The sequence below is a fragment of the Pipistrellus hanaki genome (assembly GCF_964339955.1).
Source record: "Pipistrellus hanaki genome assembly, chromosome: 12".
Classification (NCBI taxonomy): Eukaryota; Metazoa; Chordata; class Mammalia; order Chiroptera; family Vespertilionidae; genus Pipistrellus; species Pipistrellus hanaki.
Genome location: NC_140514.1, coordinates 34,381,941 through 34,454,029, shown reverse-complemented (window position 1 = coordinate 34,454,029; position 72,089 = coordinate 34,381,941).

Sequence of the window (72,089 nt, the reverse complement as noted above, 5' to 3'; positions counted from 1 at the left end):
GTACCAGAAACAAGGAACAGCAAAAGAACAGTCATTATTTGCATTTGGCAAGAAAAGCAGCAGTAAAAGCTGAAAGGCAATGGGCATGGAAATGTCAAAGTGAGGCTCTGAATGAGATAGGGACAGCAAACACGGAGAAGCAGTTTCAGTGGAGAGGAGCTCCCATTATAGATGGACAGATACGCTATCTGTGATGGAGAAGGAAAGAAAGCGAGAGGAAGAGGCAGGGAGACAGACAGGAGAAGTCTATCATTCCTAAAAGCAAACATACTCAGGTTCAAATGCTGCTTTCACCTCCTGAGGACCATCCAGAGACCCTGGAGCTGAATGTCCACAGTTCAAATCCTGGCTCAGCCAATTATATGATTTGTATAGCTAAATTTCTTCACCTCTTTGTGCCTCGGATTCTTCATCTGTGAAATAGTGATGATGATTATGATGATAATAATTACCTAAAAGAACTGTCATGAGGCCCAAATGAGCTAATGTTTAGAATGTTCACTGTTAGAACAGCGTCTCACACGTAGTACATGTGACTTGCTATTATGATGATGATCTGGTAAAAGTTATTGCAACACTGATGACTTCCTTTTCTTATTTAGAAAAAGAGAAGAACCTAAACCAAAATATTCTATCATTCTACCATTATATATGTACTAGAGGCCCGGTGCACGAAATTCGTGCATGGGGATGTGTGTCCCTCAGCCCAACCTGCATCCTTTCCAATCTGGGACCCCTCTGGGCCTAAACAGGCAGTCAGATATTCCTCTCACAATCCTGGACTGCTGCCTCCCAACTGCTCGCCTACCTGCCTGATTGCCCCTAACCACTTCGGCCTGCCAGCATGATCACCCCCTAACCATTTCCCTGCTAGCCTGATTGACACCTAACTGCTCTCCTGCCAGCTTGATTGTCCCCAACTGCCCTCTCTGACAGCTGGTCATGCCCAAATGTCCTCCCCTGAATATTCCCTATTTATTAGATAGGGTTTTTTCTTTAACATATTGGACAGCCCTAACTGGTTTGATTCAGTGAATGGAGCAATGGCCTACAGACTCAAGGGTCCCAGATTCGATTCCAGTCAAGGCCATGTACCTTGGCTGAGGGCACATACCCAGTGGGGACTGTGCAGAAGGCAGCTGATCTATATTTCTCTTTCATAGATGTTTCTAACTCTCTATCCTTTTCCCTTCCTCTCTTTAAAACATCAATAATATATATATATAAAGAAACATTAAAGATTCCTCCATATCTGCCTGGCTAGTTTGACTCAGTGGCTGAGAACCCAGGCTGGGCCAAGAGGGGATCGCCACATGGGTCTGTGCATGTCTGCCAGCCTGAGACCCCAAACTGGGGGCATGGGCCTAAACCATGGCTTGGTGCTGGAGCATTCACAAGGAGCTGCAGGTGAGGCCGGAATGTCCCCGCATAGCTATGGTGATGTGGGGATGTTCCTGCCCTGTCCCCAGCTGCTTGGTGCCTGCACTCATAGGCTCTGAGTAGCCAGGAGTATGTTCCTGGGACCCAGGCTGCTCAGCGCCTGTGTATGCAAATTAACCACAATCTTTGTTGGGTTAATCTGCATACTCGCTGATTGACTGTGGATGTAGTGACGGTATGGTCAATTAGCATTTTTCTCTTTTATTAGTGTAGATTATTTACCACGTGCCTTGGGAAAACAACTGCCTAATTCTGCAGATATAGGTAACCCTGTGGGTGAATGTCCTGTAAATCAGAATTCCTGGTGATATTTAATACAAAATAAGCCTCCTTCTATAGCCAACACTGTCCTGCCAGCCTGATTGTCCCCAACAATCTGGTCCAGTGGAGGTCCCCCAGGCAGTGCCCGGGGTACCTCCACTGGACCAGATTCTTGCCTACAGGCTGACCTCCAGGCTCTGAATAAGGTTCTAAAAGGAGGTATCACTCACAAAATAGCATTCGCTTTTAATAAGTGAAAATATTGTATTACTTTCAACAATAAAGATAATTTTTTTTAAATACTAAGTGAAAATGCTACTGCACAGAACTGTAACCCAAAATAAAATGAGTAGTGAGTGCTTTACTTTCTCCTTCAAATTTGGCTTCAAGATGGGTCTTTAGCCAAATCAGGCAAAATGTGTCTTTGATGAACCTTCTTTCGTACTCTATCCTGAGCCTGTTCCAGGCTGAGCTGGACTAAACAGCAGGATGGGTGGGTGGGAAGTTCTGTAGGGGCCAATATTTAAGGAGTATGAAAACATCACTAGGACACAAAATATTTCTAAAAATGTCATGAAATGGTGAAAGATGTGCTAGTCAAAACTCTTCAAGGGAGGGCACTGTAGTAGGAAGTAACTCAATGGATCTTACCTGGGATTGTTCTCCAGGAATACATAGAAATGGGTAGAGAGGGAGATTTGTGCCCTAGGGCAAAGGGGTCTAAGAACAGAGAGTGGAATACTGGCCTTGGACTCCTAAGGAGACTGAGGAACCCAATTCCTCAGTATAAAAGAGGCTCCAATACCAGGCAGCAGAAAGAAAGGCAAACATGAGAACATAGAACTGAGACAAGAAAATTCATCTTTAGGGACTTGTCTGCAATCCTCCCTCAAACTAAGGTGACCACATGTCCTGTTTGCCTGGGGCCAGCTCACTTAACACCTATTATCCTAGCTTCATTATTTTCACTCAAAAATATTGCAGTGTGGACAATGAAGTACATTGTTACTCTCCCTGAGACTCAGGTTTTGCACAGAGCCTCCAACAAAGTGGCATGGGCTTGCAGACATGCACGTGTGTGGGTGTGTGTGTACTTGTGTCCCCAGACTCCTGGGAATCATAGTCAGAGACCAGGCACTGATGAAATGGACGCCACTTCCAGGAACTGCTCAGCACAGGTTGAGACTCCAATTTAAGAATGATTCACAGGAACCACTTCCCTAATAGCAGAATGGCCTTGACTTGGTGCATGATTTGTAGCTTTGCAGTTGGAAAACCGGGAAGTGATAATTCTTGGAAAAGATTCTTTCCACTGTGTCTGTTCTGTTAAGTGCATTTCTCAGACTCCGTTATTTTATCTTGCTTCCCTCAGGATTCTGCCCTCAACTGCCTTCCAAGTAGCAATAAAATTCACCTTTTGCTTTAACTTTAAAATGCCAGCCTTTTGGAGATCAGTGGTTAGGGGAGGAAGAAGAAAATGAAAAAAAAAAAAAAAAAAGAAATCCAAAAGGTAAGGTTGAAGAACAGAAAAGGGATGGGGATTAGAGGGGAGAGAGGGAAAATTAGAAGAGAAAGGAAGAAGAAAATTAAATGTGAGGAAAAGGAGAAGAAAGCAAAGAGAATCATCTTACACTATATATTACTGACGTGTTTATTTCTCTTGGACTAAAACATGTGTTGGTAAAAGCTAGCAATTCATCAAGCATGGTGGTCTCAGCCTGATTCCAAAGGCTTTCTCCAGCTCAACTTGCTCCCAGTGTCTGAGCCAGAAAGCGTTTCTGCCACAGGACCCAGGACAGGACCGCAGAGTCCCGAGGATGAGCAAGAATCCACCCAGCAATCTGCTGTCTAGTAGGAGGGATGCGTGTCTGGGTTTATCCAAGCTGATGTTCACAATGGACCCCGAACACAGTCCTTTGTGATGTTAATCCTAACAGCAAACATGCTCAAATATTATCCCACTGTGATTTTCAGTCCTAGCAAAGCAAAATTGAGAAATCAAGCGACATATTACCTTTACTTGGGAATATTAGCTTCTTGAGAAAATCCTTCCTCATCTTGAAAAATCCTTAAGTCAGTTCCCTGCAATGTTTTAAAATTAATAGAGGGGAAATTGCACTCCCCAATTTAAGACAAACGCCACTTCTGGGAGGGGTGGTTGGGGGCTGGGTGAAAAAGGTGAAGGGATTAAGCAAACACACACACACACACACACACACACACACACACACTCAGACACAGACAACAGTATGGTGATTACAAAAGGCAAAAGGTGGGAGGAGGAGGTAGAAGAGGGTAAAGGAGGAATAAATGGTGATGGAAAAAGGTTTGACTTTGGGTGGTGAACACACAAAATATACAGAGGATGTATTATAGAACTGTATATTTGAAACCTATATAATTTTATTAACCAATATCACTCCAATAAATTCAAAGAAATTAAAAGAAAAAAAAAGACAATGCCACTTCTCAAAATAAAACACACCCTATAACCTTGCTATGTTAATGGGTGGCAGCACCAGCATTTTCTTTCCCTGTTTACAGGTAATTTAGACCCTGCAGCATGTTATGAGCACTAAATATTGAAAGATTTTTCAAGCTTTTGTTTTAACCCACAACCTCATTTTGATTTGTACATGTCTACAAGGATAGATATGGGTAAAATATCACTTCTTCTGAATGATCCAACCTCACAATTAATAATTGAGAATCTCTTTTTCTCTTTCTCCCTTGCCTTTTTTCTCTCCGAACTAGAGTGCACTCTTCAGCTTGTTAAGCTCAGCTCACTCCCACTGATAATTCACTAGAGATCATAATTTATGGACAATTGAAGCTGCAGAAACATCTCTTAGAAGGAATAGAGCAGATCCATAGCAACAATTCTTCAGGGGAATATTAATCCCCAGCTTTATGTAGTGCTAAGTGTACAATAGTAATCAGAACTTGAGTAGAAGCTGCTAATCATTGAGGGAAAAGGCTGTATAAAGAATTCATAATGGAATTAGCCTGCGGCAAACAAAGAAAGACAAAATTAAATCAGCCATCAAATTGCACCAAGGAATTTTAATTTACAGGTTAATGTAGGATTATGTAACTAATCACAGCTAACATTTTCAATGAACAACCAATAAAATTCTGCTCTTTTTTTCCTCTCTAATCTTGCTAATGGTATTCCAATAACATGCTTTTATTGCCCGATAATATGTTAGAAATGATTCTCAGAAATTCTACGTCTTTCCAATTGTCAGAATTCATGTAAAATAGATTTGAAACAGTCAGTCAAAAGTGTAGATCTAGGAAGATCCACTCCTCAGTTCAGTCCAGACCCATAATATCTGGGTGAGTTTACATAAAGTAGATTTACATAATCATATAGATCTAAAGTATATGCATGTTTTTCATGCAGTGCAGGGAGCTAAAATGGGACAAAAGAGACTAAATTAAATATGTGAAACTAATTTGGAGCACAAAGTATATCAGCTAATTCTAAATAAAACCACCGCCATAGATTTATATGTCAATATTGCAGACATATCCAATGACATAAACACCAAGGACCACTCTAACGGAGTTTTCATGGTTTATAAATGTGAACATCATAAAAAGAAATAAGGTTTCTAGGCTAAAAAGTTGATTAGCATTCCTCACGGGAGGGGGTGGACTCTGGTGTCCTCCCCAGTTATAGTTTTATATCAACCAATGCATGACAAAGACAGGAAAAAAAAATCTCTACACAATTTGAAAAATTATATGAAACCCTCTGCTTCATAAATATAAATATATATATATAAAAAAAGACAGCATAACTCTTTGCACATTGGCAGGGAGAAACTCCAAAATTATACTGTATGCTTAAAAAGACATCAGTTTAATCAAAAAGATCTTTTTCCAACATATGGCAGAAGGAAAATTATTACAAATGGAGTAAAAAGTATGTTCATAAGCTTTACTTCACGAGGGAAGAATGCTGGGAAGAAAGGCAACGGCATTCTTCTTGCATATGTTTTTCTTGTCGAGAACAATGTGGGAAAGTCTCATTTTCCTTTAATCTAAATGTTCGTTTTATGGAAGCAGCAACACTCGGCCCAGTTATTAGCAAAGGAGTTTTGTTGCTTTATAAAGTCTAATTTTAAGATGCTCACTTCCAAAAAAACATTATGGTGTCAATTGCACTACCCTTCAGCAATCCTGTAATAACTTTATTCAACCATTTCTAATTATAATTATATTTTCAATTCCTTTTAGCTATAGAAACTCTTTATCAATCAGAGCACAAGACAGAAAATTACTTTATTACAGCTACAGCTCGTTAGGCTGAGTGCTCTTAATGAAGCAGCCTCATAATCAGATGAAAATCATGCTGGAGAAAACTTGCATCATTAGTCTGGGCCTTAATTACCAAGAAATATAGTCACTAACAATGATATTCCATTTCATGATATGGTGCATGCACCTTCTACACTGGTTGCAATTAATAATTCCACCGACTGCTACAGAATCTTTTCTATTTATTCATAACAATGGAGGGAGGGGGGCGATTCTAAATTTAATTGAGCGCTTCGGATTGCACTCTCTTTCTCCCTCTCTCGCGCGTTCAGATTAAAATGTCACAAGGCTAATATTCTATCTTACAATAATTCATCACTTTAATTACATATTTTATGTATGTGAAATGTCTTTTTCAGCTTTATAGTTGAGGTTGACATTTTTGGGGGACGCATCTAGGAAAAATGTGTGGCTTCTTAGGAAGGTGGTCCCTACCACCCAGGACCACAACATAAAAATCTGAGAGAGAGAGAAGAAAAATAATCACGGCCATCAGTCCAACTCCATCCATGTCGGGGAAAAGCTGCCACAAGAACAGGGACATTCATTTAAATTAATGCCGAGTCTTCTGATAGGCTTTGGATGGCAGAATGGCGAGGAACAGGGCCCTGTGTCATGGGTCTCTTTGTTAGGCATGATTGATCACAGACAGAATCAGCAACTTTCCTTTGTGAAAGCCTCCTTTCTTCTGCCTCATTTCCTTTGGCCCTTTCTTTGCCTCCCTCTCTCACCAAGATCCTTGCTTTTGACCTCCTGAGAAATACCTTCAGCAAGGAAGGAGACCTGGTCCCTTGCCCTCCCACTGGGTTCTGCACACTACCAGGGCCCACCAGAGACCCGCCTATTTCTCCAGCTTCTCTCCAGGCTGGATTAACACTGGAATTCAAGGTGCTGTTGCAACTGCTGCTCTTTTTCAAACGCAAATTAGGTTACTGAGTGAGGGCAAAGAGCACTTGGGGGAGGGCAGAGGGCAAGGGGGTTGGCATAGATAAATGAGATCCCCATTGACCTCAAACCCACGTGTGCCTAGAGCTGAACTTCCTGCCTGACATCGTCTTTCAGAGAAATCATTGCCAAACAGTTTATTTGATTAATCTGGGCTGCACTTTCCCCAATCATCTGCTTTATAAGCACCAAGCAGTTTGATAAATGAAATGGATAAAAGAAGAGAATGACTTGGAAAAACCCACAAGCCACAAGATAAAGAGTTAGCTATGGCATAAGAAATGTTAATTTTTTTTTTAAGAACTAAGCATCCAATCTCTATAACATGAACATAAAGCTCCCCAACTTAAAGATCATTGGCTTCATACTAATTAGTGTTCAGCAAAGCAATGTAGTTCAGATCCTAAAAAGGCAGAAATTATCTCCACCCAATTTCAGACCCCAAATAAGCAAATGACTGAATAAATTAATAATAATGAAAAACTTGCCACAACAAAAACACCAGATGACAATTAGCTTGAAGATGGTAAAGAACTGACTGTGTTATTTGTGAGTCTTTGTTCCTTCTGGCATTTTAAGGTTGGAGGGAAGTAGAGACATGTAGTATCAGATTTTACATAGACTTTACAGGGAAAGGGGTCAGGGGAGAAATTTGGGAGATGAGAGCCAGTAGAACCAGAGAGTCATGAGGCAGAGCAGGGGGTTGTGAGCTGCTTGGAGAAGAATACTAGGTGGGCAAGAGGAAGTGGACCTGGACCAAGGGGGGGCGGGGAGGACACAGGAAGCAGCAGAAATATGAAAGCTGTTCGGGAAGATAGCAAAAGAAGATGGGACACTATCAGAACCACACAGAGCATATTCCCATTTTTAAAAGTGCTTGGCATTTTGGACAGCCCAATGCCTAGCAAAACAGCTTGAGAAGTCTAGGGATCTCCAAAGACAACTGGTTTGCAAGGCCCAGCCTGACACCCTTAGAAGCAGCCCACAGGAGAGCCAAGTAAGAGTTAAAGGGAACTGGCTGAGTGCTCACATTCTCCTATTAATGCAATGTCAGGAAAAGCCCTCAGCATTACTGCCCTCATTTGCAATCCCTCTTTAATGTTTCCTCCTAACAGCATTTCATTTAAGTACAGAAGTCACTGCAGGTATTCCCATCTGGCAGAGGCTACCCCACATGGGCACAAGAGAGGCCCCCAGGATGCTCGAGACGTTTGTCAGGGGCTGCCTCCTACCTTCTGATGTTGCCACTCTCTCTGCCTGGCAATGTCCTTACCCAGTCCCACAGTGAGACAACAGCTCAAATAGCCGAATCTGAAGAGACTGAGGTCTCCTCCACCCTGGAGGGTCTTCAGAGGGAAGCACCCAGCCTACCAGCCCAATCACCCTTTATCAGTACAGAGGCTACAGCGTGACATCTTCCTGGGTGATCTCAGGAGGGTGACTAAACTCCTCTGTCTCAGCTTCCATATCCCCACATAAGGACCATAGTAGCATCTGCCTCATAGGGTTGCTGCAAAGGTAATCTGAGATGAGGCATGTAAAAGTGCTCAAACAGGATCTGGCACATAGGAAGTTTCAGTAAATGTTAGCTCTAATCAATATCATCATTGTCATCATTAAAACCATGACCACAGACATGAGGCAGGCATGGCATACTCTGAAATAGGTTCAAGGATTTCAAACAGTGGTTTTCAAACCTGGCTATACATAGAAAAATCGCCTTCTCACCTGAGTTCTCTTACTCCAGACCAATTAAATCAGAATCTTCCCGTGGGTCGTTTTTAAAGTTTTTCGCATGATTCCAGTGCGCAACCAGGACTGAAATCCACTGATACTGAGTCTCAATGCCTGTGCATGATATTTAAAACATGATGTTGCCTAGCTAGAAGGCCTGTCTTGGCAAGTGGCAAAGCCCTTGTCTGGGTCTCCCAGAGAGCAATGGGAATGTTATAGCTGCACTTTAAGACGTGAGGGTTTAGAGCACATGTGTCAAACACAAGGCCCACGGGCCAAATCCAGCCCGCCAGGCCTTGCAATGTGGCCCGCACCGTGCTGTCATCACTGCACTCCGCTGTCAGTTTATGACATTGTCAGTTTATGACTGTTCAGTAAACCATTCGGCCCGCGATTTAGGCTGGATTTTAGATTCTGGCCCCTTCTCTGATTGAGTTCGACACCCCTAGTTTAGAGCATTTATGGCCCATGAAGGAGCAACCACAGCCTTGGCTGAAGGAATGTACCTGTTGTCTTTCCCAGCTGGCAACATGGTCCATTTCCACTACACAGAGCACAATGCATGTAGCCAAATGTTACCACAGGATGGCCACCTGTGACTTGAAAACTCTTCTATCTGGACCCAGGACATGCATGGGCCACAAAAGATTGCCTGAGAACACCAGAGAAAAAGCTGTCTTCCCCTGTGGTTTCGTAAGGGCAGCCCATGCAAAACCTGCCCAGGAAGATCAAATTAAGTCCACAGGTGGAGGAAATGACTACCATTCAGGTCTCTGAGAATCAAGATTAACCTGTCAGAATGGACAAAGTTAGATTCGGCTAACCCTGAATGAATTCGACAAATCTAACTACTTAAATCCTTAGCTATCTTGATGACTATGGCAGCTGTTTGACACTTGCATTTACAGGATCTAGAAAAACTGAAAATTTCAACCACTCAGACTCCTCAAACCTACATAAATCTGTCAGGCGCTCAAAAGACAATCCTCTATTTATTTATTTGCTTTTAATATTTAAGACACTTCCGCCACAGAAAGATCTCTAAGACCATGTATGAAATAACAGAGAAACCACATTTAAAAAAAAAATAAAATAAGAACACTGAGCAGCGTCTAAACTCATCATTCATTTCAACTCATATTTTTCTTCCGGCAGGAAGAGGTTTACTTAAGACTGTGGTGGTTACTGGAAACCCTAGGGATCAGTTCATGCCCAGTAGTACAGGTTAGCACAGCCCTACTCTCAGTCAGAGACATCCTAACTCCTCTTCTGGCTGCTTCTTCACCCCACAAAAGGATCATGGGAGAGAGATAAACTAGGAGGAAAAAATAATCAACAGTGGTTAGGAAATACCAGCCGACTCATTTACAACCATAGAGTTTAGAATGGAAACTTAAAATAGACTAGCACACCAAAGAACTTAAATTCAAACACACAAAAAAAGAACAAATATTGTATGACTTCACTGATATGTGATACTTAGAATAGCCAAAATCATGGAGACAGAAAGTAGAACAGTAGGAACTGGGGAGGAGGTGGGAGTATAACTGGGAGTTGTTTAATGGGTATGGCGTTTCAGTTTGGGATGATGAAAATATTCTAAAGCTGGATGGTGGTAATGGCTGCAAAAGTAATACAATGTACTTTTTATACATGAAAAAATTGTTAAAATAGCAAGTACTATATTATCCATATTTACCACAATAAAAGGATCAAACACATTTATCTTGAGGTCCTAAGGAACTTATTTAACGTTGTACATATTTTTGTTTCAGCGATTAAAAGAAAAAAAAGCAAAACAAACCAAAAAATTAAAGAACCTAAGTTCTCCTTTGAAGTGCTGGAAGCAGACCCGAAAAGGAAGATTTGAGGTGTGAGAGCGAAACTGACGAGGTCAGGTGCCCTGGATGGAAGATGTCTCTCTGACCTAATGGGCTGGGTGACCTTGGGCAAGTTACCACTCTAAGCCTTGATTTCCTCATCATTAAAACCACAGAGTTAGCTGAAACCGGTTTGGCTCAATGGATAGAGCGTCGGCCTGAGGACTGAAAGGTCCCAGGTTCAATTCCGGTCAAGAGCCTGTACCTTGGTTGCGGGCACATCCCCAGTGAGGGGTGTGCAAGAGGCAGCTGATCAATGCTTCTCTCTCATCGATGTTTCTAACTCTCTATCCCTCTCTCTTCCTCTCTGTAAAAAATCAATATATTATAAATAAATAAATAAATAAAACCAGAGAGTTAAAGATAATCACCAAGTCAATGCCAACTTGAAAGTCCACAATTCTACACTCTCTTTCCTTTGCCTCATTTTTCTGTTCCACCATAGCAGTCATGGAAATGTTGTTCTAGGAAAAACACAGCAGCCATTATAGGCAAATGTCAATATTCTTGCTAGTGGCTAAAGAAAAGAGGAAAGAGCTTGGGACAATTACTAGTAGATAAAAGCAACTTCATTGTCAAACCTGTAGGTAAATAATATGCAACCCCCAAGACTGAATATTACTTTTTAATGTTTCACTCCTTTATCAGAAGTGGGGGCGGGGGGGGAGGGGGGGGGCTGTTTTCCCTCATGACTGTAGATTATCTAGTTAGAAGCTGTTGGGTCTATGCCTGTCCTTGAGTGAGTGGCTGAGCCTGCCCTTTAAAAATCAAGAGACCAGTGGGGTCCAGAGTTCATGAATAGCCAGGTCATCACCTCAACAAAACTTGAAGAGTCTCTGCCATCATTGGGCTATTTCTCAACTCTCACTGATCCCACTACCCAGCAGTTTGGCAATCAATGCCGTGTTTCCAAGGGGCCGATATCCCAATCATAATTTGCATCAGTAACTTTTCACCTGACTTTGTCCCTTCTTCACCCTTTGACACTAAAATGTCTTAGCAAGCAGGAACATCTCCTTGCTAACCGCCATGGCATCTAAGGGAAGGTAGGAGTTGTGTCAACCAGCCTTTAGGTGCTACAAACCATGCAAATCTGCATTCTATTCTTTAGGCCAAGGATTCTCAACAAGAAACCATTTGACCCCTTTCCCACTCCAGGGACATCTGGCAATCTGTGGAGCTGCTGGCATCTACTGGTTAGAGGACAGGGATGCTGCTACAATGCCCCGCTACAAAGAATTATTCCATCTAAAATATCAATAGGGCTGAGAAACCCTGCTATTTACAATTCAAAATTTCACTGTAATTGTGAAATAGGTTTTCTCTTCCTTATTTTACAGATAAAGCTCAATGAAGTTAAATAACTTCTCCAAAGTCACCTAGCAAGGAAGTAGACAGGCCAGGAATAGAAATCAAGTCTGTGGGTCCAAAGAGCCATTGTCTCACCTCGAATGAATGAATGAATGAATGAATGAGCAGATAATGACTAAAGTCAGCCTGCTGCTCTGTGCTAGGGAGCCCGAAGAAGGGCAGATGGCACTAGAAACAGATGCAGGCTGACCTCAATCTAATGCTGGATATCACTATTTATGTCCCAGGACAGATGTTCAGGCAAGACCTGCTCATGGCCTCTCCATCACTGCTTATTGGAGCTGCCAACCCCAAAGGAGCAGAGACAGAGAGGTTGACTGAACGTCCTCATGTCTCCATGACACTGCCCAGCTCCAGGGGGCTTTGGGGAGGGCATGGCTATGCTGAGAATTGAGGCCGCAGAACTGCATCACAGAAACTACAGGCCAGGACTGGCCTGCCGGGGAGGTGGCCCCTATCTGTTGACTTGCCCTCCTAGGTCCTTTCTTTCAGGAAATGGAGATGAATGGGAGAACAGTGGTTGGAAGTGGTCCCTGAGTTTCCCTTGTGGGAAAGCCACCTCTCTAGATCCTAATTGCTTTCAGATCCTTTGAAAAGTAAGCCATTCACTAAGCAGAACCACACGAGAGATGGTAGTGGTTTTAAAAGATAACAACCCCCCACCTTAACCCACCCCTAAAAAAGCCTGCTTCACACTATAAGGTTTCCAAAGACTGAGGCCAAGAGCCAGACTTCATGGTAAAGTGGACTGGGAAGGTTTGTTTCCAAAACCTGGTCACTGGGGCCCCAGCTTGGGAGACCCCTCTCCTCCCAGTGCCTCCTGCCCCCTCACATCTCCACCAGGCCCCTCGGAAACAAGAGCCCACTGTCTGAAGCGCTGCAGACTAGTGAGCTGAATGGAGTAATTAAGAGCTGTGCCTGTCAAGCATTTGTGTTCAAAAGTCTTAAGTTATATTTAACTCCCACAGGCCCCATGCATTAATTAAATCACTTTTACCTGCTGCCTCAAATTTTTCTGGAAGCAGAAAACTTTGGAGAGAAAAAAAAAAAAGAACATTCTATGATATTTCACACTATGGACATCAAAACCCATCCCTAGGGGTTTGGAAGTGTGCCCACCATAAGGGCCACTTTCCTGGGGCACAGACCCTAGTGACAGAGATGGATATAAGCCTTCCGCAGCCTCTCAAGGTCACTGTGGTTCTAGAGTCATCGCCAAAGCACTCATGGCTGGTGCAGCTTTTTCCCCCACTACTGAGCAGAACAAACATTTGTTAAATAATACATGAACTATTTGTCATTGTTTTTTTTTATTAGTAATTATACTTCTGGCTTGATTTAGATATCACTAGTTTTTTCACTCATGCTCTTTTTCTGTTCCAGGATCTAAGGCAGGCTAACTCGCTGCATTAGTTGACTTGGTCTCCTCTCATATGTCACTTCTCAGTCTTCCCAGGCTTTTCATGACCTTGACACTTTGCAGGGGTCCTCAAACTTTTTAAAGTGGGGGCCAGATCACAGTCCCTCAGAGAGCTGGAGGGCCGGACTATATGAACTACTAATTCCTACTGTAACACCTCGGCTGTGCTCACTGCCCAAAAAACCTGGCGGGCCGGATCAGACTCCTCTGCGGGCCGCATGTGGCCCGCGGGCCGTAGTTTGAAGACCCCTGCTAGGGTATTGGCCTAGTATTCTACAGAGTACCCCTCAATTTAAGTATGTCTAATGCTTTCGTCATGGTTAGACAGAGGTTATAGGTTTGGGGGAAGAATATCACACAGGTGAACAATTGTTTTCATTACATTATATCAAGAGAGAGAGAGGAGAAAGAGAGAGAGAGAGAGAGAGAGAGAGAGAGAGAGAGAGAGAGAGAGAGAGATGCAACATCACTGGAGATGTTCGTGTTCACCTTGATGGCTTGATCAAGGTGGTGTTTACCAGTTCCTCTATCACAAACTTACTATAGTCCCTTGCTATATCCTCTATTCCTTTAAAGCACATGTGTCAAACACAAGGCCCGCGGGCCAAATCCAGCCCGCCAGGCCTTGCAATGTGGCCCGCACCGCGCTGTCATCACTGCACTCCGCTGTCAGTTTATGACATTGTCAGTTTATGACTGTTCAGTAAACCATTCGGCCCGCGATTTAGGCTGGATTTTAGATTTTGGCCCCTTCTCTGATTGAGTTCGACACCCCTACTTTAAAGCAAGACACTGAGTCCAGCCCCCATTCAAGGCGAGTGGAGTATTTTCATCATTTCATCTCATTCTGCCTTAAGACAGACTCCTCACAAAGAAACAGAAATCCATTGTTTAAAAAAAAAAAAAAGCACAACCTGGAAGTCAGAATCTTGGGCTCTAGTCTCAGTTCTATGACCCAGGATGCATCCGTTTGTGGTACTCTTCCTTCTGCTTGATAGGCAGGGTGGCCCTGCCCTCCCTGGGAGGGTGCTGAGGGATCAAAGAGGCAAGACATAGGAAAGAACTTTCCACTGCCCTATTCCACCCCACAGCCCTAAAAGTTCAGTTCCTGCCACCTTCCTTACTTTTCCCCTCAGCAACTGCCCACTCTGTCCTGATATTCCCACACATACTCAGCACTTGCCCACTTCCTGCCTCTGCTCCCTTTACCGGAAATGGGCTTCCCTTAGTATCAGAAAAATTTTCTCCTTCACCTCACCTCCCTCTCCGCTCAAACATCACCACCCCAGGAAAATCGTCCTGGACCCTGCTACTTAAAATAACATTCCTTTTGCCCTGCCTGGTGTTTCTGTGGCTGCCAGCACTACCTGCCCTGCAGTCTGTACTTTTGTTTCTATTGTTTGTCTTTGCTCCTTGAAGAGCAAGGCTTGGAATGTTTTATGCCCCCACTGAATCCCCATGGCTAGAACACAGTCCATAGTAGGCTGAGCCTAAGATACATTTATTGAGAAAAAAAATGGTGGGGGGAGGGAGAGACATGTGTAATATTGTCAGTAATAAAGATGTTTTTTAAAAGGAAAAGAAAAAAGACATGGGAAGCTTTTTGGGGGGGAGGGGCTGTCTTTACAGGGCCTAATATCCTGGTAGGTTCATAAGCCCTTGCAATACCTCTACATCACACAACCTCCCTCCGGACTTAGGAATGACTACAATTATAACTTTGGATGGAGATATCTTGGAAAGGAGAAAAACCATAATAGATGGATGAAAAAAAAAAATGGTTTTATCTGCCATGACACCTGTGGTCCATTGGCAATGCTGCCAGAAAACTGTTTAGAGAGAATCTGAGACCAGATCTGGGAGGAGAATGTGCCATGACTGATCTGTAATTTTGGAATGTGTGCCATGAATAAAAGAATGGGAGCATGTATCTTTGCACATCATGTGTGACTATACGTTATTCCTGATTCTAAAATCATTCCACTGTGAGTGGGTATGGTTTTCTAAGAGATACAAAATGACTGCCACTTAGCCAAACTCCTGTAAGGACATTACCTCTATCAAGGGTTGGCAAATTGTATATGTAAAAGGTCAGATAGTAAATATTTTAGGTGTCATGGACCAAACAGCAGTCTCTGTGGAAACTACTCAATCCTGCCAGGGTAGCACAAAAGGAACCATAGATAATACATAAACAGTGAGAATAGCTGTGTTCCAATAAAACTTTATTTTTAAAAAAAAAACAGGCTCCAGCTACATTTGGTGGGCCACAGTTTGCCAACTCCGACCTCCATGAATTTCTCTTCAAAGAGCATCTTTCACCTCTCTAGTCTCCCCGCCCCCCCCCCAAAAGCAATAAGATCTTTAGAAAAACCAAAATTATTACTCAGCCCTTGCTAAATCTTCTGACTCTTTGCTCTAAAGACCACAGAGAGTATTTACATATCAACATCTTCTGGCAGCTTAAGAGTTATCAAAAATGTCACCAGTACCAAATGTTTCATTAATTATTGCAAACATCTTTAGGAAAAAAAATGCCACAGTAGGTTTCTTTCACCAAGTGATTTATTTCAGATATAATTTCAGTTTAATTAATAGGGGGTTTCATTGTGACCTGGAGGGTGTGAAAACCAGCAGCGAGTCTGTGGTTTGGTTAGGAGAAAACTAGAAACCTGTCCATGCCTGTAGAAGCAAAATTTTACAGATAAAGAGGGGGGGGGGGGGAGCAGGGATTTTTCGCAGCTGTGAACACCCAGCTGATACCCTCATTAAAGACAGCAGTGCAGCATCTTGGAAAAACAAATTAAAAGGAGGTGGAGGAGCTAAGAGTTAAAATTTGGGCGGGGGGGGGGGGGGGGGGGGGGGGGGAGAAGAGACTATTGGAATAGGATTTGGCTTATTCCCTGAAAATAATTCTCTTTCTAAACCGTATTGTAATCCGAACTGTGCCATATGTCCTTACAAAATCCTAAACCAGCAAATCAACAGTGAGATTTATTAGGTCCTGCCTGGCATCGTATAGCCCAAGTCAAGAGACACAGTCCCCGCACTTGAGGAGCCAAGTCTTCCTTCAAATGGCTTCATTTGAACTTTCTGGCATTCTGAAAACGTATAATCACTTATCTAAGCAATAAAGTGTTGTTGTTTCTTGTAGAAGTGCATTTGGAGGGGAGATTTTTTTTTTTCAATTACCAATAAGCAAAATGCCTCGTCCACATATTCCCAAGCACCAGGTTACATTAGTTTCAGTTTTAATATCCTGCCAATGAGAAGAAAAAGTCCCCAAATATGAAACAAATACAGCTGACTAATATTGCTGTTCAAATGCCACTGCATTAAATAAAAATTCCATGCTGTAAAATTTTGCAAGGTGCTAAAACAAAAATGATATAATAAATATAAAACATCTGCATTTTTTAATAAGACATTTGGAAACCAATTTCATTTATATTTAAACTTGTTTTGAAGTGTTCTTAGTTTTGAAAAACATCCTAGTTACAGTATATTAGATTTCCCCGCCCCCCCCCCCAGGCGAAAGATTGAAGTGCTGGGATGCCCAAGTAAGGGACCACTAGCGGAGGGGCGGAGAAACCACCATTGTGTGTTTCCAGAACAAACCTTGCATTTGAATCTTCAGCTGACTTTCAGACATAAAAGGGAGTGAGGGTGGGGTGAGTGCCCTCCATCAGCAACGCTGGGGAATGTATTCTCACACATGCACAAAAAAATGCGTTAAGACAACATGAAGTTTCTGGCATTTGCTCAGGCACACACACCCCCTACCCACCCCCCCACCCTACCCCCACCCCCCTGTAAGTGGAGACTTTAACGGCATCTCTGCCTCTTTCCATGTGCCTAGGTGGGGTAGTTCCTACAATACTGGGAGAACAGTAGTGAACCTTTGACTCATATGGGCTCTGGTATGGAGGAGAAGGTCTCAACTATGAGGAGCTCTGCCTCCATCTCCATCTGGGAAACCCAGATCTGGGCACTGGACATGCAACAGTTCAAAAAGGTCTCATGTTTCCTTTGGGAAACCAAAGGGAATAAGGACTTTTGGGAGAGAGGAAGAGGGGACAAAACATTTGCATCTATTTGCCAGGGAGAGGAACCCATGGATACCTGAACTCTAGATGGGAGTGTTATGCCCAGATTTCAAGATCCCCAAGGACCACCAGGGAGCCAAGTCCAATGCAAAAGCAAAAGAGCCTTTATTCAAACTCGAGCCTGGTCTCCCTGCCTCTACCGATGCAGAAGCAGGATGCAGAGAGCCCCAAGCTCTGAGAGTGTAGTCCTTTTATAGGGTTTAGGGTTGGGTGGTGGGGTGATGCTCGGACCACTGAGTTGGCTGGTTCTGATTGGTGGGGTGAGGGCCAGGGTCCGGTTACACTGGGTTACTTCCCTCTGTATTTCTATTGGCTGATTTAAGGGTGGGTTGGGTAATTGATACATTTTATACAAGATGGAAGACACAGTACAAAATGGAGTCAGTCCTGCTCTGCCGTTGAAAGAAGGCCTATATGTTGGGAAGGGGCCATGAGACCGTATCTCAAGGCCTGGCCTGGTGTCAGCACTGATAACTCTATCTGGGGCACAGTCCACAGCCTCTCTGGAAGCATGCGCCAACATTCCCACTCTCTAACAGGAGCTCCACTACCAATTACCTACCCAAACACCATTTTATCTACAACATCCACCTTGTGACCCAACACCAGCCATACAGCTGCAAAATTAGGAGAAAGTTCTTTATGTCAAGGCTCATAGCAGAACGGATAGATTGTGCTTGAAACAAAGAGAATCTGGCCTGAGGACTGTTTGTGAGTGAATGTGCAATAGTAATGTTAGCAGCTTTCCTTGAGCATCTTTTGTGTCAGGCATTTTACAAACACTGCCACATTTCATCCTTATGACTACTGCTACTGTAGGCAATCATGATTGTCACCTTCCGAACGAGGAAGATGAGCTTCAGCAGGACCAAATAAATTCCCGGGTCACACATCTAGGCAGTGGCAGAGCAAGAAACTGAACTAAGTCTGGATGACAGCAAAATCACCACAGACACCGCTCAGGATCTGATAAATGGGGAGTGGGGGTAGTCCAAGTTTTACATAGGAAGTTTACTCATTTCAGCCACTAAGCATATGTTCAAAGGTCCTACCACCTTTGAATGGAACAAAATTAACTGAACAGAGTATTGAAGAGAAATGAAGTTAACATTTTTGGGTTAAGACTGCATTTAGAACTAGGTTAATTGCATGTCAAGTACAACTAGAAGACCACGCCTTGATGCACAGCTGATGTAGTTTTCATACAATACATGTCACCATATGCATAAAAGCATTGTTTGGGCCATTTGCAAAAATGTGCTCTTATAGAGAACCTTTTCTACAATCTGGCCTATTAATCTATTTGGAAAACAATTTTTTTTCTTAACTAGTTTAAAAGCTATCCTCATCTCATCCTCTACTCAATCCACATGAGAATGCTGCAGATCATGTTCCTTCACCACCATTCCACATACAAAACTGGGAATCAAACCATGACCTCCTGGTTCATATGTATCAAAATCTTAATTTCCCCTTCTCCCATACCTGGGCCAAGATATTGTCCCCAATTACCTAAATTAATCAGGGTTTTGGTTTTTTGTTTTTATGTGGATTTGTTATATGACTGATGGACCCTGTAATTATCTCCTTAACATCAATTCTCTGCTCCCAGTAAAGTGTGAGTGGAGTGCCCAGACCCCGATCTCCAGGAATCTGTTACAACCTGTCACAGTAATCTTATTGCTCTTGACAGTGTCAGTCCAGGACTGAACCAATATCCCAAGACTCAGGAATGAACCAATCATGTTGAAGTTCAGGATTCTTTTTTGACAGTCCTGGGAAGAGACCTACCCTCTTCCCAAATGGGAATTAGGAAGCAGGTAGTTTGCCTGGCCAGCGTGGCTCAGTGGTTGAGCATGGACCTATGAACCAGGAGGTCATGGTTTGATTCCCAACCAGGACTCATGCAGGGGTTATGGGCTCAATCCCGTGTGGGGTGTGGGCAGCTGAACAATGATTATCTCTCGTCACTGATGTTTCTATCTTTCTTTCCTTCTCACTTCCTCTCTGAAATCAATTAAAAAAATATTTAAAAATGAAACAGGTAGTTCCATCACGACTGTGCAGAAACAAGGGAAACCAAACTGAGGATTAACTGAGAATAAAGTCTAATCCACACACAAAGCAGAGAGCTGAGAACACCTTAAGAGAGTCAGAGTCCTGATTGAACTACATACTGAAGCTTGACCTCAGGCTGAACATCTCAGATATGGGAACCAATTAATTCCTTCATTGTTAAGGCCAATATGAACTGAGTTTTGTTTTGTTTTGTTTTATTTGCAAAAAAAAAATTCTAACAGCTACACTGAATTTTCTACAGCACTTTGAGAATGTACTAGGCAACTTCCAATACTAATTCCTATATCATCCACTCAATACAATGGAGTTGCATGTTAAGCAGAGAGTTTAGAATCTAATATAAGAAAATCACACAAAGAAGATATATATTATGAAAAAATGCCTAAAGATGCTATGCAGTAATTCTTATGTGCATTAAAGTTTGAAACTCAATTACAGTAGAAAATACTTACACATGCTCAATTTGACATATTTGTACACATTGATCAATGACCGGCTTACCAGTGATGAAACAATCTGAGTAGCAGTAAAACAATCCAGGTTTCAGCACCATTATGCTGTAAGCAGCAGGTGTCTGACCAGTGGGATCAGACTGGACCTTGCTTGGTTCAGCAACCTTGGTACTTGGAAAGACTTCAGAGATAAGACCCAAACTACAAGAGAACATTTACTTATAAAAATACAGAGCAGAAGAAGTAATATGTAGAAGAGATTGGCTAAGGAAACAAGTTATGGAGACAAAGAAAGAGCCCTAGGAGCTTGGGAGTGGGGAAGGTGACAGTAACATACCTGGAGGTGGAGGGAAAGGGGGAGGGGAGGGGAAGGGAAAGGGAAAGAGAGGCATGCTCCCAGGAGGGAGAGTGGCTGTTGTAAATTTTTTTATTACTATTTCAATTTCATTAGTTGTAATCTGTATGTCCAATTCTCTGATTATTCCTGATTTCGTTTTTGGAAAATTGTATGTTTCTAGGAATTTATCCATTTCTTCCAGATTGTCCAATTTGTTGTCATATAGTTGTTGGTAATATTTTCTTATAATCTTTTATATTTCTTTGGTGTCAGATGTTATTTCTCCCCTTTCATTTCTGATGTTATTTATGTCCTCTCTCTTTGTTTCTTAATTAGTCTGGTTGAAAGTTTTGTCAATCTTGTTTATCTTTTCAAAGAGCTAGCTCCAGCTCTGTTTTATTGATCTTTTGTATTATTTTTCTAGATGCCATTTTACTTATTTCTGCTCTGATCTTTATTATTTCCTTTCTTCTGCTCACTTTGGGCTTTGTTTGTTGTTCTTTTTCTAGTTCCTTTAAATGTAAAGTTAGATCATTTATTTGAGATTTTTCTTGTTTCTTGAGATAGGCTATAATGTAGTAAATTTCCGTCTTAGGAATGCTTTCACTGTGTCCTATAGATTTTGGGTAGTTATGTTCTCATTTTCATTTGTTTCAAGATATCTTTGGATTTCTTCCTTGATCTCATTGTTAACCCATTCATTCTTTAGTAACATGCTACTTAGTCTCCATGTATTTGTGTATTTCAGGTTTTTTTCTTATGATTAACTTCTAGTTTCATGCTATTATGGTCAGAAAGATGCTTGAGATGATTTCAATCTTCTTAAATTTACTGACAGTTGTTTTGTGTCCTAACATAAGGTCTATCCTACAAATGTTCCATGTGAACTTGAAAAGAATGTATATTCTGCTGCTTTGGGGTGAAATGATCTGATGATATCACTTAAATCCATCTGATGTATTGTGTCATTTAAGGCTGCTTTTTTTTGGTTGACTTTATGTCTGAAATCTATCTATTGATGTTAATGGATAATGTAATTTACTTACAGGCCATAAATGCCGCAATCTTTTTCACAGCTAGGGTTCAGTAATCTGGAGAAGGGCCTGCTATGTAAATAGATATACAAGAGAGAGACCAGACAAGAAATGTAAATTTGGGAGGCATGGGGGAGCCAGGGGAGGCTCCATTTTCTAGTGAAGTGGGGAATGTCCTGTCCAGACCCATGACTTTTTATTTGCTGGAAAACACATCGGCCCTTTAGGAATGCAAAGTTTGATAAATAGGAAAAGATTATCTGAAATTACCTGAAATCTGCTAAGAGGTAGAACCTAAGTGCTCTCACCACACACACACACACAAATGGTTAACTATATGAAGTGATAGGTGCATTAATTAGCTTGATCGTGGTCATCATTTCACAATGTGTATGTATGTTAAATCATTACATTGCCTACCTTTAAAAAACCATCATGCTTTACAACCTAAATATATACAATTTTTTTATTTGTTGATAATATCTCAATAAAGCTGGGTTAAAAATAAAATAAAACTATACAAGATAGGTATCATCATATCCCCCCCCTCCTTTTTTACATATAAAGGCCGTGCAATTGGTGGCAGGAGCCAGGATAATGCATAAACCCCTGTCTCTATCTGAGAGACCTACCTCCACTGCTGTCTGTTTCCTCCTCACTTTACCTCCTGAAACTTCCCCTCTCCCCTTGTTCCCTAAGCTCTAGCCACTCTCCCTCAAATGTACAACAGCTCAATTCTTTCTCAGGTTCAGACTCCTCATTCAAGCTCTTCTCAAAAGTCAGCCTCATGGAGAAGCCACCCTTGACCACGCTGATGGGTGAAATGGATGTGAGCACTCTTTATCATTATAACCACCACCATCTCGTGAGTCCAGAAGGGCATTCCTTGAGGATCTCTTATTGTTTTTGCTGAGGTTTTAAAAAACACGGAGAGGATATTGACTCCCAGAGTGCTATGATTTATCACTTAGTATATCAGGTAGTTCATAAATCCCCTTGCTTGCTTCTGAGTTTGATTCTGAACAGAAAAGAGTGGAAAGTCTATGGAGCATTTTTGAAAATTGCTTCTTAGAACCCTGGAAGTTTTTTTGCCCCCTCAGTGAATGAACAGCTCTCTAAAAAACTCTGAAGGCTGAAAACCGGCTGTACTGAAAACATTCTCTCACAATAAGGGCTTATATTAACTTTTCAAAAAATATTTGTGTTTCTTCAAATATTCCTACGGTTCTTTTTTTTTTTTTAAAGCAATTCAATTTGGGGGGGGGGAACATTATGACAATATGCTACTTCATGCCAAAGAAAGCTTTTCATTGGCCTCTCTCGTGTTTCTGGCTTTCTTTTTCCAGCTGTTATATCAGATATAATCATCCAAAACTGCGATTTGTCATCTCCATCAAATTTGGTTAATAATTCTTAATGTTGCAGTTTATATGAAAATATTTATGGATTAAAACTCAGAGCAAAATGAAGATTTCACAAAATAGGGATAAGGTTAATATTCCTCAAAAGGCTGAATTACAAGCAAACCTGAAAAAACAGTAGAGTTATCCCAGATGTTAGACCCGCAGCACTGCCTGCCCTACTGAAATGTGGGGGACCTCGAGCCATCCACGCTGCCAAGGCAGCCTGAGGATTTGGTTTCCTCCAAGTAACTGGAAGACTGAAGGCTCCTCGTGTATAACAGTAACTTCTCAGATCACTTGACCTGTCAATCTAAGCAGAAAGATCATCTTTAGGCCCTTGATTAAAGTTGATTAAATGGTTATTATATATTTCCAACCGACAATTCCTGCCCATGACAGCAACATACTGATCAAAATAGTTACCATTTACTGAGCAATTACTATGTATCAGGCAGTGTTAGGCCGTGCTATGTGCAGGCAGTGTGCTAGGCAATTTGCATACCTTATTTTATTGAATAAATGTCTGTTGAGGAAGTCGAGGTTCTTTTAGAATGAATTATATGAGATTGACATTTTTGTAGGGAAAAAAAATGGCCCAGGAGCAGCACTTGCACGCAGTTCATTCTAATACTTGTTCTGTATCTCCCAACTGACTCAACACAAGGCTTATCACACACAGTAAAGGTCAGTAAGCTCTTTTTTATTAACTAGATGCCGTGTATGGGTGGGGTCCCTCGGCCTGGCCAGTAATTGGGGCCAATCGGGGCCATGGGAGGGTGGCTGGGCAGGGGGGGGAGGGGCCGTGGGAGGTTGGCTATTGGAGCGCACTGACCACCAGGGGGTAGTTCCTGCATTGAGTGTCTTCCCCCTGGTGGTCAGTGGGTGTCATAGCAACTGGTCGTTCATTCGTTCTGTCACTTAGGCTTTTCTATAGAGAGACCGTGTTATATAGAAAGAGCCTCAGTGGGGGGTTGTGGGAAGCAGCAGTATTTCAAGTAAGATTCAGTCCAGCCACCTCTGCTGTATTGATCTCAGCCACACAGGTTTCATGTGAAATGTCTCAGGCCACCCACCTGCCTGCACCCCCCAAAGTTTACGTAGTAAAACAGTGAAACTTGCTCTCGGTGTGACTGTAGAGAGCTATGGGATATTGCAGGTACAAACTCAATTTCAACTCTTTCACCTCCTCCAAGGAACCTGCTTTTCCTCTCCTGAATGTCATCATAAAAGGCATTTTATGGTTAAATAGGTACAAAGATCACCCCAGGAGAACTGACTTTCATGCCAGGGTTAACGTTAAACACTGTATTCTAGAACCAGCATGTATATCAATTGGTAAATTTTTTAATATATTTTATTGATTTTTTACAGAGAGGAAGGGAGAGTGATAGAGAGCTAGAAACGTCAATGAGAGAGAAACATTGACCAGCTGCCTCTTGCACACCCCTTACAGGGGATGTGCCCGCAACCAATGTACATGCCCTTGACCAGAATCGAACCTGGGACCTTTCAGTCCACAGACCAATGCTCTACCACTGAGCCAAACCGGCTTCGGCTCAATTGGTAATTTTTGAGTGATGAGAAAAAGATTCTACTCCTAAACAAGTTGGGATGAACAAATGCTCAAAAGCCCCAAATGAAATCTTAGAGATTTAAAACTAAATATTAACAGGAAAGAAAGTAAAGCCATTCAGACAAGGGGATGGGAAGTTGTTCCATTTTAAAACATTGCCTGAAAGAATCTTTGCCCAGTCCCTTCTCACTAAGGTCTCCACATTCTCACTCCCAACCAAGAAACAAAACTAAGCAAAACCAAAACATGCCAGAATCAAAAGGTACTATTTCACTCAACAGAGAAATTTAAAACCAAGACCAGTAGCTAAAAACAGAGTATATTTCCATGCCTCCTACCATCCACTTTAATAATTATACCTTAGAATCCCAACTTGGTGTGCAGACAACTGGAGAAGTGAGGAGGGGTGGGGAGGAAGGGGAAAGAAAAGGAAAGAAGGGAAGGGATGTGAGGGAAGAGGAGGGGAGAGAGGTGTTGGATTGGTGAGAGGAGGGGCAGGAACACTTTTTAGAAGCTGGAGGCAAGGAAGTTCATGTAAGAGCTCACTGTGGCCCACTTATGTTTCTACCTCTCTTCTCTCCTGTCCTGCCCTGCCCTGCCCTACCCCCTTTTAACTTCCTGGGTTAACCAATGAAACTAATATCTTCCAGGTTTTTTATGCACTGGAATACCAAACAGGAGATGTGTATTCAAGCCCAATGACAGCAATATACATGACCACTTGGTATTATCTCAATTTTGTGATATAAAAATGAAGCAGCTGTGGCATCAATCTATGTAGAAATGCGATACAGTTTGAAAACTTCCTCGTGTGCACTAAGTGGCACCCAAATGCCCCATTCTTCTGTAAGAAGAGTGGCCACTCCCAACCCAAACAGGGCTCAAAATAGTGCCGATTAGATCATAGTCTCCACCAAATAGATGCAGAGCTGATGCCACGTGGGCAGTGATCAGGCTGGGAAAGACCGTGTCCTCTTTGGCCAAGTATTCTTCCTTGTGAGACTGAAGTGCCACTGCAGCGATGGGGATGCAGCGTTCCTGCACAGGGGTTCTTACTGGAGCAGCTGTCGGCAGTGAAAGCCTGTTCATACCTCCCTGCTTTATAGCTTCGGAAACTCCACAGCCATCACCTCTGAGCACCAGAAGAAATCTTACAGAAGGCCACTGGCTCTTGCTCTTTTCTGCCAGCCAAACTGTATCCTGTACCCCATCCCATCCCTCAAATGGACGAGAAGTGAACATTTCATCTTAGTGTCTTCCAGGTTGAAGCAGTAAAGTTATGGCCTATTCGAATAATCATCAAGGAGACTGATGATGTTAAGAGCAGAGGCTTCGAAGTCCAATAACTCAGTTTTAAATGCTGGTCTATCCTTGCCTTCACAAGCTGCTTAACTTCTCTGTGCCTAATTTCTCCTATGTAAGAGGGATGATAACTGAATCTGTTAGGGTTGTTGTAAGGATTAAATAGTTAATCTAGTTAAAGAATTTAGAACAGTCCCTGGTACATAGAGAGCAATAATAAATGGTAGCTACAATCATTATCATCATCATCCCAGCACCCGTTTTTAAAGAAGTAGAAAAACTCTGGTCTCCTGAAATTTACAATCTGGGGTGAAGATTATGTTGACACCAAATATGAGAAAATAAAACCAACCTGAATTAAGTCAAGCATGGATTAGGTGAGACAGATCATATACTTTCTCTCAATGAGCAGGGAGAGCAGAGCAGGAAGAGCTGGGGAAGGTTCAAGGAGGAGGGAGGGCAGCTTGAGACCTTGCAAAATGGCAGCCTTTTGATTGTTAGGGGAGAAAGAACAGGGAGCTTATAGAATTCATTTCCTTTAAAGATTCTTGGGTGATGGGCTCCTGTTATTTATAAGGATAAGAAATGTTTGCAAAGCTCTTCTCTCAATTACCTCTCTGGAAAGAAGTTAATTGTGGTAAAACTGTACATTTAATATGGGCCCAACTGCAAAGAACCAGGGTGAATTCCCACAAAAGCACCCCCTCCCCCCTCCCCCAGCTAGTCAACACTTTAAATAGAACTGCCATGTTATTATTGGGAAGAGTGGTAGCTCCCATGCAAACTACATATTTGATTAGGATCTGAACTCTTTGCTGAACCATGAATTCAAAATAATTTAGGTGATACATATAAATTTAATTTCCTTGTTCAAAAACGCCACATCTGAAATGATGCCCTGCGCATGTAGAGCTCTCACTGAGGTCCTACAAAATGAGTCTCCCTCTAACTCGTCTATACTGTGTGGAAATAATCTTCAAGGAAAGGAATAAACCTATTTTAAAAACAGCTGAGTCCTTTAGATCATACACCCTAACCAATTTATGGAGATAAATGGAATTCAGTATTAAAGAAACTTTTCCCACTCCTCCAGAAAACGTAAATCCAGCTACAAAATAGAAAGAAAGAAAAAGACAAAGAAATCAAGAATAAAAGCAGCACAGCCCTACCTAGTTTGGCTCAGTGGATAGAAAGTCAGCCTGTGGACTGAAGGGTCCCAGGTTTGATTCCAGTCAATGGCACATGCTAAGGTTGTGGGCTCAATCCCCAGCGGGGGCATGCAAGAGGCAATCAATTATTCTCTTTCATCATTGATGTTTCTATCTCTCTATCTCTCTCCCTTCCTCTCTGAAATCAATAAAAAATATATATTTTAAAAAAAATTAAAGCAGCACAGAAAGACCAAAAACAATTCAAGGACAACTGAAGAACCCGTGACTTTTTGTTCCTGCCTTACCTCTGTCACCCCCCATGTTCCCACTGACCCAAAGCAACTGTATATATGAACATCACACAGTAGAGGAACCCAGGGAAAAACAACCGCTGAAGAAAACAATTCATTTCTACCATCCAGAATCAGAGAAGGCATAGTTTTCTGTGGAAACAAATCCCTCTCTTTCGACAGTGAAGCAGTGACTACTGTTTGGCTATCTTTCCAGCACTAGATACTATTTCAGTAACTCTCACATTAACCCTGAGCTAACTACCAGGACAGATGAAAAAAGAATAACAAAGGAGAAAGAGCAAGAAAGGGAAAACAAAATAACACTGTGAGTGATTGCTTGTGCTCTATTAATATAAATGAATACAAAATACTTTTTAAAAAAATGCATTAGGCAGATATTGGCTTATGATGGGGTCAATATCACGATTTATTTAACTCTGGGGACAATAAATCTTGATATTGACTAAAAACATAAGTCAATATGTGTACTGTTGTGTGCATTCTATTACAAAAATAGGTTTTTAACTTTAATGGCCCATTTTGCAAAGTGGAAAAATAAAAGAACTCTCTCAAAGGCCCTCAAATCGCAGCCTACACCAACATCTGTTGAGAATGGACTGTCTGGCCCAGCATCTCAGCAACACTTACCAATGGCCAGTCAGTCCGTTAATACAGCAGATTGAATTGCGGGTCCTGATTCTCCACCCCTCCTGTATCTAAAATCTTTGCTGTTCATCCTACATGAAGCAGATGCCATTACTTGACTAAGAGCTTAGTTTGTGATACTTTAGCTAATGAAATGTGAGCAAAATTGAGAGTTTGCCAGTTCCCAGTTAATAGACATCTTATATTCTGCTTCTTTTCTTGTGAATTTGCCATTATGATTAAAATAGCTTCCCTTCAAGTAGATGCTATCCCTTCAACCTGAGCCCTCAAATAAGTCCACATAGAGAAGACCAGAGTCCATGACACAATAAGGATCTAAGCCCAGCTGGGCCTATAATGGAAGCAGAGGCTCCTATTCAAGCTCAGTCTCTCAAGTCAATCCACAGATATGTGCAAATGCAACTGAGATCTGGTGATTGTTTGTTATGCAGCCATAGCAGACTGACACAGCACTCACTAAGGAATCATTATTCACAGATTCCTTACTCCCTTGTGGAATCTTCAAAGAAAGTTGGAGATACATGCCCTCACTCTAAGAATCTCAGAATGTAATAGGGGAAACAGAACACCCACATGATGGACTGTCTCCCTTTGTATTAGTATGTTCCATGTAACCTTAGATGATTGTTAGACATCCCTCCATTCCCAATAGCCAGGAGTACTAACTTCTTCAGATCCATACATATCCAGAAGTTGAACTCAGCTCCCTTAACAGTTTCTAATAAAAACACAACCATTCCAAGCATTAGGGATGTTTGTAGTATTTTTTTTCTAAAGATCAGGAAGCCTTCAAAATAGAAAGGAAGGAGGGAAGGAAGGAAGGAAGGAAGGAAGGAAGGAAGGAAGGAAGGAAGGAAGGAAGGAAGGAAGGAAGGAAGGAAGGAAGAAGGGACTGTATAGGATTGCACACAGCATTCTGCTATAATCTATACTGGATGTTTTATTTTCCCCAAATCCCTCCTCAGTTATATCATAATAGGGTTTCTTTTTCCTCTTCTCTGACCCCATGGCCAGCCTCCTTTCTCCTTCCAGATTATTCTCGGGAGCTTCAAGTTCCTCTGCCTGTTTACTATGCAGAAAAATGCAACTATGCTCCAGCTTATACCCCTGAACTCGTGTTACCCAGGCCTTTCTATTATTAGCAAACATTGAACCCTTCAATAAACAGCATTATCCTCTTTAGAAAGCAGTTCAACTATTTGAGAATATTCTTTTGTGTCTCCAGCCCACCTCAAGTGGCTGATCAAAGTCCTTTATTTGGGGGCGGATGAAACCCTCCAAAGTCATTTTGATGAGTTAAATTATCTTTATATCATTATAATAATGCATTGGGGTTTTTTAGTAAGTGTTTCTTGAACCAGGCACAGTTCTAAAAGTTTAGTATATAGCAGTGAACAAAAGACCTCATGAAGTATACTCTTGAGTGTTGAAATCAGACACTTAATGGTTAACTCACAGATGAAGTCTTGTGGGACAGTAGTAAGTACTATGACAAAAATTAGCCCAGGGTAAAGGGATCCACTGCTTTTCTATACAGGCCTGTCTGAGGAGATGATGTCTGAGCTGTGGCCTGAACTGAACCTAATTCTCTGACGCTCACTTCATTCATCCACCCAGCAGGATTTATTGTGTACCTGCTATAGGGAAAGAATTGTGTTTACTAGTAGCTGCTGAGGGGCACAGAGAACAATCATGAGGATACTCTCCTCAAGGAGATATAGTCACATCAAAGAGATAAAATATACATTTTTAAAAGACAATCTACAATTAAAGATAGGAAATAATATGTGCTATGTAGAGAGAATACAAGGAATTGGGGGGGGGGGGGGAACCCACACCATGAAACATCAACAGGTGTGTGTGTTTTTTTACTGTAAACTTTAAATACAAATTTTTCTGAAAAAATCTAAGGTAATTTTATCAAAAGTAAAGGGATTGTTCCACCTCAAATTTCCCAATATTTTATATCATTCTATAGCCAGTATATGCCAAGTATAACAATTATATGTGAAACCAACAATCTATATTTTATGTCCAAATCTTGATATATAAAAAAATGTAAACAATTTCCATTCTCTTGTTTTCTCTCCTATCTTTTTATTGAACGTCATGAGAATGGCAGGTAATTCAGTAAAATCAAAATTTTCTACCCTTGTTTTTAAAATTATTCTCACAATATAAATCTCTACAGTTGGGAGCACAGAATACACCTTGGATTAGGGATTCTGTTGATGTAGGATGAAAACTTCTGACAAGTCAGAGAATGTTCACAGGTCAGATGGTGGAAGCCATTAATGCTCACCTCAGTCTATAACTGGTTGATACACAAAAAAAGGTAGACAGACCATTCTCAACCAATATAGATGTACTCTGAGTTATCTTTCTACTGATTTCTCTGGATGTCTCCTGATTAACCATATCTCTAGTTCAGTTCCCCTGTTCCCTTCTCAGAAAGGGTTTTCCCTGCAGAATAGATTTGGAGTATGTAGGTAATGGATAAAGAGTTGGTTTGAGAAATATGACAGACACTGCTAATTATCTGAAAACATCCATTTCCCAGGTTTTACTTAGTAATAAAACTCTAGAGTTCTAGCTGAATCCATAGCTATCCAATAAAATAGTACACTCCCAGACATTCTTGCAGCTGAGTTTGGCCATTTTAATTATGTTCTGCTAATAAGGATAGGTGAGCACAAGTCATATATCCTAATTCCAGGGTGTGCTCTTAAGAAAAATTGGCATGCACTGTTCCTGTTCTCCCCACCACCCCCCCGCCCCCTTTCCCTTACCATAGGATGAAAATGGCACAAGCTTTGTACCCAGAAATGAAAACCACATACAGTATTGAGGATGGCAAATACACCCTACCAAATCCTGGATCTCTGACTATTGTGCTGGAGAGATACATTTTTATCATAGTTGAGCTGCTATTCTTAGGCATCTCTTTGACACAGCAGCTTACTTGGTTCGCTAAGTAATACAGAAGAGAGAACAATATGGGTCCATTAATCCCAGCAAAATAACTAGCCTAAATGAGCATGATCTTGTGCAGGTTTGTGAAAGTAGTACTATCGACGGGAGAAGTATTTTGCCCAATACTGGACTTTGCTTTAATCATCTGGCTATTTTCTCCATTGGACATGGCCATATATTTCCAATTTACACACAGGTTTTGATGTTGCTCATGCTATGTGGTCACTGACATAGTCCTTTTTTGAACAGAGGAACCAAGTCATTCAGCAGCATTGAATGAGAAAAGCTATCATTCCAAGGAGGCAGGACTTGAGTTTTTAGAGACTCTTAATAAAGTAGAACCCTCTAGGTTGCTTTTTATCTCCCGACTTTAATGCTTCTTGAGTTTCTTAGCTGATATGCATATCCCATCTTGTTTCCTAATACAGAAGAGAAGTTCTTTTCTAAGCTGTAGCTTCACAAAAACTATTTCCCCTTAGATGAGGGGAAAAGTATCAGAGAGCAACTCAGAGGAACACAGATTATTTTTCTTGAACTTGGACCTCCTGTTGAGGGACCTAAGAAATAGAGGGTTTTCAAATTTAATTATTGAAATTGCCCAGATGTTTCATTTAGAAATCTGAACAAAGATTTATTGCAAGAAATATTTAAATTAGGGCTGGGGGTAGATGGGATAAGTTTTAAAAAAGAATAGACTTCCTGAAATCTAAGGACAGGAAACGGAGTAGAAGTGGAAGGTGGGAGAAGTGGGAGTTGGACACAATGAGTGATTCTAGATTCAGGTGGTACTCAGGATCCCATCAATAGATACACTTGGGCCTTCATTCTGCTCTTCCTCATTAACCTGATTTAACTACTCCCACAGGAGTGCCATTGTGTTTTGTCCTGCCATCAACCACTTGAGTTCTCAATGTCCTAATTCCTAATACCTTTTGACAAAGACCAAGGGTACAGGCAGTTCCCACAGAAAGTGGAACTAAGTGTGAACCATGAATCCCAAAAGAATCCCACCGCTCCAATGTTTGGGGAACAACACAGATGCCTGGAATTTTCAGGGTAAGTTGGGGGCAGAGATTGAATTCTTGATCTTGTTTCTAGCTCTGTGATAAATGTCTTTGGCCAAGGTCAACTATACTAAGAGATCTTAATTCATCTATTTATTCATTCAAACATTCATTCAATAAACATTTATGAGCACTTGCTCTGTGCCATGGCTAGGAAAATAAAATTGAATAAAAAGAACCTCTCTACTTAAGAAGCTCACAGGCAAACACATAAAGTTTATGTCATAAACAGTTACCTCCCAGAAAGTTGAAATATTTGAGAAAATTGGGGGAGGAAAATCACATGTAACTCAAAACATGGTTTTAAAAATAACTAGTTGAAATGCGGTTTAAAGTGGTTTAAATGTAAAATGATGTTTAAACTAAAATTTGAACTCATTTACATAAGGAAACTTATTTGCACAAAACCATCACATTTCTTAAAGAGGTCAGCTATCATTAGATAAAATGCACAAGTATTATCTTGACTTTGCTAGATAACCTCTCCTTACTGTAGATGGTATCTGCCATCCACCCATTATGTCTCTGTTGCATTTAAGGGTCCCAAATGCCAGTTTCTTAATCCTCAACCTCTATTTAATATTGCTGTATATTGTAAAAGATGAATTAAGGATACCTCTAGTTCCGAGTGTGTGAAAGAAACATTTTCCTTGTCCATCAGAAATCAATCCATGCATTAATGTTTGCCCACTACCATGGGTCTAAACCAGCATTGCATTATCAAGGTTGTTATAGTAGTATTTTTCTCATGGTTTTGATATTTCATTTTCAGTCAACTTCATGGATTCACTGAGGATGCAAAGGAAATTAATTTACCTTTATTCTTAAAACTGTAATCCACACCAATGCAAACCTGGATGACCCAAAATAGACATTATACATAGGATAAAGCATGTACTTAGTATATTTCCTGAACAAAGATGGGAATGGCCAATGCCACGGGGAAGGTGAGATTAGATGGGGCATTGTGAGGAGGAAAAGCTTCACAGAAGAAGTAACTCTTGAGATGTAACTACCGTAGTATTGAAAACGAACGAGAAACTATGCTTTTATAAAGCCGAGGTAGGTAGGATATAGGATTCCTTAGCCGCCCTACAAATTGAGGCTCTCTTACAGAGAAGAGATGGAGTCCACACAGCAGTCAATATACTGTCACTGTCTCTATGCCTACCATCTGATAAGCAACTGCTCTCAAGAAGTGTTCAAAACAAGATAGCGATTTACATAAACTTCCCCTCCAACCTGTTATCTCTCAAAAATACCTATCAATAAAAGCATTATAATTATAGATGGGCCTTCAACAAATCCAAAGTTCCATCCAGCCAACTTTTATTGTCTTGCTTTAGTAACAGAATAGTATGTGATCCATAAAAGCAGTGCCTTTTAGCCACAATTCAACTTAGCCCTCACTTTTTAAGAAAAATTATAAGTCAAAATACTGTTGCTTCCTTTTAAAGAAAATAATTACAAAACATAGCCCATATGAAATGTTTTCCAAATGATTAAGAAAAAAAAAAAAGACAAAGCCCATCCTTTAATAAAACTTTTGCTCATTATAAGGCCACCACCGCTGATTATTGATCATCACTAACTTAAATTGACTTGCAGAGCAATTCACTTCATGTACCTGTAAACAGATACAGTGTGGAAAGAAACACCGTATAACAGCTTATTTATCCCCTCTTGCTCTTTCCCAAGACACTTTAATGACCTGGGCATAAGAAATGGTGAAGAAAAGCCCCCCTTTTTTATTATCTTTTCTCTTTTTTCCCCCCTTTTCCTCCCTGATAACCTTTAAAGACTTCCCTTAGAACTAATATGGGACTCATCATTTGATGATGAATTTGCATGTCGATCGGCAGCCAGTGTAGCAGCCCTCAGATTAGGGACATTCCGCTGCACACTAAAAGGCACAAAGAACAAGAAGTGCATTTCCATCTGCCCTTCCTTTCCAGTCAGTGCATTCCCAGCCGTGTCTATTGATGAGTGCTTGGAACAATACCAAAATGCAGTGTAAGATCAATCCTGCTGTTTACTTCGCTGAACTAAAGGAACAAAGAACAGAAGAAAGGCCTTAAACCCAGCCGTCGTGAAGGAGCAGGATGAAGGATGAAAAATGGGTCTGATGAGCAGTTGCACAGAGTAAACGTATTTGGAGAAGCAGCATCCCCAGCTGAGAGAAAACCAATGATGATTTGTATTATGTACTGTATCTTCAGGGGATAAAAGCACTTCTATCAGATAGCATTGGAGGCAAACTTGAAACACTATGGTACAGGGCTATGTTCCCTGCCAGGAATAGAATAAAAACTCCCATAATTGCTGAGGAGTGTTAAATATCTGATTGTGCATGCCTCTGTTCTCCCAGGGTGAGGCAACTCAACCAGGTTCTTTTTAACTCTACCAGCCCCTGCTAACCCAATAGTTGGCTGGGACCTGCTGTCAACAAAGCAATAGGACACTGGGTTTTATATGGGTAATTGTAATTTGTAATTGCAATTTGTGGGATTCTTTGTTTTTACATCTATTAAAAGATATTTCAAATGGGAAGCCCAGCAACTTCACTGCTGTGAAAATAAGTGTTGCAGGGGGGGGGGGGGGGTGGACCGGATGAGAATGGAGAAGCAGAGTTAAGTGTTCAAATGCAAATATTTTGAGAAAGAGAAGGAAGGATTACAAAGCCATTATAGCAAAGGTGGGAATTTTCTCTTTCCGAATAAAGAGCAGATGCGACATATTGCTTCACGATTTGGTGAAACCACATGACACTGACCACGCGCAATGAAGGGGCACCCCAGTAAAAGGTATTTGGGAAGCAAAGGCCAGAAATACAAAGGCAAAATGGGCACATCCCACCTGGGGTGCCCTCCTCCACTCTCCTCCCAGGGCTAGATCCCGCTCATCTCTTAGCCTCAAAACTCAAGTGTGGCCTTAAGATCATCATCAGCAGCAGCACCTGGGAACTGGTTAGAAATGCAAAAGCTCAGGCCCCACTCCAGACCTGCTGAAGCCAAAACTCAGGAGGTAGGGCCCAGTAAGAGTTCAGAAGCATCAGCCTTAGATTATCGCAAAGAAAATGTCCTGACTCCAGCTCTCAGCAAACCTCTCTTCCCTGAATCCTGTCTTTATTTCTCTGCCAATCACAGGCATTAGCAAATGCCTCTGGACATAGAGGAGATCCAACAAACATACATTGATGTGCTTTGGCCTTGTTGCTGTTTCATGTGTATTTATGTGTCCTGAATCACCCATTTGAGGACAGTAAAATAACAGCTTATTTATTCCCTTAGTCTTTTTTGAACCCTTAGTGATTAGTACATATTGGTGCTTGTTCAATATTAAAGGGTTGATCCGGGCACTCAGCTTCCTGTTTCGATTGGGGGATATTATAATAAGTGGTTTTGAGTAGATTCTTCATTGGCAATGAAAGGTCAGCATTTCCATCCTTTAGTTACTTTGACAAAAGAACATAGTGGCCTAAAGGGAAAGCAACTGGATTCTCTATCTTCAAGTGGCTCAGTTTCCCCCATTTGCAAAGCAGGCATGAAAAATCATAAGTGCATAAGTAAATATTTTGTAGAGATATTAAAAATTAACTGCAAAAATATTTGCTTTTGGGGGGAGGGGGAGTCCTGAGTAGAAGCAATGTAGGATATCTGTGAATTTGCAAAAAATCAAATACTCCCTTTTAACCTAGCTTTTTTATGAGCAAGTCTATTACTAAGTTCTAAGCATCACATGGAGGCATGGAGGCAATCTAAATTAATCTTCAAATAACTAAGCAAGCTAGATATAATTTACTCTAGAGTACATTAACAAACCTGAGGCCCAAAGAAATTAGATAATTTGCTCAAGGCCGCCAAGTTATGCAGCAGAGCACAGATTCTAAGGTAGACCCCGGAGCCCACACCTGTTCTTTAACATCCCACTACAGAACAGGAAAAGGAGGAATTAAATAATGCATCGAAATGCAACCTGAAGGTCCTTCTGTACACACACAGGGAGTAGAAAATGCATGCAACTGTAGGCACCTGGGTTTTATTGACCAGAAGACAGATATGCTCAATTATATAGGTAAATGAAAGAAATATCACAGCATAAAACCATATCTACTTAATATCAAATAGCTGATTTTTTAAATGAAAATATTCCACCAATGATCTAGATGTTTAAATAGTGGGTCTTTGAGTTCTCCACTTTTTCCTAAAATGTTTGGGAGACACACAAAGATAATTCAAAAGTCCAAAATTTCTGAAATAGAACTTCCTCCAAAGAACACATTAACAAAAAAACACATCAGGCATCAAAACTTTTTCTTAGCATTGGTATTTTCTGAGCATGGAAAACACTCTAGATACCATACAGAACATTAAGGGAGACTCAATTTCAATCAAGAGGGTCATAATATAAATTAGAATGACACAATCTAAATTAAATAGACAAAGTCTAAATTAGATAAACATCATCATCAGAGTTCTGACTCCTTCCCAGCAGAGATTGTGGGAGAGTAAGATTCCCAGAGTCTCTGATGCACAGAAAAGTCTGCATTTCCCAAGTTGATAGGTTAATTTTATTATACCCCCACTGTGTCCAAATACTGATCTGGTATTTTTCTGTGTCTAGCATACGGTGGAACAGAAATGTTAAGGATGAGAATTATATAGTCCGTCATTCTATTTCATAATATCATAGTTTTGAAGAAACTTTGGCTAAAAAGTCCTATTTACCATCCAGTTAGTCACAATAGGCAGAACTTCCTGTCTTTCTCTTGAACTCTGTGTTCTTCCATCGAAAAGCGACCCAGTCAGATAAAAAGTACCCTCAGTGTATTCTTCTCAGAATCAGAAGGGTGTGGCTGCCTGCATCCCAGACATCACCCAAAGAGGCTTTAGGAATAAAAATAAGAAAATTAATATACTGGACATATATGGTTCTCCAACACTGCTTTTTCCTTCTTAGCCATCAAAGCCTCTTAACAGTCTCTTCCATAAAGGTCTAAGATGCAGACTGGTTAGTTGGCTCATTCAAGGTTACATACTAAATTTGTGCAGAATCAAGACTGAGATAAGCTCTCTGGACACTTGATCCACTGTTCTTTCCTCTACCCTTTCCTGAAAGTATATTCCCTCCTAGCAGCACTGGATAAAAAAAATATAATGCAAGGCAAACGTGAGCCACATATGTCATTTTAAATTTTCTAGTAGCCACAATTTTAAAAACAAAAAACTAGTTTTAATAACAAATACTTCCTAACCCAATATAACCATCATTACAAAAACTAATCAATAATAAACATTATTAATGAAACTAGACGCCCGGTGCATGAAATTCATGAACAGGGTGAAGGGGTCCCTCAGCCCAGCCTGTGCCCTCTCACAATCTGGGACCCCTCAGGGGATGTCCAACTGCCAGTTTACAGGCCTAAACCAGCAGTCAGACATACCCTCTCACAATCTGGGATGCTGCATGCACCAGTGACCATGTTTTTCACACAGGTGAAAGGCATCTTGCTGTTGTATGGGCAGCTACATTTTTTGCCCTGATAATAAAAAGTAGTACATAACATGATCCTTCTGAGGCAGTAGCACCATTTTCCCCATCTTATGGGTGAAAAAACTGAAGCAGAGAGAAGTGAAGTAATTGGCTTTGTCACACAGTTACAAGTGTCAGAATCAGGGCTGGCCACAAAATGTGCAAGCCAGAGTCCATGCATGTCATCACTGCATCATCCTATTTTTTCAGTGTTAGAGTAGCCTCACCAGATTTTAATTTTTAAATCTAAGAGACTGTTCCCAATATATAGGGTAGTGTCCCTAGGCCTGGCTTATGATTAGGGCCAATCTGTGGGGCAACCAGAGGGGCGATCAGGGGATCCCACTGGCACCCGCCTTGGCTCGCCAGCCCTGCTCCTGTTGCAGCTGCCACTGCCAGCTGCATGTCCCCTCCCAAATTACCCCACCACTGGTCGCCTTCCTCTGCCTGCTGGCACTTGCATTGGCTAGCCTGGTGCCTCCCGCTCGCTGGCCCCACCACCAGTCAACTGGTCATTGGGCAGGTAGTTCTGCCATTCAGTCAATTTGCATATTAGAATTTTATAAAGATAGATATTTTACATTCTTTTATTCATATGAAATGTTCAAAATCTGGAGCATATTTCACATTTTCAGCACATCCCAATTTGGACCAGCCTCATTCCAAGAGGTCAAGGGCTACATATGGCTACCTTTGGGCAACACAGCATTTGGTGTCTACTTAAAATATTTCAACAGGAAAGCCCTTCAATTCCAACCCTGGGTCAGATAGCTACTTTACAGTCAGAACTGTTGAACTGAGACCCACACAGCCCCGCTGGGAAGTGTTAGAAAGATTCCTATGCAGCCTCCAATCCTAATGAGACTCTTATCCCTTATATAGAGGCTCTGAGAAGCCTCTTAACCCATCTCCTCCCTATAATGCTCAGTAGAACAGCATCTTCACACAGCCACTTGCCAAACCTTTAAGGGGGCACTGTAGAGTGGAACTGCATCACAGTCTCTTACAGATTATTATATTATTAAGAAAAATAAAGAAAGCATATTCAGCCAAAACCGGTTTGGCTCAGTGGATAGAGCATTGGCCCGCAGACCAAAAGGTCCCAGGTTCGATTCTGGTCAAGGGTATGTACCTTGGTTGCGGGCACATCCCAGTAGGGGTGTGCAAGAGGCAGCTGATCGATGATTCTCTCTAATCGATGTTTCTAACTCTCTATCCCTCTCTTCCTCTCTGTAAAAAAACAATAAAATATTTTTTTAAAAAAAGAAAGCATATTCAGTGTCTCAACAAGTATCTATAGAGTAACAACTATGTGTCAACAACTATTAGCATGAAGATACAGCCGTAAACAAAATTAATGGGCTACCTATGGAGCTTACCCTCTCATGGGGATGACCTGAGAAATAAACAAACACACATACAAAAAAAATGTTTACAATCTATGAATATGCCTACAAAGGAAACAAACAGGATAAAGAGAAAATGGCATCTAGTGAATGTCCACTACATGCCAGGCTCTGCACTAGTCTCCTTTACCTGTGTTAGCATGCATCATGGCCATCATTGATTAATGCTTACAACATATCAGAAAACATTCTAGGCTATTTATTTCTATTACTTCTTATCCTCACAAAAATTTTGCAAGTTAAATATTCTTATCTACAGTTTACATATAAAAGCCCAATACCCAGATACATAGTTACCCAGATACATAGTTACCAAAGTGTATTCTACACACTGTGTGTTCCACACAGTGTATTCTACACACTGTTAATGAGTAGAATAGCCAGGATCCAAGCTAAGAACAAATAATACCATTCTCTTTTTATTCTACCATGCTGGCGTTGATTTTTATCATATGGATTTCTTTAATAGCAATAAGGAATAGAAATTGCACCAACCCTGTGTGGACTAGCCTTTACTTTAAGAATTAAACTTCAAGCACTGAAAATAGGATTTTTAAGAAGCCTTGAAATAAGGATATCAATTCAAGCATCAGGACATTGTGGGGCATGGGTTACCAATGGGCTGCATCTCCCACAGCAACTCGTAAGGCTTCCTGGGCTCAAGGTCAGGTAAGTCATGATGAATTAGTTAGGTATGCCATGGCTGGAGGCAGGTAGAAGAGACCCATTTGCTATGCATTTATCATCCCTGAATCTGAATGAAGACTCTCACAGGACCCAGGAATCCTGGACTGCTTCAGAAGTGGATTCAATCTGAGACTACCTTTGGTCAAATATCAGTCAAGATCAATGAGCTCTGTCTGTCCTGGCTGAGGGCATATTTAGCATCCCTGGATTTGATCATCAGACCTGATACCCTCATAGAACACAGGAGCAAACTCATGGACACAGGACTGTCTACAAAGTTGATCCAGCCCCAGACCACTCCTGGCTAACATCTTACCAAAAATCCAGTGAGGTGGGCTCCATAGTAACAATCAAGCTACATTGTAGTTAATTACTTGTAATTTGCCAATGATTTATTTATTACTAAGCTAGTTATGCATAAACTGTGTTTAATCTACATTACAGTGTCCATTAATCATTTTCCACTAACCATTTTGTTATATTTTTAAAACCTCTAGTTAAAAGCACAAACACCTAAGCAAGAGGAACCAATAGGGTTTTCTATCCTAATCCTAATGTCCCTAATGGGTAGGATCACTGTCTTCCAACAGTATCCGTCCACATGAGACACTGAAATGGGAACAAACGAGGTTATCAAGGTTATTTTTATCCCCAGGGACCAGAGTGCCTGGATCACATGTCCCACTGAGCCATAGGAGAATTTCCAAAGGCCAGAAGCATCACACATGACATGCAGCTCCTCTCCCTCCCCCACCCTCTCTAATCCCGGAAAATGGCTATATTCCCTTTCAATGGCAAAGAGACCACCTCAAAATCTTCTGTAACTCCTACCTCGCCAACCTAAACCCTGATATTACGATGTTTTCCACAACAGTCAGTCACAGGGAACATGAAAATCTCTCTCCCTTCCGATCGTGGCACAATCACAGGAGAACATAATCTTTGGATGAGCAAACTTCCTCTTCAAACAAAAGAATATTTCTCCCTGGGCGGCGAGAGACATTTAGCCCCTCTAATATGCCCTGTTGTGGAAGGTGAGCCTTCCAGGCTTCGGTGATGGGGATAATTACAAGGGGATTTGCAGTCAGGGCCTGCAGGTGGGAAGGCGGGAGGGAGCGGGGAAGGAGAAAAAGCAAGGATTCCAACAGCTTTCTCATGTCAGTGAAGCATCTTCATGCTCAAAATGAGCATCGCTTCCTTATCACTGACCTCTCTCTCCCATAGAGTCTTCTTTGTTGTGAAAAGATGTTTGTAAATATGGTGCCCACAGTTTGAAATGTTGAAATGTCTGAGAGATTTTAGCACTTCTTGGTTCAGTTCACACACTGAAGTGTGACTGCCAGACAGACATTCTCACCATCTCTGCCATCTTTATTTCACATGTCATGCCAACAGCCAGGGTACACGTGGATAGTCATTTTATAGATAAAGCTGTTCACCAAAAAGAAAAGCAGAGGTCTACAGCTTGGTGGGTCCAGGCAATTACCAGTCAATATGCTTCTACTAAGGGGCAAAACACCAGAAAAGAGGAGAGATGTAAAAGGCATAAGGACAGCTGATTCCTGTTTAAGGTGAGCATCTCTGTGGACAAGCATGTGTCCAGTTCAGTGATCTGAGCTGGAAACCAGGGCAGGGGCTTTCCTAAAAAGTTCTACAAAGCCATTTGCTCCAGTGAGCAAAGGACACTCTGCCCTTGTCTAAGTGCATGGAGAGATCTCATCAACCTCTCCATCACCTGGAACTTCTGCAGTGGCCTAGTAGATGGTAGGGCATACCTCCCAACCACAGCAAGAGTGAGAAGGTAGCCCTCACCAGTTTGCCTCAGTGAATATAGAGCATCGGCCTGCCGACTGAAGGGTCCCAGGTTTGATTCCAGTCAAGGGCATGTACCTTGGTTGCAGGCACATCCCCAGGAGGGGGTGTGCAGGAAGCAGCTGATAGACATTTCTCTCTCATCGATGTTTCTAACTCTCCCTCTCCCTTCCTCTGTAAAAAAAATCAAATATATTTTTAAAAAAAGAGTGAGAACGTATTAGTGGAGTATTTCACAATTTACTTAACACTGGATGCATTTCAGCATGCACTCTTAACCTCCATATTCCTTTATTTTGGCTGGTTGGTTGGCAATTGGTTAATTTAAGCCATCCTCCTTCACACCTCTTGTAACCAGATGTCAAGACCCTTCATGGGAAAAGGCAAGAAAGTGTAACGTTGATGCATAACATGTAATGTGTTTTTATATGTTACTCAGAAAAAATATATTTACCCTCTTTTCTAGGAAAAAGTATCTTCCCTAAGCTCTGCATCTCAAAAAAGGGATTCCGGGCACATCCAGTAGCAATTCCACTTCCAAGACAAGAGATGAGCAACCCTCATAAAGTGGCCAAGAAGAAAGAACTGTCCCTGAACTTCTGTTATTTCATTGTGCATTTTAAGTGCATTTAATTTCCTGTGGTTTTACTTCAGAGTATTCATGCCTATACATTAACAACACAAATAATGTGCACTCGCAGTTACCTTTCACAGGTGTGCATGGTCTGAAGGACAGAGCATTTCACATGCACAAGTGCAGATCCTTTCCACCGTGCAGACGGAGGATGGCAGAAGCAGGGGCATTAAGAGACTTGCCTGAAACCAAACAGGTTGTTTCAACATTCAGGCTCAATTTCCCAAAAATCTCTGAACTCCGATGGAAAGGAAGAAAGATAAGATAAAGGAAGCAATAAAAGAGGAGAGGGAGGAGAAAAAAATTTTGAAGACAAGAGGGAAGAATGGTCCTGGATGTGTCGGACATTTTTTCCCCTGTCCCCCTTTTTCCTACAGAAGCCACTGTGGAAAGGAAGCAGAGCAAGAAGAGGGGAAAACCACTGGCAAATTCATAGCCACACTCCTTCTCCTTTCACCATGTAACTTTCTTTCCACTCATGTTCTTCCTACCAAATCTTCTTTTTTCACTTGTCTCTGTCTCAAAAATTTCTTCCTGTGTCTCCTATCCTTTCTTCTCTCCACATTTATACTCTTACCGAATTTCCCTTCGTATTCAATTGCCAAAATTAGTTGCTTTTTCCAAAACTGAGCATGAAACCTGGACCCAGCATAACCTTAAGAGTTATCCATTCCTCTGAAAACTGTTCCTACTTCACCCCCAAAGTTCCCCCACCCTGTGCCCCACTAACCCCCCGGGAAATCCCAAATCTCTGTAGAATGAAGTCTGCTTGCTTCCCTCCTGAGATTTCGCCATGGGCCCAAGCAGGGTGCCCCCACCAATCAGAGCAGATGCCCCCCCCCCCCCCAGACAGGTATAGTAAACACATGCTGGGATCAAAGATGCTATTAATAATAATGCCATTAAACAGGCCTTGGCAGGCTGGGGTTAATCTGGAAACACGCATGCTCGTCACACGTGAAGCTCATAATACACGGATAAAGGAGACTCTTTATTCTCCAACTCACTAGCATTCATTTCTATTCCAAAGTCTCCACCTCTCTCCTGACGGAATCATTCAGCACAGTAGGATTTTCTCTGCTCAAACCCACTCGCTTTAAAAGAACTGAAAAGGACGGGCTTAGCTCCTTGCTGGCATCAAGGCTTTTTCTCTTTGACAACTGGCCCAGGGAGCTGCAGCTTCATCTCTTCATCTTTTTCCCCTGTACACACATGTGCAGAACTCACAGCATCCTTATTGTAAGTGATTTGAAATTCTATTGGGTTCACGTTGACCCCACAGTAGATGTTCTTGTAAGCTAGAATGATGGGATATTAATCCCCCGACACACCCCAGGTCTGGGTTAAAAGAGCCGGCACCTCCTGAGAAGGAAAGCAGAGGCTGGTCTATTTCACCTCTAAGTTGACTTTAATAGAAGCTGCTTCCTGGCTCTACAACTGCCCCTCCTGGAAGCAGCTACCCTTAGGTCTCCTTCCAGCCAGGAGCAGCAGGAAAGGGGCATGTGAGGTCTGTGTGAACAGAGGCAAAAGCATATGCCAGAGAGCCAAACAACCAAGAGCTGAGCAGGCTGAGGCTGCTCGGTAGCCCGTGCTTACCGAATTCCACCTGGAACTTCCCTGAACCAGTCATGCGCATCATGGCCAAGGGGCCCATCTATTTTCTCCAAAAAGCCACCTGTGAAAAACTAAAATAAATTCTACATGGGAGTATTCTGGCACCACCTCCAGACTACCTAGAAATATCCCCCGCCCATCCCTTTTGTTTCCTAATTCTGATTTTGAGGTGGCTCCCCTCATCTCAAAGTATATTGAGAAATTCTTAGATGTAGTTCTCAAGGCAAAATGCATCCTATTCCCTTTCATTTTTGAAAATGTCTTGCACCACCTCTAGAGGAAATGGAGAGTAAACTGTTAAAATTAAGGAAAGCACTACTAATACTTCGGTATCCTTCAAAGTAATGATATTATTAATGTATTGAATGTGGGACAAAGGTATTCAAAGTGAAGAAGTTGTGAAACCCAGGAGTTTCTAAGCAGGTTTTTGCTTTGTGTGTAAAGATGAAGTCTGGTACATTAAACTACACTTTCACCTAGCCCCATTCAGCCATTCCTTCACAGATGTGACCTCCAACTGGCAAGGACTAGTATGTTCCTTCCCCCAACCGGCTTCACATGAAATGCAATTATAAATATACATTTGCTCCCCAGTGATAGCTGCTGTCTGTATGAAAGAAACAGTGACCATTTCTGGAGATGAAATATAATTTCAGCTGCTGCATTCTTAGACACACCCATTTTTGCATCCATTCACCATTCAACAAATAGAAACGGAGCCTGTGTCTCCCACCAGGTCAGATGTTAGGAGACAGAGGTGAATAAGGACAATGTGTGTTTCCGCCAATGAAGCTAATACCAATTAATTAATAACACATGCATTAATTAACTGCAGATTAGAGCAAGTGGCATGAAAAGACAAACAAGAGTCTAAAGTAGAAACTATCAGGTGGGACCCACTTTGAACTATCTCTGGGGTGGTAACATTTAAGCAGAGACTAGACAAGATGAAAGGGAACTCACAACACTAAAATTCAGAGTATCACCTTCCAATTATGTTCAAGGAGAGGGAAGAGCAAGAGCAAAAGCCCTGAGGTTGGAAAGACCTTGGTATAAGTTCAAACATGAAAAAACACTTAATTTGCCTGGTTCGTAGTAACCAAGGAAAGAATTCATGCAGGACGGGACGATGCCTGACATCCTGTTATGGATGTGCCCAATTCCCTGCCAGAATGCAAGTTAGGAAGAGGAATGGCATAGATATGGCCTTGGAGCTCCTCTAGTTTGTAAAAAGCAGCACAAACTTTGAGACTTTACCTAACGTGGCAATAAATTGCTTGTGGCATACCTCAGTCCTGAACATATCAACATACCGCACCATCATCTTGGAATACTGCATTTGAAAATCTGAAGAACAGAGCACAGGCTGTGGATTTGCACAAGCCTGGCTCCCAATCCTGGTCCACATCCCCTAACCTCTCTGAGATCCAGTCTCCAATTCACACATGAGTACATTTACTGATGGAACTGACTTAAGAAGGCACATCTTCACTAAATGCCACCCTTAGTAGTAATTCTTTTCATATTTACTTTAATGCTGTTAATGGGTTGATACTTTATCAAATAAATAATTGCTGCTTGATCCAGTCTTAGAACTCACTTGCCCACCAAACACAAAAATGGGTGCTCTATAGTAGTGCTGTCCAACACTAATATAATGCAAACCACAAACATGAACCACTTAGTATAATTTTAAATTTCCCAATAGTCATGTGAGAAAAAGTTTTTAAAACAGACAAATTAGGTTTTTTTTAATATATTTAACTGAACATATCTAAAATATTGTCATTTCAGCAGATGTTTTTAAAATATCAAGGAGACATCTTGTATTCCCTTTTTTGTTCTGCCTTTTAAGTTGGGTGTATATCCCACACTTAATAGCACATTTCAATTCAAACTAGCCACATTTCAAGTGTTTAATAGTCACATGTGGTTATTGGCTAATATAATGAATAGTGCAGCTCTATAAAAACAATCAGAGTTTTAGACATTGCAATCCAGGACCTGTCTTTAATATAATTGCAAGATTGATGAAACCTAGAAAGAAAATAAGAAAAATAAACTAGGCAATACAGATAAAGTCAATCCATGTTTAGGAGTCCATTCTGGTTTCTGAGTGCTAATGAAACTTTCAACTTTTCTGCCTCCCTGAACTATTCATGTAGCATTCATTTAATCGTCTATTCATTAGTTCATTCAACAAGCATTCATTGAGCATCTTCTCTTGACCATGTGCTAGGGATGCAGACATGAACAAGCATAATTCCTGCTCACAGGATGCTCAAAAGTTGGGTGGGAACCTTCCAACCCAATGTTTAGTCAGGATTCCTAAACATCCTCAGGATTTCTCCCTCCCCAGCTAGAGTTAGGGAGGTGCGTGTTCTGGTTTCGACTCCTCCAATAAGCGACAATCCCTGAGAAAGCATTTTCCTCATCAGAGTCTTTGCTTCCTTATCTGCACTATATGTGAGTTCATCTGAATCACCATGAAGCAGCCTTTTGGTCTGAGAGCGCAGCTTCAGCATAAACCCCATTCCCCTGTGCCATGTCCTAATGATATGTGGGGACACAGGAGAGCAAGCCGAAGAGAGCCACCTCCCCTACCTCTACCTCGGAAGAGGCAGCTTTGTTCATTTCTGGATCCTTTCCCTCCTGGGCCTTTTGTGGTTACAGGAGGTGTCTAACTTTGTTTTACTTTGCTTTGTTTTAATTACATTCAAAATTAGCAAAACAATCCCTATGGTCCACCTGGAAAAATAATTGGCCCATTTGGTACATCTGACTGTATGGGGAGACCCCCTTGTCATCATACCAGGGCCCCACACATATTCCGCTCCCAGGTAGATGATGTCTAAGAAACCCAGAGAGCTCATCTAGCCCATCATTAACCTCATTTTGAGACAGCCCCAGAGGCAGTCCTTTAGCCACCGGCACAGCCGGCTGTCAATTGTGTCAAGGCAGTAACATATTAGTTAGCAGGGGAGCAATCCAAAGAGCTAGCCATAGATCCAAATGCCTGAAAGATATTCTGGAATGTGGTAATTATGTCCTGCAGCTGCCAAGGGTGTCCTCTGTGAGTTCGCAGATAGTACTTGTACCATGGAAAGAAGAGGACAGATAATAGCAGCCAAGCTGCTAATAACAAACAACAGGTCTTGGTTCTAACTCACCAAGACAGTTCTCAACTCTTAAGTCATGATTCATCCTCAGGTCCCTACAACTGTTCCCACGAGATTCTGCTCTTAATATGGGTGCTAGGTATCTATGTCCTGAACAGAGGAGATAAGAGACAGGGGCAAGGTATGGGGAAATTAAGAGTAAATGATATGAGCAAGAGAGAATACACTTGCTGTTACATAGCATTCTAGGCTCTATTTTCACAAATGAAATCTCCTCATTTCCATGTTTTTTAAAAAAAATGAGAAACTTCTTATCCCAAAACAGCTTTTGCTTATGCGTTGATAGTAAAATAGAATAACATGGCTTCAAATGGCCCAAAGTGGTGGAACCAAGAGCTCTAAAATACAGGAAAATTTGAGTAAACCCAATAAATTTCCCCATTTAAAAATCTTAGCTGCATTGTTCACTGAAACTCACATACCCTAGCCATCTCCATTTGATCTAGTGTCCAGTGTGAAATTCACCTTTCAGAGCTGCAAGGAGCATCTGGTTGTTAGGCTCTGCAGGTGGTAGTCCCAGTCACCATCAAACGATTTAGGTCTGAGGCACAGTGGCACATCCTGAACCTAAGGCAGGCATTGCTAATTGATCATGATAATATTCCTCATTGAGTCCATTTAGACTAAGTCTCAGAACCATTCTCAACCTAGAATCATAGGCATCACCTACTAACTGATCAGAGTTGACATGTGATCCTAGCCCACAATTTCCTCTGAATTATAAATGGACCACTTGTATTGGTTTCCTATGACTGCTATAAAAAAAAATTAATTAAAAAAAAATAAAAATAAAAAACTACCATGAATTGAGTGGCTTAAAAAATACAAATTTAGCTTGCTCTTCTAGAGGTCTGAAATGTACACTCAGAGCTGCATTCCTTCTCCAGGAGGAAGTCCACTTTCTTGCTTTTTCCAATTCCTAGAGGCCATCTGCATTCCGTGGCCTGTGGACCCTTCCTCCTCTTCAAAGCCAGCAGCATGCAGCATAGCATCTTCTCTCCTCGCTGACCTCTGCTTCTATCCACACATTACCTCTCTCTAACTGCCCCCCTCTCATTGGTTTTCATTGGTTACATTGCACCTGAAAATCCAGCATAATCTTTTTCAAGATCCTTAATTTAATCACACCTGCAGAGTCCTTTTTGCCATGTGGACATCAGCAGGTGGGCAACTTTTTTAGCCTACCACACCATGTCTTGGAGAAAGTTCCTCTGTAGAACCACAGAAGAGGCCTGTCGGTAAGATTTATTGATGGAAGCTGAGTACATAGCAACGTGAACTGAGAAGCTGACTCACCATAACCTCTAATTATTAATGAACCAAATTAATTAATAATCTTTGGATGAACTTTAGAGTTAAAATATATCTTTGGACCAATCATCTCAGAAATCTATTAAGATATATCATTAAGAAATAAAAATTTTGCCCTCATGATTTGGCTCAGAGCATCGGCCTGTATACTGAAGGGTCCCAGGTTCGATTCCGGTCAAGGGCATGTACCTTGGTTGTGGGCGCATCCCTAGTAGGGGGTGTGCAGGAGGCAGCTGATGATGTTTCTCTCTCATTGATGTTTTTAACCCTCTATTCTTCTCCTTTCCTCTCTGTAAAAAAAATCAATAAAATATATATTTAAAAAAAACACTTAAAATTTTACCTACAGGGTATTAAGTTTGATTTTCCCTTTTTTTCTGGCCTTCTGGTCTTATATTCTGTATTAGTTACAACTGCTCCTTTACCGCACAGCATTTGTAAAGTAAATTGTAACTAAGCTCAACTGAACGTCTTGCCTTTGGGGGCTTCAGGACTACATGACAATTTGCCAGGACCTAAGGCAAGAAGGATGCAGCCCTTACTGTGCCCCTCTCTTATTTAGCTTTTTATGAAGATTCCTATTTTTTATTACATGTAATGGGGGTCAGGTTCATTACTGCCAATCTACAAGCTGCTACAGTCACTCTGGGAGATATTAGCCTGTCACCACTCAGCCAGCTGGGTCTCAGAATTCTACAATAGGTCTCGCTTTTTAGCTTTAAGAACAAAAATATTAGCCACAGAGAGCACAGCATTACATGACTCTCCAACACCACTCCCAGGAGAATGGCACTGATGAACTGACACCATCCAGTGCCTGCAGAGGTGCAATCCCATGACCGGAGGCTATATCCACTTGGCAGACCCAAAGAAACACCACCACTAAACTTGAAGTTGGGCTAAAGTTTCCTCTAAGAAGATGCTTGTTGAACAAGACTAATATGACATGAAAAGACATGTCCAATATTCCAGTGTGGAAAAACGATGCCACTTTTGCTTAATATGTGTATAAATAATTAGAAAAAAAAAACAGCAAAATAACAATGATGATTAGCTTAGGAATGCTGTTACAATTACTTTTTAATTATTTATTTTTTGCTTGCATTTTCTAGATTTCTGCAATGAAAACATTACTTTTGTAAAATTTAAAAGTGTTTTTTAAATAATAATAATGCATAGCACTCATCTTGGCAACAAGCTAACCAAGACACTGCACAAGATTTGAATAAATCCAAGAGGCAAGACTGTGTTTAAACTTGTGTAAGCTTGGATAAATTTCTTAATTATTTGAGCTACATATTAGGAATGTACTGAATGGCAGACACTGTCTCTAGTGATGAGAATAAGTGTTGAACAAGGTAAGCAAAGTCCCTTGTGGGAACAGAGGGAAGACAATAAAATGCACATTTGAAATGTCAAATAGTTCTAAGTTCAATGTTAAAGACAAAACAGGGTCCTGGGATAGGGAGTGACTAGTCCAGTGGTCAGCAAACTGAGGCTCACGAGCCACACGCGGCTCTCAAGCCACAGTTTGCCATTCTGTTGACTGAGTTTGCCAACCACTGACCTAGACTCTCAACTCCAATAATTACAGACTGTTGTTGTTTCTTGTGATTAAGCCCCTATCCCAAACTCATTAGTCAACAGAGCCGCAGTTTGCTGACCACTGGACTAGGGGATTCTTTATGTTGGGGAATCAGAGAAGACCTCTCTGAGAAGAGAACATGGAAGCTGAGACCTGAGAAGAAGGAACTGGCCATAAGAAAAGCAGGAGAAAACATTCCAGGCAGAGGAAAAGCCCTAGAGTGAAAACAAACCTGCTATGTTCATGGACAGAAAGAAGGCCAGTGTGGCCAGAGCTTCATGAGCAAGGAAGTGAGTGCAGCAATATGAACTCAGAGAGGGAAGCAGCAGCCAGCGTTAGGATTGGAATTTTATAATAAGTGTAATGGGAGCTCACTGTAGGTCTTTACCATGCAGTACGTGATTTACATTTTCAAAATCAATCTAGCTGCTAGGAGAGGATTGGAATGGAGGGTGAAAGAACAGAGCAGTCTAGTTAGGAGGCTACTGCAATAATGCTGGTAATAGGTATGTTCTTTCACCCTCCGATTCAATCCTCTCATAGCAACTAGTTTGAACTGAGATGGTTCAAACTAGTAGAGAAAAGTTCGTGGGTATTGTGAAATAGAGTTGATAGGGCTTACTAATGGATTAGATGTCAGAGAGAGAGAGAAATGAATCAAGGATAACATGCATTTATTCAGCAAGTATCAGTAAGTACCTAACACATGCTAAGCACTCATCCAGTAAAAAGAAGCTGATGAATGGTGACCCCACTTACTGAGATGGCCAAGGAATAGGTATGGGGTAGAGGGAACCAAAAGTTCTGCTTGGGGCGATTAAGATGCTACCTTTATTAAGGTAATTCTAGCTGCTCTTACAAATACCAAAATCTAGTGGCTTAATACAATAAGATTTTATTTCTTGCTAAAATCCAAATCAGTTATTCTTTATTAGTTGGCAGCTGTCCTCCAAGTGATGATTCAGAGACCCGTGTTCCTTCCATGTTATGGCCCATTCATCTTCGACATTTGGCTTTAAAAGTCAGTGGGCTCATTTGTATCCATTTGAAAGATAAAGAGTATGGACAATCACATGTGGGAGGTTTTAATGGGCCAAACCTAGAAGTGATATCCATCACTTTGGCTCACATGCCATGGGCTAGAAATCTGTCACAGAGCCATATCTACTGGTAAGGGAGGCTGTAATGTGCAGTCGAGGTGTGTGTCCAGGAAGAGGAAATGAGTTGGGAGACCTCCCAGTAGTGCCTATTAGTCTCCCAATAAAGAGGTTAAATAGCAGTTGAATGTACAGGTTCAGAGGAGATGGAAATAAAAATTTCAGCATAATCACTGTACACTAGCTAGAGTGTAAATAGAGAGAAGTGAAAGATCTTGGTCATGCCATCCTTAGAGGTCAAGCAGAGGAGAAGGAACCAGCAAAAGAAGATTAAGACTGAGCTGTCAGGGAAGTGGGAGCAAGACCAGAAAGCAGCTGACATGAAAAAAATGAGAAGGAAGCTATTTCAAGAATGAGGGTGGTGCCTGGCCAACATGGCTCAGTGGTTGAGCATCGAACTATGAACCAAGAGGTCATGGTTTCATTCCTGGTCAGGGAAGATGCCTGGATTTCAGACTCTATTCCCAGTGTGCGGCATGCAGGAGGCAGCCCATCAATGACTCTCTCATCACTGATGTTTCTATATCTCGTTCCCTCTCCCTTTCTCTCTGAAATCAATAAAATTATTTTTTTTAAAGGAGAGTGGTCAGTTGTATCAGAAGCTACTGACAAAATGCTAACCACTGGACTTAAAAACATAAAAATCACTGGTGACCTTGATAAGAACACTTTCAGTGGAATATCAGCATTGGGAGTAGATTGGGACAGAATGTGAGGTGAGGAAGCAGAGAACCTATAAACCACAATATCAAGGTGTTTGCTGTGATGAGAGAAAAGAATGTGGTACAAGTGAGCTCATGTGTGTGTTTTAAGATAGAAAATGTTAGTTTATGTTTAGATGCTTATGGGAATAATCCTGAATGAAAAATGGTGATACAGAAAGCAAAGGAGAAAATTACCGCACAAAGTTCTTGAGAAAGGATGAAGATGGGATCTAGAACACAAGTAGATGGGTTGGATTTAAATAAGGATAAAACTGTAACAAGAAGGAAGCTGGAAGGTGTGAGTATAGATACAGACAAGGGGTAGATTTGGGTGGTGGGAAGTAGAGGAGTTGTTAGCTTACTGATTTTGTTTTGTTAGTAAAATACAAGGAAGTCTCCTCAACTGGGAGTGAACTATGAGGAGAGAAATAGGAGATCTGAGAAAAGAGGGTATTAAGTAACTTTATGAGATAAAAAAAGGAATGTGGTAAGAATGACAGATGGATATGAGTTCATTTGAGATTTGTTATCCTGATTTGAATATGTGATCAGTTGGTCCAATTGTATGTTTTCTCCAAGAACTTTTGACTACTCAAGTGCAGGCATGGAGGAGGCAACTGTATGGCATTAACCACGGTCAGTTCTAATCAGGAGGGCTCCAGAGTCAGAGAGGGGCAAAAGAGGCAGGGGTGATCTTAGCGATGAACCACGGAATCATAACTGGGAATGGTAGGAAGTATGGACATGAGGACAAGAAAAGGACAGTGAACTTGGGAAGTACCCCTGGCCTGGAGGTCTCAATGAAGGAGGACAGTAGTGATGATAAGGTCATGAGCTGAGCATGACCATGAAATTGAGCAAAGGAGATGGGAGGAGAAAAAGATTTTGGAGGTGAAGGAGTAAAAAACTCAAAGGCCACAATGTTCATGGATCAAATCCCTGGATACTGAAGTCACCATTTCCAATAACAGAAAGAGGACTAATGCATCGATGAATTTAGTACATGTATGAGATATTTTCCATTTGCACCCTCCTTTCCCCCACCTTTACTCTATCCACCCTGCACTATTTGGAAATGTGAACAAGTCCTCTTGCCCTCTGGTTTCCAAATGCAAGATCAGAGAAAAGGAGAAGTGTGTGACCTTGGAATATTTATCCCCTTTGCTCCATTGTTGCAGGACTGCTGTGGATGAACCTCATCTCTTAACAGACCCAACTCCTGTTGACAGCATCCTCAAACAGCCTTCTCTGTTCCCCACACCCTCTCCCTTCCCTCCCCCTTCAGTCTTAGACTTGTAACAAAGGAGCTCTACTATTACTAGCCCCAGGCACCCTATGCTTGGGATTTCCCTCACCCTAACCATACTTTTGCAAATAGTCCCTTTATTAAACTCTTCACAAATTATCCTAATTTGAGTGGGCCATCTGGTTCCTGCTGGGAGCCTACAGTAGATGATAGCAATATGAATACCTACCTTGTAGGGGTGTTTAATAAAGATTAGAGAAAATGTATGCAAGGCATCTAGCATAGCATCTGGCATATTATAGATGGTGGGGTAGGAGGGAATAGCAGTTGTTTAGTTGTTATTAGTATAAAACTCTATACTCAGGTCCAAGTAGGTCTTCTAATTCATAACTAGTCATTAATCAACTCACAGTTAAGCACCTGGTTTCTGGTCATACCAAGGAACTCCCAGCCAACCAAGTCACTCAAAGCAATTATGTGGACAAATATATTTTTCCCCGCCCCCCACCCATCCCCTCAAAAAAGGAGGATTTCAAGAAAAATATTTCAACAAAATAGTTGGCTTCTAAAGTGATCTCTGTAGACAGGCTGGTTGGCATGACGGTTAATATGACTTCATCCTGTGCAAGTGGAAGAAGTATGAAGAATCAGAAAGAGACCTTCATACCTTACATCTTACAAACACCTCCCTGCTACTGCACTCTGTAGATGCAATCTTCTTCCAAGACCCAAGAGCAGAATGGCCACCTTACCATCGGCTAGTATTAGATTTTATTTTAATCACAACACAATGTAAATGAAATTATCTATTTACAAATCAATACAATTTACCTCAAATTTTGTTAGAACAAGACCCCCGCCTGAGAATAAAGGTGGGTTTCACAAAAGTAGTCAGCATGGATCAGCTGGTTTTTCTGATGCTGACTCTACAGAGGGACAACTGCACCCTGCAAAACTGGTTTCCCATCTTTGGACGTTTAGAGCCTCCTTGTTTTGGTGACATACTTGGCAGAGTGGGAGGAAAAACATATCAGGAAGGCAAGATTAAACTCAAAATGAATTCAACTCATTTACCCATTTTACAACACAGAGGAAATCCTGCTCATTATAAATCAAGCATACAAGATGGCTTCCTTTTTGTGGCCCATCTGATCAGGTCAGACTCCCCTGCTTAAAACTCTCAGTGGCTTACCAGTGCCCTCCTGGTAGAAACCAAAAGCTTTCATGTTGCCTCAACTTGCATCGCTCTTCATGACCTGCCCACACTCAACTTCATCAGGTTTTCAGTTCCTCTCTGAGTTCCTCTCTTCAGGATTCTGTCCCTGACACCAGAGCAGAGCACTTTGCACATGATATTCCCTCTTACTGCCCCTGCCCCCATTCCCTAACATGCCACTTACTACTATGTAACTTTTATTCATACTTTAGGGCTCAGTATATTTTATTTCCTCCCGAAAGCTTTCCATGGCTAGTTATGTCAGCCCATAATAGGCTCCTCTAGCACTCCGCACTTACAAAATAAAACATTCTTTAATTACTTTTTTATGCCTGGCTTCCCCTTTAAACTATCTACTCCATGAGGGCAAGAATGTGTTTGTTTTGCTCTAAACTTTATCCTAGGTATCTGGTACAGAGTAGTCCCTCAGTAAACATTTGTTGAACAAATAAGTGAGAGAATAATACATATAGAAAAATACTATGCGGGACTTCCAAAAATATGTAAATCCCTAATCATGTCCAGATTACTGTGCTATAACCTAGAGTACACAATATTGAAAATTGCTTTTTTTGTTTCCAATTTAGGTAAATTTGTTGGCCTGTAAGAAGATAATTTCATTTACAATGCAGTGCCATTTAAAAATAAAATCCATTACTAAACAATTATAAGAGAGTCCTCGAGAAATAAACTGGTGAGCACTGGGGGTCCAATGGGTTCTCCAACAACAAATCATCCCACATCAATCCGAGGTTAATGAATGGTTTTTCAGAAAAATGTTATAGAATTCAAAGAGTATTTTTTTTTATTCAACACATATTTATCAAACCTTCACTGTGCATTAGAAGCTGGGAATATGGCAGTGAGCAAGATCCATGCCTCTATGTAGTCCACAAATGCTTTCCTTTATGTAGCACCAAATGAAGAAATGAAGGTGGAATGACATTATATTGAGTTGAATCCGTAATGGCTGGCTCTGCCATCACTAATGAGGTTGAAGACCTAGATGGTTTGCCACATTTATGGTAAAAGTGGGTTTAGAAAGCACTTCTACAACCATAAAAACATTGCTTATTTTGACCCCTTTAATTTATGCTAGGACTTTACCATAGTAAAATAATAAAAAGAAGATAAGAAAAATATGCCAAAATATCATTGTTGAAGCATTTTTATCATGATTAAATATAGAAAACAACCTGATTGTTCAAGAACAGAATAAGGAATGGTATATTATGGCATAATCATGAGATGGAATATTATGCAATTGTTTTACATTTTCACTTTGAGGAGTGTTATAATCTGATGTGTTAGTTTTTCATTATTTTATGAGTTTTTATTGATTTGAGATAGAAACATCAATGATGAGAGATAATAATTGATTGGCTACCTCCCACACACCCACACTGGGGGTCAAGCCCGCAACTCGGGCACGGGGAATGGAACTGTGACCTTCTGGTTCATAGGTAGATGCTCAACCACTACGCAACACTGGCCAGGCTGATATATTAAAACAAGACTACAAATGTCTGTTTGATGATTATAAAGGCAAAGCTTATATCTGTGGTAGACACAATCAGAATTCAAAAGAAGAAATATGATTTAGACTTATTAAGCATTAAGTACTTACTAAAGTTCAAAATATCAAATGCATAGAAAGTGGTTTCCTGTCACTGATATGAAAAAAGACCTGGAAGTTTTCACTCTGCCGATTTAAGATCATCCAACAGTGCAATGTGGCTGCTGACATGCGAATACTAGTACACCAAAGTGTGCTAATAAAGCAATTTGAGATGAATTTATCCTCTGCATTCCCTAACTATCAGACTATGCTTTGGGAATGCGCTAGCTTACTGTGTCATGCCTTGAGCGTAACTCTGATAAACCAGATTATTTCCACAGGAAATACACTAAGATGACAAGAGGTCTGAAAACTCCTCTATTTCAATATGAAGAACTGTTGAGGGAAGAAGGGAATATTAGCCTGCAGAAGATGTCACGTTTTTATGATTTCCATATTCTGGATGTGAGTTTTATTAAAAGGCGTGTGTGGTTTTTTATCTAGTTAAAAATGATGAGGGATGAATGTTTTTTGTTTTTTTGTTTTTTTGGTCAGAAGCTTCATTTCCTCAACCAGAGTAATCATGGCACATTTCCACCTCTATAAAATTCAAAATGTTCAAAACTGGACTCTGCCCTCCCGTACTACAGGCCTTCCTTCCCCATTCTCTAAAGTCCACCCTTTGTCAGTGTGCACGCACAGGCCAGCCTATCCAAGCCACTCATGAATCTTCACATGCACACTACTCTTCCAGGCCTGCCTGCCCTTCCCATGCTCTAGAACTTCCCCCACTTTCTTGCTGATTCCTTCTTCTTGACTCACTCCCCCCACCACCCACGAGTGCTTAGCCCTTCCCTCTCTGCGCTCTCATGGCACCCAGGATGTGCCTCCATTGGGAATTATCACTTCATAAAGGAGTGATCTCGTTAACTACCCACTTTCATCACTGACTGTGAGTTCCCTGCAGCCAGGAGCCTGCCAGTTCGGTTTCAGCCCCAGTGCTTGGCACAGTGAATAGATGCTCTGTTACAACTAGTCAATGAATTAACCCCCTTTCCTTTGCAAAATCAATTTTAACCATTTTCCCCATGAACAGATGTCTCTCATTGCAGAATACCTTGGACAAATATTGAAAAAGCACGACTCTGTTAAACAAATATAAGATGGTCTCTTTCTCCTGCCTGGTACTCCTTGATCAAAAGTCCCTCCAATGGCATCCCCCCTGCAACCTATGCAAACGTGTGTAAATCCCAGCAGCTTAAACACAAAACACAGGCAGGCAGTTTAACTTGCTTTATGAACTCTGCCATTGTTGGGTTGTTGGTTAAAAAAAAAAATGCCATTTCATCTGCCATAAATCTACATTTCCCCCAAACGAAATATAATACCCCCGCTTTCCTCCAGCAGTCAGATAATCATCTCCTTGTTTTATAGGAAATGATTTAGAAGAGAAAAGAATTGGCCTGACAGTCTCATAAGTTTCAGAAAGTGCTTACCCTGATGGTCCCTTTCTTGTGTGTCCTATTTCTTTTCATCTCTCTCTCTCTCTCTCTCTCTCTCTCTCTCTCTATATATATATATATATATATATATATAATATATATATATATATATATATATATATATATATGTGTGCACACAACGTGCACACAGTCATATACACATGTACACACTCTTGTACACGTGAAATCTAGGTCTCTGTCACATCAAGCCAAGACTAGAATCATGCCGTTATTAACCTGTGTTAGACCTAAGTATATTCTTCTATCTCTAAATTGCTTCCTGCCTATTCTTTGCTATTTTTCCAGCTCTCCATCTCTGACTCAAGTCCACGAAAATAAAGACCTTTAATATCATGCAGCCCTTCAATCCTGACAATAGAAAACACTTACCTGGTACTTTTACTATTTTGGAAGACAGGGGCACCCATTTTCTTACTCTGTTTTGATCCCCTCCTTCACTGTTTCCCCCTGGGGCCACACACACACAATTGTCCATCTGCCTCCCAGGTAGCATAGCACATCTCTTTCTAAGAGAGGCAGTCATTTCCTTAAACACTACCCCCACCCAAATCCTCCTCCCACGGATGCTTAGCAGTGTTCACCTTGAGAAGGCAGCAGACGGCTCCGTGTAGGTGAAGGGAACATGGCAGAGGCCACCACTGCTCATCACTTCCTGAGATGGAAAAGCCCTCGGGGTACTCAAGAGAATGAGAAACTTTTTTTCTTTACCACTGATGTTTATTGATTTGTCCAGTTCATTGAGAGCATCCCTTAATGTTCTGCTTTCATGTTTCTGCTTTGTTGCATGGGTGCAGAAAAGAATATTGCAAATTGATCGGTCTTCCCAGCCTTTGTTGGGAATGAACTCCTATTACTTTAGTTTCTCAGGCCTGTCATCGCATGCTCACATTCCACAGCATATATAATCAGCCTGGCTAAACACTGAGAGCCAAGCTGATTAATTTCTAACATTTTCACCCAAGCTCATTGATGGCATGCCTATTTGATATGATGATCTCGATGGACACGTCTGATTGTTTGACCTTTGCCCTTCAACCTGGAGCAATCTATGCTAGTACCTGTTTAAGTTGCCAGCACATATGCTGTCTACATCATGCCTGAAGAAAACTGTCAAGTCTTGGTGCTATGAAAGCCTAGAAGAAGGGCTTTTAAGGGAAACCCATTTCCATTACCAGCTGAATGGCATTCCAGAACCAATCATATATCCATTAAACAAAAAGAAAAGACATTATCTATAACCTACAATATTACGCCTGAACGTTAAAATTTACCCATTCATTCTGGTTTAACTTTGTGCTAATTATGATCAATGGATTTCCACAAGAATGTAAATCTATATCACAGCTTTTAATTTCTCATTCTGCCATTTCCCAGAATTCTGTTATTTTAATTACTTCATATTCCACTTACTTCTAATAGCTCAGAACAAAGAGGTCATCATCACCATCATATATATATAATTTTAGTCACATTGGCCCTAATATTAGGTTAGATGGGTTTTATTTTTAGTTTTTATTACAGAAGTGGAGCCTCTAACAATTTCAGAGACACATTTCATTTATCCTAAAATATCTTTGGTTATAAGATAGGTGGTGGTCTATTTATAGAGCTAAGTTCTCAAAAAATGCACATAATTTACATTCTCGATCAGTAGGAACCAAGCAGTTAGAGAGCTAATGCAGGTACTCTTGGAAGCCAATTTTCAAGGTCACACCAACTCTTATCCACTCCACAGGAAAATGGCAGTTTATGAGAACACCAAGGTCACCCAAGGATAAGACACATTTGCATTTAGTTTAATGAATCAAATATGTTTCCTGGATCAAGTGTGCAATGAATAGCATACTGGAGCAAGAAGAGTTTTGAGAAGAAAGACAAATACACTGAATATTCTACATACTACTAGAGGCCAGCACAGAGAGGTGAGCATATGATTGTGCCAAATTACGTCACCTTTTCAAATTGGCACAGAAAAGAGTGTTTGGTGCTTATACAGAATTTAAGAGCTTTGGTGGACTTTTGAGACCACAACCCATTTCCCCATTTCTAAATGAGAAATAGGGATACGGTGGGAGGACCTGAGATAGGTACAGGCCAGTGTCTGCCGATGCTGATATCTGAATAGTGTTCTTGTCCTTGTGCCAGACATTACCCTTTTCCCAGTTCCCTGAGCCACTTCTTTCTTACCTCAGCTCCTTCCATAATTCTTTTCCCACATTTCAAAATGGAAATATCAAACACTGCATGTTTCTAAGCCTTTGTTCACGTTATCTCCTTGAGAGACAAGGTAAGGAGCTTATGGATCAGTTTCTGAGGTCTGGGTATCATTGAAACATAAATACATTTTCTTTTAGTTAGTGATCAACCTGATTGGTCACATTCACTCATTATGTTAAAAGAAATAACGATTCAAAGAAAGAATGCTTAAACAGTTTTGTTAGCTTTATTCTGCTGTGTGAAATTACGTATGAGCATAACTTAGTGTAAAGAACCAAACTCTAACATTATCTGTTTGTCACTTAGACTTTAGCTAATGTGCTATAATTTCAAAAGAGATGGTTCTTTAAAAGTAAGTTTGTATGTATACAAACATATTTGTGTGCATTTCAACTGCTGTGCATTTTTTTCATTTTATGAGCTATTTCAAACACACAAGGGAACAAAGAGAACACTGGTACAGATCTCACTCCCGCCTTAAACAAACTTTCAGTCTGCCATATTCAGATTTTTTCCTTTTACTACTTGTGAATGTCCCCATAAATAATATATAATAGTTTGACATGATTTACATTTTTATATAAATTGTATCTAATCTATGTTACCCTTAACCTACTTTTTCAAATCCATCTTTAAATTTCAAGATTTATAAGGTAGCAACAGTTCATTTTAATGAAGTGTCCTGTATTTTATTTTATTGTATGAATAATAACAATCCATTTATCTATTCCCCTCTTAGTAGCCACTTAGTAGCCATATACAGGTGGTTTCTGGTTCTTCACTACTACGTATGAGACTTCAAGAAATATTCTCACACATATGTCCTTGTACACATTTTCAAGAGCTTCCCTCTAGGTAGGGGTGTCGAAATCAATCAGAGAAGGGGCCAAAATCTAAAATCCAGCCTAAATAGCGGGCCAAATGGTTTACTGAACAGTCATAAACTGACAGCGGAGTGCAGCAATGACAGCGCGGTGCGGGCCACATTGCAAGGCCTGGCGGGCTGGATTTGGCCCACGGGCCTTGTGTTTGACACATGTGTTAGAGCATTCTTAGCAATGGAAACTCTGCATAGTGAGGTATGTGTATTTTCAGATTTACTAGATACAACCCATTGTTCTCTCAATTATTATTCAGTGTCCATAATTATACCTACTAGAGCTTTTTTCTTAAATTCTACTGTTATTAATATTGCCACATAAGATTTCTTTTTTATTAGTATTTGCCTGGTATATACTTTTTCCAATTTCTCTACTTTCAATATTTCTGTATGGTTTCATTTTAGGTTTCATATATCTGAATATTGATTTGTTTCATTTGGTATTTATTCCAAGCTCATGTATAAATACATAATTTTTCTTTTTTTATTTTTTAAATAAATCTTGTACAGATTATTACAAATGTTCCTCTTTCCCTCCCCCCCCCCCCCAATTGCTCCCCTCCACCAGGTTCCCAGCCCACCCTCTACCCTTTCCCCAACCCCCATTGTCCTCATCCATAGGTGCACAGTTTTTGTTCAGGCTCTTCCCGCACCCCCCACTCCCCTTTTCCCTGACAATTGTCAATTCACTCCCCTTCCATACCTCTGATTCTATTATATTCACCAGTTAATATTGTTCATCAAGTTTTTAATTCTCTTGGCTTTTAGTTTCACTTGTTGATAGTTACGTATTTGTTGATCATAATTTTTATCTTTATCTTCTTCCTCTTCCTAAAGAATCTCTTCAGCAATTCATATAATTCTGGTTTGGCGGTTATGAACTCCTTCAGCTTTTTTTTATTTGTGAAACTCTTTATCTGGTCTTTGATTCTGAGTGATAGCTTTGCTGAGTAGAGTATTTTTGGCTGTAGGTTCTTGCTATTCGTCACCTTGAATATTTCTTGCCATTCCCGTCTGGCCTGCGTGGTTTCTGTTGAGAAATCAGCTGACAATCGTATGGGTGCTTCTTTATAGATAACTACCTGCTTTTCTCTTGCTGATTTTAATATTCTCTCTTTGTCTTTTGCTCTTGGAATTTTAATTATGTGTGTCTTGGTGTAGTCCTCTTTGGATTCCTTTTGTTTGGGGTTCTATGCGCTTCCTGGACTTGGAAGTATAATTCTTTCACCAGGTGGGGGAAGTTTTCTGTCACTATTTCTTCCAGTATTCTTTTGGTATCTTGCTCTCTCTCTTCTTCTGGGACCCCCATAATTCTGATGTTGATTCGTTTGAAATTGTCCCAGAGGTTTCTTACACTATCTTCAACTTTCTGGATTCTCTTATCTTCTTGCTTCTGCAGAGGAGTGTCCTCTGGCTCTTTGTGTTCCAAATCTTTGAATTGATTCTTGCGATCTTCCATTCTGTTTTTAGGACTCTGTATAATATTTTTTTTTATTTCAGACAATGTATTCTTTATTTCTAGTTGATCCCTTTTCATATCCTCATAGGTCTCGTTTATTTTATCGGCCTTTTCTAGGAAATTCTTGAAAAACCTTATAAGCGTGGTTTTGAACTCTATATCCAGTCACTTCTTGTCCTACATTTCCTTTGTTTGTGATCTGTTTCCTTGTCTCTGCATTTTTCACAGCTTCCCTGAGTTGGTAGGGTGGCTTTGTGTGCTAAGGTGTCCTATATTGTTCAGTGGGTCAGCCTCCCACTAAACCATATAGGACACCTTATATGGTTCCTGAGGTGGACAGTCTTGGTGTAGCAGACAAGCTTTGGATTCCTGTCCCTCCCTAGGAGGGTCCTACTTACAGTGAATGAGAAAGCAGCCACTGGAAGGGCTTCTGTGCTCTGCTTGGTTGGGGCAGAGTCTCAGGGTGGTGCAGACAAGCTTTGGTCAGCCCCTCCCTACGAGGGTCTGGTTTCTGAATCCCGCAGTAATGGCCGCTGGCTTCACACACCTCCGAGAGATCGCTGCCCGCTGCCTGACAGTCTGGCCTCTCCCTGTCTGGGGCCGTCTATCAGAGCAATAGGGTGGTTCTGTTTTCCTCCCGAACAAGAAAGCTAGCCGTGCATTAGCTGTCCACCCTCTCTGCAAGCAGGGAGTAAGCCAGTAGCGAACTCGGCCCGCCCTCTCCGCGCTCCGCAAGCAAGCCAGCAGCAAAATTGGCGGCTGCATTTTTGGGCGCACAGTTCACTGCACCTTCACAGTTCCTGAGGTTCAGCGTGCCTTCTCTCTCCTTTCCAGGTGGTAGAGCCTCCTCTCAACCAGCTGTCTGGTGCTTCAGGGTGATGTTTCCCCTGTTTTCCAGTTCTAAATTCAAATTTGTTGTGGTAGGCTGCATTCAGGTGTCTACCCTATGCTGCCATCTTGGTTTCTCCTAACTACATAATTTTTCTAATAAATTTCTATCCCCTTCGCAAATACATAGCCCTTGGTTTGCCGAACTATCTACTGAAACAACCCCTGTATTTAATTGTTTCCCAGTGTTCCATTTTGACTTGTATTAAACATACATGCACACACAAAATGAGGATTTTTAGTCAACAGTTAAGTAAATTTACCAACCTATCTTATCAATTTCTGTGTCCATCAATTTTCTTCTAATCTAAGTCTTTCCTCTGGTGCATTTTTTTGTCTTGGTGCAGTGCAACCTTTATTATTCTATAGAATTTCAAATTTTCTTAGCCTTGGATGTGTGAAACGCTTTGTTTTTACTTTGAATAATATTTTACCTGCTTATAAATATTATAGATGGGAAGTTATTTTCCCTGAGCACTTTGAATTTAACAAGATTCTCTGACACCAAATTTTCCTAATAAGAAATGTTCCTTTAGTCTAATATTCCATCTGTTAAATTTAATATTTCTTATCTCCCTCATAGTTTCTAAAATATACTTTAAATCCTTGATGTTCTACAGAATGAATAGGATGTGTCTAGATGTGTGTTTATATTTATTTATATAGCTCATTTCTTGAAGTATATTTTGGTCTCAGTACTCCTGTCTTCTTTAGTAGGAAAAATTATCACTGTTATCTCTTCAAATATTATTTCTCCACCATTTCTTCCATTCTTTTCTTCTAGAAATCTTATTAGATATATGTTAAACTTCTCAATCCATCCTTTATGTCTCTCCTCTGTTTTATTTTTTAACATTCTTAACTTTTTATTTCTTTTTGCTACATTTCGGGTAACCAACTCTGTACTTACTTCCAATATACTAAATCTTCCACCATATGTCTTATCTAGAGCTCATCGTAACTACTGAGTATCTTATTCTGATATTTTTACTTCCAAGATGTACTTATAATTTTGAAATTATTCTTTCATAGATGCAACCTTTCTGGCTTTGTTTCAGCCTATTTTTTAGTGGCTATAATTTCTTCCCTAGTCAATATAAGCTCTCTAGAGTTATTCATTAACAGTTATTCTGGCTATAATATAAAGTTAATTTTATTTGAATAAATTAATTTTCTGATTTTTTATTTTGTTGGCAATCTTCTTTAGCCTTAGTTTCTTGGTGTGATTTAAAATTTAACTTTTGAGACTTAATTGAGAGGATTTTTGTACTTAACTTTGTCCTCTCCTCAAACTTCACCCCTTTCTGTATTTACCTGCACAGTCCAGAACCTGGTTTGACAAAAGGAGTTTGAATTCTTGTTCCTCAGTGGTTTCCGGAAATCATCCAAAAAGCAGCTTGATTTAGTTCAGTCTCTCAGGTTTCCTAGGTTTGTAGATAGTCCTACCAGCAGTAAGCCTGATCCAATCCCCCCATCCTTCAGTTGAGCACTTTCAGCCTAGTTGAAGCCAAACTTTCAGCCACCTCCACTTGCTTCGCAGCCTGAAGCCCCATATGGCTTTCATTCAGCCCTATACACTTAGGTAGCTGTTCTAGCTCTGTTCTACTAGGCATACCAGTTAACGCGGATTTTTTCAATAGATGGAGTTACACATATGTTAATATATATGCAATTTGATATGTATGCTATTTTGTTGTTATTGACAAGAACCTTCAAAACTTCATATGTCAAATTTGCTGAAGGTGTTATCATCATATTTTTATGCTTAAAAATGTTGAATTACATGCCAAAAATGAGCATTTACAGGAAGTTATAATTCATTATTTTTAAGAAAAGTGCTGCAGAGTACTTTAGAAAACTTATGGTGAACATGTTCCATCTCAAGACACTTGAGAATGCTGATTTAAATGCTTTAAAAGTGATTATATATATGTGAAAGACAAAGAATGTCCCATGTCAACCAAAAAAGTTTGGAGACCAACAATTACAGGGATTATTGGATGAAGATGCGCATCAAACTCAAAAACAACTTGCAGAAATATTAAACATTTTAAAGAAAGGAAAATGGGTGCCACATCAACTGAACAAAAGACAAATGGAAAATTGAAGAGTCATCAGTAAAATGTTTCAATGGCAGGAAAGTCTTTTTGCATCAAACTGTGACTGGCGATGAAAGTGGATTTATTTTGAGAATCCCAAATGCACAAAGTCATGTGTTGATCCAAGTCAACCATTAACATGGACTACAAGACCAAATCGCTTTGGAAAGAAGACAATGCTCTGCCTTTGGTGAGATCAGAAAGGTGTTGTGTATTATGAGCTTCTAAAACCAGGTGAAACCGTTAATATTATACTTATTGCTACCACAACAAATCAATCTGAACCACGCTTTGATCGTGAAACAACCAGAATGTTCCAGAAGACACAGCAAGGTAATTTTGCTTCATGATGACACACCATCACACACTTCAAAACCAGTTAAAGACCTGTTAAAAGATCTTGCCTAGGAAGTATTAACCCACCTGCCATATTCACCAGCTCTTGCTCCTTCAGATTACCACTTGTTCTGATCAATGATACTTGCACTTTCTGAGCAGCACTTCAAAACATAGAAAGAAGTGGAAAATTGGGTCTCTGAATAGTTTGCCTCAAAACAAGAAAAGTTGTATTGGGACAGTATCCACAAATTACCTGAAAGATGGGGAAATGTGTAGCTAGCGATGGATATGACTTTGAATAAAGCACTTTTGTTTCTCTTGAAATTATTGTATTTTCTTTGATTATAAAACCCACTATTATTAACTGGTACACCTAGTATATGACTGTTTGTCTTCTTTTTTTAATTAACTATGTCTTTTTTATTTTGTCTTTTATAGTTTACCTCCAATAGTTAAGAGGATGAGTCAATGTATGAACTTACCCTGCCATCTTGGCCTGTGGTCCCAGCTTAATGTTTATAACCCACTACAAAAAAATTAACATGAGGGCAGAGCCCCTAGCTAGCTGATTTATTACTGGATGCCTTGTAATAGGTGCTCAAAGAAGATGTGAATAAACAAATGAATACAAGACATTTTCTTAAAAACACAGCAAGGCCTTCGGATATCATGTTTCAGTTTTCTCAGTGGACTACAAACTCTTGAGGCCAGAACCCATGTCTGGTCCATCATATATTACCCTGAATATGGTAAATGGTCCATAAATTATTCCAAAGAGCCAACACATTTCTCCTATTGACTTTCTATATGACAAAAGATAGTGGCATCCAAGTACATGCAGTGTTGCTCTAGTCTAGAGGATTAAAATTATTATCCTCTGGCCCAGATGGCATGGCTCAGTAGTTGAGTGTTAACTTATGAACATGAGGTCATGGTTTGATTCCTGGTCATGGCACATACCTGGGTTGTGGGCTCAATCCCCAGTAAAAGCGTAGGAGGCAGCTGATCAATGATTCTTTCTCATCACTGATGTTTCTATCTTTCTATCCCTCTCCCTGCCTCTCTGAAATTAATAAAAACATTTTTTAAAGATAAATGAATAAAATTACCATCTTTTGAATTGTCTTATAAAATATTGGTTCTTCCTTATACATTATATTTTTTTAAAAAAATGAATGCTTCTTAATAAAAAAACATTTCATTCAAGACTAGAGAGGGTCAGGTGAAAATCAGACATTTTCACTAGAAAAATATAAAAGTGGGACATATCTGACTTCAATTAATCAAGACATTAAATAAAACTTCCTTTTCCTACTATCTTACAACAATATCAGGGACCAGCTACAGAGAGAATGCTAAGAGAACACAATTCCTCTAACTGAAATAACATTTTTCAAACACAGACCAAAGGACAAGGGGACAAAGAAAATGTCTTTGTTGATTAATTACCTTTGGAACCAGGCCCAGCATGAGGAAAGGGTATAGTCTAGTGGTAAAGCTACAGGGCTGCTCTTCATCCCCTTTGCCCTCGCAGGAAATGATCCTCTGATTCTCTGAAGGACAAACTCACGTAAGTGCTTTAAACCATAATATCCATAAAGAAAAGGCATTTCCATATATTTTTTAAATGAATTCACAACCTCCCAATTGACAGCCATTTCATTTCTATACATATTGAGCACCTACTATAGGCCAGGTGGTCTGATAGTTCCAGATAGTGTGAAAACAATCCATTAAGGGGAACAAGCTATATTCAGACAAACCCTTCCACATGGGCTGCACTTTTGTAAGTGCTGCAGGAAAGTAAAGGAGGATCAGATCTGCAGGGGCAAATGGACATGGAGGACTTGGTAAGGAGACTTGAAATTCAAAAGGCCTTGAAAGTTGGATAGGATTCCTGTGGGAGACACATCTCTGGGCCTTGATTCCCTTATCTGTTAAGGGAAGGACCTGGGTTAAATAATTTTATTAAGATTCTTTCCAGTTGGAGCATTAACTCTGCTCTTCTTTACTCTTCCTAACAACTGATACCCCTCCAAGGGGCATTGCTAACCTGGTATACAACCTCCATTGTCTATAAATGCATTTACAACAGAGAAACTTCAGAGACATTTGCCTCAAGGCAGAGAAACGTTTCTTCTTCAAAAGGTCTCCCTCCAAAAGTGAAGGCTGAGAGAAAAGCAGGCTTGCCCAGAGCTCCCCAAAGGACAGAAATGGGATCCCAGGGGGCCAATGAGAGAAAGAAAGTCAGCACAGGGCAGGCAGAACCATGCTTTCAAATATGTAGGTTGATCACCTGCTTCAAATTTCAGGCCCTGCATGGAAAGTGCCTCTGAAGAAAAATGGCATTCAAAATTGACAACTGATTAATACACAATCTTGATTATATGCAAATCATCACTTTCTGTTGACTTAATTGTGATCTGATGTAACATGCATAATTAACACCTGTATTTAAAATAAATGTATATGTAATTGATATGCATATTTATAAAATGAATATTTATATTTACATGTTGTCTTTTTAAAATTGGGGATGAATTTCTTTCCCACAGAAGTGAGAGGTTAGCAGGTCCTATCATGGGCTAATCAAACAGAAACAAAGGATTGAGAACTTGCCTTCAATAACTACCTAGAGACAGGATACCCAGCTGTCACAAAGCCCAATTCTAGACCTGGCCCTGGCCCCTGCTGTGTGACTTTCATCTCTACATCTGGGCATGTTTCTGCATCTGTGAAAGGAAAGATAGCTTTACAATTCTATTATAAACTCACAGAAGCACTCCAACCTTTCATTTATTCTGTCAAAATTACTGGACTCCAACCACTGATAGCCCAGATTCTCTCTGATGGTAATTAATGTACCTAAAAAGTATACTTGGAAGGTTCCAGAAGGAATCTGAAGCATGAGATGCCCCATCCAAGCCCACACCACCAAGAGAACAGCAGTCCAGAGACTAGATTATATAAACAAACATATGTGGAACAAGAAGGACATGAAGAGTTCATCAAAAGAGAACAGGACCCTCAGAAAGTGCGACCCAGGCCTGCTCCATTTTGAAGGAAAGAGAAGAGAAGAAATTGGATAAGGCTCAGCATTGTCCTAGAGATACTATCAAAGTAGATGGGATCTTTGATAACTGGCTCTAGAAAGAACAGCTTTAAAAAATATATAGTGGGCAAGAATATACCCTCCATGGACTTGGCAGAAAAAAATGTGTGTTATGAGCCAATGAGCCAGCTCCAACTTTTGGTACCACTATGAATAAATGATGTCCACAATATCCTGTCCTCAACAGATAAAACCACACAGAACAAAGCAAACTTCTTCTTCATCATGAATACAAGTTCTCCCTCAGTCCTTCACAAGTGACTTATCATAAAATACTAGAGGCCCAGCACACGAAATCGTGCACGAGTAGGGTCCCTAGGCCTAGCCTGTGATGCCCACGATGCTTGCTGCCACCCCGTGACACTCCGAGAAGCTCCCCGCCCCACAACTTTCTGCTACATTCTGTGATGCTCTCTGCAGCCGCCCCATGACGCTCTGCAATGCTTGCCGCCACCTCCACCCCCACCCCCATGATGCTTGCCGCTGCTTACCACTGGACACTCATCACTGCTCGCCACCCACCGCTGCTCAACAGTTCCCAGTACTGCCACCCCACCACCCTGTTCACCATGGTTTCTCATTCCCCATGATGTGATCAGAACCTGTGGGGCTGGTGGGGGGGGGGGGGGCAGATCAAGTGTCAATGCACCTCATGGCGACTGCTCAAGCAGTCATTCTGGTCATTACACTTATGGTCCTGGCCTTTTATTATATAGGATTGTATGGGCCAAAGGATTAGGAATAGCACTCCCCCCCCCCCCAAAAAAAAAAAAAAAAAAAAAAAAAAAAAGCTCTCAGTATGCTAGGGCAGCTTGGCAGAGTAAAAGGGACCAAAAGACCTGGGTGTGCCTCTGTTCCATTCCCGGCAAAGTAGCCATCTTGAGTAAGTTGCCTTTTTCCTTCCTGTCCTGTGTTCCTTCCTGCAACTAATTTGCTTTTTGGAAAATGTAACTTGGCTCTCATTAAGCAAATTAATCAAAAAACTATTCTGGATTCAGTGCTAGAATTCCAAACATAAATAAGACATGGGATCTAAAGGGATTCTAATGCAAAGAAGGAGAGTGTGGAGTATGTAACTAACTGCAATGCAAAGAGAAAACAGCTACCTTAGTAATATGGATGGTATTTAGGAAGAGAGGAAAAAACAAGTTAATTTACTTGGGAGGGGCTGCTTAGAAACTTGGGTCTTGAAGAATGAGCAACTTTTCAAAGGTAAAAATGCAATAAAAGTTGCATTTTAGCCATAAAGCCAGGCAACACTTAAACCACTGTCCATGCTAGGTGGCTTAACAAAAACTAGGCTTACAAATCAAAAGAACCTTAATAACAAACTCTGTTGATCAGTTTAAATCTGCATGTTACTGACATGACCTCCAGGAAAAAAAAACTGCACAAAAGCTCATATACACACCCACCCATGCACACAGCATTTTACTGTAGGTTTTGACACATGCATTTCATCTGAGTAGCAGTGCCTTTTGCAAGTAGATGAGGAAGAAAGACATTAAAAGATGAGCTCCTATTGTTCCACCAAATAACTTAAGACTGATCGAAGCCTCAGAGGAGAAAAAAACAAAGCCAGGTCTCTGAGGCTTTCCATCTACCCCTTCAGAAAATCGTTGGCATCCCAGGCAATTCTTAGAGAAGTATTAAAATTTGAGCAACACTGGTTTACTTGTTTATATGCATCCCCATAGAATCCTCCACCACGTCTACAGAAGCTTCAAAGGCTCCACAGTAAGACCCGTCAGGATGTGGGGAGAGGAAGAGAAAAAGACACTGTCAAGCGCTTGGAGACCCAGCCCGGGCATGCAAGGCTCTCAGGCATCTGGTTATCCCAGCCTGACACTGTGACTGCCTGCGATTTCAAACTGTTTAATTAATTCTGATAATTCCACATCGCAGGTGCTACAGGAAGTATGTTAATTTAAGATCACATCTTACCAATTCCCACAGGCTTCATTCGAACCTAATAAATGAAATAATCTCCACTGTGAGCATCGTGCTTACCTAATTAGGCATAGGGCGATGAGGCATTCTCACTTAGGGTACATGGTGTCACAGGGAATCTTTGAAGGCATAACTGTGACCTGCCTCCAGGCTCCTTCCTCAGGCTTCTATCACACACAGATCAAAGTCAAGCAAATAAGGGACCAAATTGCCCTTTCCCTACCAACAACCCTGAATTTTTTGTTCCCTAGAAAAAATTTTGTCTTTTTATCTCATTCTTTTTAATACATTTTTATCGAATTCAGAGAGGAAGGGAGAGGGAGAGAGAATTAGAAACATCAGTGATTAAATAGAATCATCGATCTGCTGCTTACTGGGGATCAAGCCCATAACCTGGGCATGTGTCCTGACTGGGAATTGAACCATGACCTCCTGGTTCATAGGTCAATGCTCAACCAATGTACCAAGCCAGCTGGGGTTTGTTTGTTTGTTTGTTTGTTTGTTGTTGTTTTGTCTTTTTAAAGATACGTACCTACATGACTGGATCCTATGAAATCTCACCATATTTAAACTAAACTTTAGTTAGTTTAAATTCATTTCATATTAATTCATTTAATAATTACCAAAAGATTCAGATTGTCTTTGATCAATAGCTTATTTCCAACCACATTAATTCTCCACATCAGTGAGGATTAAAGGGGACCAATTCTATCTGAACCAGTGTGCTCCAAGGAACATACATGCCTTTATGCCTACCCCCATCTCCTCACTCCCACCCACACACACACACACACACACACACATTTTTGGAAACTAGCCTTCTGTTGGGGAGCAGGCACAAAGCTGCTAGAAGTGTCTCACCTCGACCCCGCATTTGGATTACCGTCACTTCCTTCATATCCATGCTCAAGCATTGGCCTTCAGCAAGGCCTTTCTGATCATCCAAGTAAAAGAGCAACCCCATCCCTACAGCTGTACGCCGGCCTCCCTACACAAAATGAAGATTTGGCACCGGTGATAGCTAGTGGATTTGAATAGTGTAGCCAACAGTTATTAACCATGGCTGCTCATTAGATTCACCTAATAAGGTGACCAGATGTCCCACTTTAGGTGGGACAGTCCCAATTTTCAACAATTTGTCCCGTGCCTCGCAGAGTTTAAAAAAAAAAAAAAAAAAAAAAAAAAAAGTCCCAAAAACACCGCAGGACACGGGACAAATTGTTAAATATCAGGACTGTCCCACCAAGAGCAGAACATCTGGTCACCTTAACCTAGGAGCTCTGACGTCAATGCCCAGGTGCCCTACCACTCCCCCACCCTAATTCACTGGTCTGGCATGGGCTACAGGCATCAGTGTACGTGTTAAATTTCCCCCAGATAAGAGCTGAGAATTTCTACCACACAGAGTCAAATGGACTCAGCCAAGCCTGAGTAGTCATTTAACAGGAATGGTCTATTGTGAGTATCTACATTAGAGGTGGGAATGTCCAGTCTTCGGGCCATACAAGGCCTGAGAAATCCCTTAGTCTGGACCTGCCAAGGCATTAGGGGTGAGTTAATTAAATATCTGACCAAATACAGTAGGCCAATTTTTAAGCTGATAATTTTGTATCACCCTCAACTGATGTTATAAATATCCAAATGGCCTTTGGCAAAAAAAAAAAAAAAAAAAAAAAAAAAAAGGTTCCCCACTCCTGATCTACATGCTCAAATAGATTACTTCCTAATCATAAATGGATTAAGGCAAAATCTATTTTCACTTCACTTTGTTCCACATAGACCCCAATGTCAGACACCCTACCCCCCTACCCCCAGTGGAAAGAATTTATCCTAATTCCCAGTGAACAATAGTGACTTCTGGCCAATGGGTATTTTCCTTTGCCCTGGTGTTAAAAATCACTAGATTGAATAAATTGAGATAAAATACAAAAATATGGCCTCCAGTATTGTCTTGTCATGGAGGTAAAATACAGAAAAGGAGAAGTTGCACTAAAGACTTTCAGGGTAGCTTCGTTTTAGAAGTGCCCCTCTCCCTCAGCTACGAAGACCTGCCTCTCTCCCTTGGCTCAAACTCTGATTCTCCTACATCTTCCCCAGCACACCTGAAGTGGGGTCTGACAGAGAGGTGGCCTTTACCAGATGTAGGGCCCAGAACAGTGGTTTTTCCACTA